At 48.3% G+C, this 71574-nt stretch overlaps 1 protein-coding gene across 2 annotated transcripts; it reads right to left on the bottom strand.

The window, feature by feature from the left end:
- Positions 1-20310: 20310 nt before the first annotated feature.
- On the bottom strand, positions 20311-67892 carry Xpnpep1 (X-prolyl aminopeptidase 1). 2 transcript variants are annotated; one of them, XM_021151323.3, is made up of 21 exons: positions 67187-67892; positions 60719-60807; positions 54105-54229; positions 43746-43809; positions 42525-42629; positions 41283-41375; positions 40860-41003; positions 39179-39274; positions 37095-37176; positions 35380-35590; positions 34033-34122; positions 33064-33114; positions 31988-32046; positions 31784-31861; positions 29672-29743; positions 28259-28319; positions 26976-27045; positions 25989-26162; positions 25341-25417; positions 24498-24596; positions 20311-20873 (listed from the first exon to the last, which is right to left on the bottom strand). In XM_021151323.3, exons 1-21 carry the CDS (start codon positions 67216-67218, stop codon positions 20745-20747), a joined length of 2001 nt encoding a protein of 666 aa, XP_021006982.1. In that variant the 5' UTR covers positions 67219-67892; the 3' UTR covers positions 20311-20744. The 2 variants fall into 2 exon arrangements, with proteins under 2 accessions (XP_021006982.1, XP_021006985.1); XM_021151326.3 differs by lacking the exon at positions 60719-60807 and having other exon boundaries at positions 67187-67891.
- Positions 67893-71574: the final 3682 nt, after the last annotated feature.

Here is a 71574-nt window from a genome sequence, read left to right as displayed (position 1 = left end):
TAAAACACACGACTAATCATAGCACATATTTAAGGCCATGGAATATTTATGATCCAATGCCTGAGAGACGGTGTATTGTGTATTGAGTCTACAATTCAGAGAAGTCTGGTGGATACAATGACTCAAACTGAGGCTTTCAAATTATCATGTCGGTGCAAACACATTTTCCTAAAAACAATTCGTCTCCAGAAGTTGATTTCCATGCTGAAAGATGATTTTCTCTAGGTATATATTAGATGACATAAATAAATCAAAGCTAGCAGTCCTCTCTGGGCCATCAGAGCACATTCTACCTTGTGGCTGTGTCACTTCAGAACATGTGAGACTATTCTCACTGCTCCTAACATTTTAGAATTACCTCATAAAAGGCCAGGTCTAAGTACATATTTGCTAAACGAAATAAAAATTCTCAGTTAGATTCCCTGGGGTTCTGAACAGCTCCTTGCTGCCGTTTTGATGTCTCATAGGAAGAACCAGCTACATTGCAAGTTTAGAAGCCTTGGGAAGCCGTGAATACTTGGTGGTGCATAGGCAAAAAAGCCTTCCCTTATCAGAGACTAGGACTGCTTAGCTAAGTTCTGCAGTTTTTCATTCATTCATTCATTCATTCATTCATTCATTTATCCATGTGTTTGTTTGTTTGTTTGTTTGTTTGTTTGTTTATTGGTTTGGTCTCTTTAAATCATGTCACCTCTACACCTGTTTTTTCCCCTCCCCTGAGTCTACCATTTGTGTGGCTTTTCTTCCTTGCTTTGCACAAAGTTACTAAAAAGCAAGTGGATGCCCAATGGGTATTTGCAGAAGAAACAGGAAATAGTTTGTGAAACTTTGTTACCATGTGTCAGGTCAAGTTTTAAGAGATTAAAAAAAAGTGAAGGCAACAAACATGACCTCTGACATGATGAGCTGAAAGGTTTAGTGGGGAAGGTGAATTTCAGTGCAATCTCCACAGAGCCAACACTGATGTGGGATTCCATAAGGGCTGAGCAGCAGCTCTCGGTAGTGGGCAGGAGTCTGATCAGAGTTCTGTGCTGGCCAGCAGATGTTTCCTTGAGAAAGCGACACTTCAGCTGTGGTTTAATTGTGACTACAGAGTAACAAGAAACAGGGAAGGGCATACCAGGCAGAGCAAGCGGCACAAGAAGACGACAATGAAAAGGACCCAGAAATTACCATATACTAAAAGACAGATGTGAGCCTAAGGCTCAGAATAATTGTGGAAGAGAGATGGAAAGATTCCGAGAGCCAGAGGCCCCGGGCTCTTACTGTTAATAGATAGTGTCTACTCCGAATAACAGGGGAAACTCACCCATGAAGTCTCAACCATGTGGTTGTCTGAACAAGCATTTAACACACCAATATGGACATGGTACGTGCTACATGGTCCTCCCACGAGATGAAGAGCTACAAGTAGCCAGTGGCTGCTGAGAGGAGGGCCTTAGGGACAGGTTCCCACTGGAGTGATCCAGTTCCAGAGATCAACCTTGGACAGGTGGACACACAAACAATGATAAATAGACTCACTAGATGGTATATACATGTATGCGTATGTGTGTGTATATGTGTGTGCGTTTGTCTATACACGCCTGTATAGACATGCAATGATAATAAAGAAGATACTGTGAATTTGGGGAGGAGACATAAGAGGGGTTTGAAGGGGAAAGGGTGGGAGTGGTATAGATACAGTGCTCATGAAGGACATGCTCAAAAAAATTCAAAATAAATATCTTTAGAGATGGGCATAGAGTCAGGGAAGGGATAGAGGAGACCCTAGAGAGGAGAGGCAGCTCCGGGTCACACAGACCTCTAGCTCCCTGTCCCAGAGCAGTCACTGGAGAGTCACAGAAGCATTGTAGGATTTTAAGCAGAGAACGGACATAATTGGATTTGGGCTTCAAAGCCAGTGTGGAAAATGACTGATGCAGAGGGAGGAGAGGGACCCGGAGCTGCCTGGAGAGAGGAGGGGAGCCTTAGTCAGAAGGTTAATGGCCATGTGCTGTTGTCACTGCGCTCCCTCTGGGTTCCCCTCTCGCTGCTAAACCTGCCTCCGTTTCTAAGGGAACAGCACATTTAAAATCCTCTCCTAGAACATGTTTAGCAGCCCACCTCCTGTACCAGCCTTTGGGCGGGCAGAGGTGCTATCTTTATAACAAAACAATGAAAAAAAGATCACCTGCTGGCAGCCTCAGAAAACACATTCCTCGTTTTTCAAGCTGGGCTGATCATAATAGCAAGCATGAATGAGGACGGGGAAAGAAAGAACAAGTCCACTGAAGTTGGATCTCAGGGTGCACAGAGACACAAAGCAGAATGAAATCGTTTCTATTGGTGGGATCTAGGGTCAGAAAGCTTAAAGGGCATCACTAGGGACTTGCTCTCTCGGCTGTGGGCGATGGGGAGCCATAGTGAATTTCAGAGCAAGGGATCCAAACCATGCTTCACAAATATCTAGTTGCTTTGGACACAGAAAGTGGATTCAACGTGGAAGGGGCTCCCAGCAGAGCTGCCGGCTTGGGATTATCTCCATAGACCTTAAGAAAGAAACAAAAGCAGAAAGCCCTGAGGCAGCTGCTGAAGAGAAGAAGAGAGCTCGGGGAAGACACATTTATCTAAGAGATAACCTGAACTCCAGATTCTCCTCAAGGTGGGTGGAAGAAGAAGGACCCAGGACAGGACAAGCTGAAACGTGGGAATGGAAAAAGCACTGGATGTGAGCAGACCTTGGGGAGGAGCATAAGACACTGTTTTAACTCATGCAATCCTCAAGAGCACCCTGTGACATCAGCTGACCCCCTCCAATGCGGTCACAAAGGCACCAATTGTGTGATGCAAGACTCCAAGGGGTTACACAGCATGCGTGCCCAACTGATGAGAACAGCACAGGCCGCCACAGTGCTTAGAGCTTGGACCCCTGTCCCACAGCCCACCTCTTCATCATAAAACAAAGCTAAATCTCCAGGGCAGAAATCCAAGAGCCCCTGTGAGTTTCGCTGGTGGAAGTCTGATAAGATGAAGAAAGGAGGTTAACTGGGTACAGAAAGGGCTCAGGTAGTAAAGTCCTTATGGACTTGAATTCAGTTCCCTGGACCCATGTAAAAAGGCTATCTCAAAAAAAAAAAAAAAAAAAGTAAAAAGTGATCGAGGAAAACTCTTAGCCTCCATATTCATACATGTGCACTCGTGCGTGTACATGTGTGCTTATGCTCATACAAAAAAAAAAAAGGAGCTTAGAAGGCATTTCAGGGCAAGGTCAAATTTTTGGCAATCCCCAAGGTTAAGAAGCCCTCACTCTGCATCTGGAGCCTTGGCAAGCAGTTTAAATGTTTCCCTGGGACCCTGAAATCATCCTAGCAGGTACCCATAGAGGTCATCCTAGCAGGTAGCTACAGTGTTGTCCCTTGGTACCCAGATAAAGAAACTAAGACTTATACATAGATAAGGGTTTGAACTCAAGTCTGTTGTCAGAGTCTGATCTGTTAACCAATAAGTCCAACTCTGGAATCAACACCAATGAGAAAAAGAAAAGGCCCTGTGCATAGCTGCCTGGAAAGGAGTGATCAGACGGCTTACAATCTTAAGATAAAATGGAGGCTGTCGCTAATTGTGGTGGTTAGAATAAGAGTGGACCCATAGGCCCACACACTTGAATGATTACCCAGGACAGAGTGGCTCTGTTTGAAAGGATTAGAAGGATTAGGATGTGTGGTCTTGTTGGAGGAGGTGGGCCAGACACCAGCACAGGCTAGTTCTCTCTATGTCTCTGTCTCTGTCTCTCTGTCTGTCTCTCTCTCTGTCTGTCTCTCTCTCTCACACACACACTCACTCTCCTCTCTCTCTTGCTTTCTCGTTCTCTCGCTCTTGCTCTCTTGCTCGCTCTCTCTCACTCTCACTCTCTCATTTTCTCTCTCGCTCTCACTCTTGCTCTCTCACTCTCATTTTCTCTCTCACGCTCTCTCACTTTCTCTTGCTCTCTCTCTCTCTCACTCTTGCTCTCTCACTCTCACTCTCATTTTCTCTCTCACGATCTCTCACTTTCTCTTGTTCTCTCTCTCTCTCTCTCTCTCTCTCTCTCTCTCTCTCTCTCTCTCTCTTGCTCTCACTCCCCCCTACTTGTAGATCTCAGCTACTTCTCCAGTACTATACCTGCCTGTACCACGCTCCCTACTAATGATAATGGACTAAACCTCTGAAACTATAGGCAAGCAAGCAATATTTTATTTAAATTTAGCCTTATTTTAATAAGAGTTATCTTGGCCATGGTGTCTCTTCACAGAAATAGAACAGTGACTAAGACACTAATTCTTCTAGAACAGTGGCTCTCAACCTTCCTAACATTGTCACTCTTTTATACACTTCCTCACGTTGTGGTGACCCCCAACCATAAAATTATCTTCATTGCTACGCTATAGCTATAGCTTTGCGATTGTTATGAATTGCAATGTAAATATCTGATATGCAAAAGGTTCGTGCCACCCTCAAAGGGGCCATGGCCCAAAGGTTGAGAACCTCTGTTCTACAACACCTGGTGGAAGGTGGAACCATCCCAATCTACCTGCCTTAGTTAAGGTTTTACTGCTGTGAACAGACACCACAACCAAGGCAAGTCTTATAAAAAACAACATTTAATTGGGGCTGGCTTCCAGGTTCAGAGGTTCAGTCCATTATCATCAAGGTGGGAGCATGGCAGTATCCAGGCAGGCATGGCTCAGGCAGAGCTGAGAGTTCTACATCTTCATCCAAAGGCTGCTAGTGGAAGACGGACTTCCAGGCAACTAGGGTGAGGATCTTATACCCACACCCACGGTGACACACCCATTCCAACCAGGTCACACCTATTCCAACAAGGCCACACCTTCAGATGGTGCCACTCCCTGGTCCAAGGATATACTCCCCAATCACTCTCCCCAAGTAGCATTTTCATTCTAGTAAGCAAATAAAATCCTAAGATGGTATAAAAGAGAGCTAGGTAATAGTTGTAGCAGGAACGTCCAGTGGAGCTGCCTCTATGGAAACACTGGGGGCCGCACAGCCGCAAAAGAATCTCCGGAAGGAAGACCTAATTGAAGACTGCCTAAGAGACCAAGGATTGCTGGGGCAGCCAATACCAGCCAATCAGAAACTGCTGTTTAGAAGAGATGCTTCCTTGAGACCAGTGGGGCGCAGGTGGGGGGTATTAAAGGAGCTTGCAGCTGTGTTCAGAGGAGTTTGCTGCTGCGTTTCTCACCTGCTCCCAGAGTCTATGTCTGTGTTGTTGACTCTGTGCCACCTCACCTCCAACCCCCAGGTAGGGTCAGACTGCTAGTAGTCCAGGACATGGGCAACAAATAGTGACTGGGATTGAAACAAATAGACAAGGGTTGGGAGAATGTGGACTTTGCTTCACAAAAAAGCCTGTTGATGTCATCAGCCAGCTCAGACAGGCAACAAGGCAGCCTGTAAACAAGGCAGCATCTTGCAGCGTGTCCAGCCCCAGGGTAAGCCTTCACAGATATCTGCTGTGAGACAAAAAGGACTCTCCTGGAGAGAAAGAGAATTAAAGATGCAAAGGCCAGAGAAACGCCCAGGTAAGGAAGGCTGGAAAACCTCCAGATGGCAAAGGGTCAGAGAGTTTCCTCTGAAAGGGGGGAAGTTTCATCTCCTAAAGAAATGGTAAAGATGGAGCAACCGCAAGAGAAGACTTTACAGACGGGAGGTAGGAGAAGTGAGGAGCCTCGGGCTAAGAAAGGGGGTGTCAGCAGCATCCCTTCCAAATTTACCAAGTGACTCCCATGCTCGGGTCTCCCAAGGCATCCGGGAGAGAGTTCTACTGGAGCAGCCTCCAGCAGTGTGGCAGCTCAAAGACTAGGAGTCCCTGAGCTAAGCCACAGAGCGGGGACCTAGCTCCAGGTTGGCCATTGGCTTGTTTTGATTTGGAGAGAGCCCATTCCCCTGTCAGGGGCTCAGAGCTTCCTTTGCGAAGGACTACACACCCAGCTTAGGTAATAGCATGCGCCTGAACAATTCCAATAGTGCAGATGGGAGGATGCATATATATTTCTCCGGGTTTTCACAAACTGGATGTACGAGGAAAGGAAACATAACTAGTAGCTCGGAAGGCTCTCTTACTGCCTTCCACTTAACAAGCAAGCCAGAGTCATCCGGAAATAAAATAACTGCCCTTCACATCTGCCTCACAAGATATTATGTCCGCGCTCTTTAATTTTAAAGTCGCTGGGAACCTTACATTTTAATTAATGAGCCGTGTTTGGCAAGACAGTGGGAAGCCTTTCTACCAATTAGCATCAGGTCAACTCCGTGTGTGTGTGTGTGTGTGTGTGTGTGTGTGTGTGTGTGTGTGTGCTCTAAATATACACTTGTAGTGCAGGTGGGTGAATAGTGACCCCTTTTCTCAGTTGACTCACATGGATCCTGACATTCTACCATCCTCGATTTCTGCCATCTCCCCGGCAAGGGGCAGCTAGAATTCAACGCCAGGTATCCCTTGACCCAGTCATGACAAATACAATTTCCCTCCTAACAGGATCACCAGAGTGCCACCTCTGCTCGCTAGGACTCGCAGCCAAGTTTGAAAACAGCAGCTGCCTGCATGACTCTGGCATCGACCATCCGAGGTGAGCAGTGTATATTGCCTCTCGGATTCCAGCCCAGTCTCCAGGGTCGGATTGCCAGCTGAAATTCCTGGCTCCATCATTCCCTGGCTGTGCAACCTTGAACGTGTCATTTCTTTGCTCTTGGCTTTAGCTTTTTGTTATGTGGAATAGGAGTTTTTAAATGATGGAATGACACTGTAGTATTTAAGGACCTGGACACTTAGGAGGTGTTCAGCACGATAAATGATTGTAATGCTCTGCCTTTCTATGTGCACTTTACAGAAAGCCCAGGGCAGTAGGCCAAGGCCGTGTGCTGGATAAAGATGACTGAGCCTAACACCCACAAGCTTAGTACATGTGTACTCTCAGAATCCCTGAGTCACCTGAGAAGGGCTGAGCAGGAGGCCAAAGCTGACCTTGGACAGGAAAGAATTCAGATGTCTAAATGTTCTTTCTTAGAATGGGCGCCACACCAGGAGAACCAGAGTGGTGGACACAACTCAGAATCAGCTTGATGAAGGCTGGGCATGGTCCTGGGGCCTAGGTGGGAATAGTTCTAAAGATAGATATGAGAGCCAAGGAAACTCTTTGGGCACTAAAGAGGTGGGCATGGGGTAAGCAGAGCCAGGATGTCATGGCAGCAAGGCCAAGATTAAAGACAGTGGCTGATCATAGAACGAAGGCAACCCACTGGGTGGCTGAGGTCTTAACAAAGAATTATGATTTTGTGGGGTTTAAGCCCAAAGCTGCCGAGGGAAAAGCACACAGCAAAAATACAGAAACTGACTGGGGATGGGCTCTGGGGAAATACCTCAGTGATTAAGAGCCCTTGCTGCTCTTGCAGAAGTCCAGAGTTCAGTTCCCAGCACACATATCAGGCAGCTCACAGCTCCCTGTATCTCCAGCTCCAAGAGACCCAACACCCTCTCCTGGGTCCCAAAGGCACCTGCACAAGCTTTATGTAAAGGGGAGATGGTAAAAAAGAAAACACCCTCTTCTTCCCGTTGCAGGGAATGGAGGCCACCCCGGGTGTCCCATTAGTCTCAGGGGAAAGCAGAAAGATGATATTGTTGATGGTGACAATAAAAGGGGGCAAGAAGCAACGTTGTCCGACTTTCCATCATGGTGACCGCCACACCCAGAGCCAAAGACGGTCTGTCCTCCCCGCTAAGCAGATTGACTCTGTCCTCCCCGCTAAGCAGATTCACCCGTTACTGGGGCAAACCCAAGTCAAGTGAAGTGACCAAGACCCCGCCAGGGCATACTAGAGAGGTTCTACAGTCGCCGCCCAGGGACAGTTTACATCGTAAGCCATGTACCACAGCTGACACACACTGAGACCAGCCCAATGCAATCTCTGTTCCCATCATACTACGTGCGAGGCTCACCCGAGCCAGCGCTCCAGTCCTGGTTGTTAAGTGAGCTCTCCTCTCCTCCTGCCTACAGTCTCGGACTGCGTACACTGAGCTTTCAAGGGGCATTGAGTGGCAGCCATGTGACAGTCCCTGTGTCAGAAGAGATTTCCTGGGGTCCTCCTAGGGTCCCACAGAGTTTCTGTAATTCACCTCTTTCCAGGCCTGCCGGTAGTCTCTGCTCACTCCGAAGAACCACACTGCCACCTGCTGGCAAAACACATAGGTGCCTGAGAGGCTAGGAAATTCCCAGTGTCTGTCTCTCTTTGGGGATGACATCTTAACCCGGGAAGGTTTACCCTATACACTGCGGGAAAACAGCGCCCTGTTCACTTTGGCTTTCCTGCACCTCCTGGGCTTTCTTCTCTTGTTGAGAAAGGTGTGTCTTCCACCACCCAACCCCGCGCTCAGGGCGTTTAGTGAAGGAAAGAGCCTGGCATACAACTCATCCCTTCTCCAAGGAGACGCACAACAAAACACCACAGCACAGCACACAAGGGCAGCCTTAGCCAGATGCTCTACTGCAAAGGTTTTTATGTTTGTTTCACATGTTAGTAAGTCGCGGCACACCTTGCTGTCAGGATGATGCCAGGTGAAAACCTTTGATAATTGGGAATGTCAATAGGTAGATGGCACAGCATGTGAACTACATCTCAGTAATGCTGGAATGATATTTTTTTAATTCTCAGGTTGGGTTGAAAGACATGGGTGTGGGCTGGTGAGATGGCTCAGTGGTTAAGAACACCGACTGCTCTTCGGAAGGTCCTGAGAGCAAATCCCAACAACCACATGGTGGCTCACAGCCATCCGTAATGAGATCTGACGCCATCTTCTGGTGCGTCTGAAGATAGCTACAGTGTACTCACATACTATAATAAAAAATTTTTTTAAACCTTTAAAAAAAGACATGGGTGTGTGCAAGGCTCTAATCCACAATAACATGATCTACAGATTATTTTCTCATTGGCGCCTCACAATCAATCAGGAGATGGGACCACTAATCTCCATAGGGAACAGGGGACTCAAAGGTTTGTGCTGCCCAATGACACGGCTCATACACAGTGAGATCTGCCCTGGAATATGTTCCTAATTGCTGCAATTCTCTCTCACTATGCACTTGCTATGATTATCATGAGACACTTCGATCAAATTTTCTCTAGTAAGAAGAAAATAAAATTTTCTCTTTTGAGTTAAAAAAAATATATGTTGGGACAGGGAGCTGGAGAGTTGGCCCAGCAGTTAAGAGCATCTGCTGCTGTTGCAGAGGATTCTGGTTTGAGCCCCACATAGTGACTCACAAACATCTGTGACACCAGTCCCAGGGGATCTGATGCCCTCTTCTGGTCTCCTCAGACACCAAGCATACATGTGGTACATGCAAACAAAACATTCATACACTTAAAATAACAACATAAGTTTAATTAAAAAATAAATATTAGAACTGGGATTTAATAAATAATAATAACAACAACAACATATAAATTTTCCCAGTGTGTGAAAGGCCCTAGAACTTCTTAACAATGAAAAACACATATACACATGATAGGTAGGTATATTAATGATATATAATAAATACAAGATTAATAGGCAGATAGATCACTAGACAGATATTGTGATATAGAAAGCAACCAAAATTCCCTTCAGTTGGTAAATGGTATATGAACTGATATGTCTATTCACCTGAATATTATTTAGTGATTGGGGAAAAAAAGCTACTGAGAACCTGACTATTATGCACAAAACCTTAAGTACAATCCTTATCAAGACAGACAGAGAGACGGACTTGCAGAGATAGAGACACGAAAATTCTATCAAGTCACAAAAAGACATGGATGAACATTAACTATATGTTGCTAATGAGAGCGTCCCATCTGTATGATCCACATGTTAGACGACTCCAATTGTGTGCCATCTGAAAAAGGCAGATCTTTGGAGACAGTGAAAAGATCAATGGTTACTTGGAGCTTGCAGGAAAGACGTTGGGGAGACTTGAATAGATGGAGCTCGGGGGATTGTTTTCAGGTAGTGAGACTATATCTGTAAGACACTGTCGTTACACATTTATGACACGAGGCACTTATCAAAACCCATCGAACCTTACAGAACCAAGACCAAACCTTAATGTGTGAAAATCTGAATCAATAAATTAAAAACTCAAGGGGATGTAAGATGGGGTGCAGAATGTGACCTAACAGCCTTCAAAGGGATGAAACCATCCCATCCGAATGAGAAGGGAAAAGGTTGGGTCTAAACCTCTTCAAAAATGAAGAAATTGAGTTATAAGGCAAGCATAAGAAGGTGCATTAACCGGGGACAAAGACACACAGACTATCAGCCACAATACAGACACTAGAGCCAAACCATCGAGTCACATGCACGGTGAATGCTGGAGAGCCAAGCTTCTCACCAACGAGCAAGCCTGCAGGTGAACAAGAAGATCCACCTTGCTCATGGATTGGAGTTGGAGACATCAGTTTGAATTATATCTGGCCTAACACAGATACATATAGCTGGTTACCAATAGAAGCATTTGTATAAATATTATAGAAATATGCTGTATGGCTTTGTACATGTGCACGTATCTCCTAGTACCAGCTAAAAGGGTCTAAAACCAATGATAATCCAATAGGCAATAGCCAAGAATCCTTCTTCCAAAGAAATTGAACTCCTTGGAGAAATGGCTGAATCAAGGGTTGGTCAAGAAATATACTAAACAAGGAAGTCTGAGGCATACTGTAAGATCAATGAGGCAGGGGTGGGGAGGATCTGGCAAAGGGACACAGAAGCCAATAGAAAGATCCTAATGACCAAAGATGGAACAATTTGGGGGACAAACTGAAGTGACATAAATTACCATCCACGATTAAAAACAAATGTGCACATGTCTTTGTGGATGTGAAAAACAAAAGTAAGAACAGAGATGAATCTCTCACTTTGGGCTGTTATCAAATAAGTCTCAAGAAGGCTAAGTGCGGTCTCCACTCCTCAAGTACGGCCTGCATGTAGTGACTTACTTCCAGAGAGTAGAGTAGCAAGCAGGAGGATTACCTTTACGGTGAAGAAATATTCCCAGTCAGAGGGCCAAGGTACATCCCAACAGTGGTAGGCTGCTGTGCTAGTGTGTTGCCTTGATCTGATGTTATAAAAAAGAAATGGTATTTTTACCTCTGTGGGCTTCCCTTGAGAACATAGAACCATGGGTTAATCATATGAAAAGTGCCATTATGGGGCTAGGACACAGAATAGCTGATCTACATTCTTCAAAACTGTTAACGTCATCAAAAACAGAGTATGAGCTGGGCGTGGTGGCACACGCCTTTAATCCCAGCACTCAGGAGGCAGAGACAGGCAGATTTCTGAGTTCGAGGCCAGCCTGGTCTACAGAGTGAGTTCCAGGAAAGCCAGGGCTACACAGAGAAACCCTGTCAAGAAAAACCAAAAACAAAAAAACAAAAACAAAAACAAAAACAAAAAAAACAGACTATGAGACTGTCACAACCTAATGGGACATCACAGCTGAGATGGTTTGGTTTTGTCAACTTGATACAAGATGGAGTCATGTGGAAGAAGGGAACCGAGGTTGAGGACCTGTCTGCATCAGATTACCCTGTGGGCAGTCTGGGGGACGTCTTCTTGGCTGATGATATGTAGAAAGATCTAACCCAATGTGTGTGCTCCATCCCTGTGCGGGTGGTCTTGGGGTATGTAAGAAAGCAAGCCAGGAAGAGCAAACCAATTAAGAAGTACTTCTCATGTCTTCTGCTTCAGTTCCCACCTTCAAGTTCCTGCCTGCCCTGGCTTCCCTCAATGAAATGTGACCTGGGATCAGAGCAACAGAAAACAGAGAGGACAGGAGCTAACCCGTGATCCTCGGACAGAAAAGTGTCCCAGATAAACACCAAGGAGAGTATGGTCTCTGGTTATAAATGATGCATCAGTATTTGTTCATTGTGACACACACACACACACACACAAAGGTCTCTCTATGCTGTTTCACAGAGAATCTAAGGCTGTTCTAAAACACATTTGGTTTCTTTGAGAGGTGTTTTTATTTCTGTGTATGGAGCCTGGAAATGTGTGGACACAGGTTCAGGTGCTTGCAGAGGCCAGAGAGGGGTGTTGACCCCTCTGGCACCAGAGTCGAGGTAGTTGTGAGGCACCAAACATGGGTGCTGAGACTCAAACTCAGGTCCAAAAGCAGCAAGCACTCTTAACCGCTGAGCCATCTCTCCACCCCCACCCCCACCCCCCAATAACATCTGGTTTTTTAAATAATGATAAGGAATGAATAGGAAGGAATAAAGAACAGTGAGAGAACCCAATACAATAGATGGCTCTCCTTCACTAGACATGCAGGTGGCCCCTCATACTACCCAGCTTTATTGGGTAACGCTGCATGTCCCAACATGGGCTGTGATTTGCGAATACTGTTTCCTTCATCCATACAGATAAGTCACCAAGGATGCTGTTACTGCTTCTGTTTTATAAATGACAAGACTGGAGGTCAGAGAAAATAGGTAGGTTGCCCAGCTTTGCAGACAGTGGGGAGACTCCCATTGCCCTTCTATTATCTTGTCATCTCTAAACCTGAAATATCTTCACCCATCATGCCAATAAATACATATTCTTAGTGTTTACGTTCATAGTTGCAGCCACAGATTGTATTGAATCTCAAGAAGCCGTTAAGTCTGGTGGGAGAGACGTAGAGAAAGCTCAACTTTTGGAAAGGAATTTCTTACAGTTTTTGAATGCTGTAGAAAGTGGCGTGGTGGCAGGATATGTGGAATTTGAGCTAGGTTCTCAAAACAAAGAGGAAGTGGAAGGGTGGAGGGTGTGGAGGGTCCTCCAGGCAGGAAGTCTGAAGTTTGTGGTGCACTGTCCATTACAGGACAGATCCTGGGTAGGTGGGTAGCTCTCCCTAGAGTAATGAGCCCTTGACCTGAGGTCCATTGGGGGCTTTTGCTGTACTGCGCTCAGCCTTCAGTCTAGACTTCAGACAGAGATTCTATGTCAGAAACAACAGAGACTCTTTAGACTCCACTGTAATGCTGAAAACACAGAACATTCTCAGTTGAGGCCCTCAACCAAGTGACCTATTATCTTTCAGAGCTTCTCGTGGAGTGATATAAAGGCTTAAAAACTAGAAGCTGGAGAATAAGGTGGACCAGTGGTTAGAGTTTACACTACAAGCTTGCAAGACCAGAGTTCAAACTGTCATAAATCCACATAAATGCTAGGTGGTGTGGCATCCCTCAAAAAGCCAAGACAGAAGATCCTCAGAGCAAGCTGGCTAGCAGGTCTAGTCATGATCATAAACTCTGGGATCAATTGAGAGTCCCTGACTCAATAAGTAAGGTGGGGGAGCCGAAGGGAAAGAATACTGACGTCAACAGCAAGCTTCACACACACACACACACGAAATCCTTAAAAATAAGGATAGGTTACACACACACCACCTACATTCAGATGCTCACAAGGTTTCAGCTCCTCCTTAAAACTGGATTTTCTCTTTTAAACATCTGGAGATGGTAGTTCCTACCAGTTGTATAATGGAAACCAGTTCCCTCCTCCGTCCCTGTCCAGTCCCACCAGCACTAACTCAGTTGTCTTAATCATTTGGTCCATGCCAGTGCAACTTTCTTTAAGCCTTTGGTCTGTTAGTTTTAGCTCAGATACCAAGCCTAAGATAAAAATGTATCCTAATAAGTTACAATAAAAGCCTTTGCGACTGACCCACTGTTGCTGTGAAAATGTCTGATGGCAATTTTATATTTTTTCTCATGAATGTGTTCTATGGGTATCGTGTTAAACTTCTAAAGGGCTTCTTTAAGGTCCAGCGATTATCATATTCTGTACTACTGGACATCATTGGTTTATTTATATATTTGTATATATTTAAATAGCTGTGCCTTTCAACATGTCATTTCCAACTTTTATTCTATAATCTCAGGAATGTTTGCTTGAACATTTTCAAATATTTGTTCTGTTCCTTTGCTTTTGTTTCCTTCTTTGGAGGAACCTGTATAAATGTTATGATCTGTCTGGATCACATTCTCTTTGTATTTCTGAATCATGTGACTTTTGTGTGTTTTGTGTATGCTGGTGCATAGGCACCCACAAGGAGGACATAGCTTGATATCTCTCTGCCTCAGTCTTTTAGTCAGGGTCTCTCACTAAACTCATTGGTCATCAACCATCAGGGAATCATCTCTGTCCCACAGGCTGGAACCGCGGGCACATCCTGCCCAGCCTCCCTTTCAGCGTGAGTTCTAAGGCTTCAAACTCAGATCCTCGGGCTTGCAGCTGCGAGCTCTTCACTGACAGATGTAGGACCTCCCCTTTTTTTCTGACTTGCTACATTTTCTCCTGTCTTTTCCTGTTTGCTTAAGACACTGTCTGCTCTGCTCCTTCATTCTCGGATCCTTGTGAGCCCGTGGCTCTGAAATGTTTTCCATCTCCTGTTCGGGTCTATCCTCGGCAGTATCTCCTGTTTATTTTTTCAGGTCTCTTTGCTGAGGGGCTTTGCCAGGCTGGTTTCCAGGGTTCTGGCTGCAGCAGCTCCTGCCTCTCTCCCACATAAACCCACACACCGCAGTAATGTGCAACTGTTCCTTGTTTTGATCACACCTCTCAAAGCAGCTCTTAGAGACCAAGCTCCCTGTCTGTTTCCAGGCTGACTGAGCACCTGGCCGCCTCCTCCATCTTCCTCCACCACCTCTGGAGAGAACAGCAGTGCTCTTCCTCTCGGACAGCACCTCTGTTTGTTGTAAATCTTATCCCTCCCTGCCTTTCAGTTTTGCTATTTCAGCCTCTCTGTTTCTATAGCGATTTGGACTTACTCAAGACTATGGCAAAAGTCAGAACCTACATTTTTAACTCTCGATCCTGTGACTTTCTTGTTTTGGGGGGGTTTATATTTGATTTGGGTTTTTTGTTTTTGCTTGGTTTGCTTTTGTGGGTTTTTTGGTTTTTTGGTTTGGTTTGGTTTGGTTTTGAGACAGAATCATTCTACATAATCCTGTCTGTCCTGGAACTCACTATGTAGACCAAACTGGCCTCGAACTCACCAAGGTCACCTGTGTTTGCCTCCCCAGAGCTGAGATTAAAGATGTACGCCACCACACCCCACTTTGCTGTGACTTTCTTAATGTCCTATTCTGACTAGCTAGTGACCACAGCATGGGCCTTAGAACTGCCAATCAGATGCTGAGGAGAGTGCTCAGTTGGTAGAGTTTGCTGTTACAATCACGAGGACCTGAGTTCGAGTTTCTAAGACTCACATAAAAAGCCAGGCATGGCAGCACATCCCTGTACTGAGAAGTAGGCACAGTAGACCACCCAGTCTAGCTGAATCTGTGAGGTCCAGGCTCGGGGAGACCCTGTCTCGAAGATGACTGCGGAAGATTATAGAGATCATCAGACAACGGCCACTGGCTTCCACAGAACACACCTATACATACACCTGAGTGTGCGCACACACACAAAACAGAAACTGTCACATAGGAGTTCTTCCAGAACCAGTACTAACCTCCCCAGATGCAAAGTGCTCAAACACTGAGAAAGGCTGAGTCTCTGGGTCACCAGTAGGATAAACTCCCACCGCCTGCCTCCAAGTCACTTACACAGCCCAGAGTTTGCCCAGTGAGAAACAACTGAAGGTTGTTGCTTGGCAGTTAAATACCAGCCAAGCTCCTGGACCAGAGATCATGGGAGGGGGGAGAGGGCTGTCTCTCAGGTGCAAGCATCACAGAAGCACCAGATTGAAAAGCACCCCAGAGGCCACCCCACACCCCCGGGAGGTGTCCAATACAGAAGCCCTGCACTAGCACCAACCCTACATCTTTACTACCTTGTACATAAACCTTTACCAGAGAGCAGAGCAGGCAAGACAGAGAAATGAGCCAGGTTCCTTGGAGTTCCGTAGTGTAGCAATAATGCTGTTTTCCCCACTCAACATCTCTCTCTTATTTAAACTGATTCTGTTCTTCTACACTCTCTCTCTCTCACCACCCTCTCTCAAGCTCTGGCACGCAGAGGTGTACCCAGTGCTGCCTTTATGGAACTGTTTTACCTACTCTAGGTCTCATAGGCTTAATGCTAAGACAACAGCGCAGGCAGGAGGCTCCAGGCACCTGGCACCTGTCAATGTGGCTGAGACCAATTAAGTCAAAACTGCTCTGAGGCTGCCTTGGGAAGCGACAGGCTTAACAGCCTGATTCGGGGATGGTGGGGTTGCCGTCACACATGAGTTATGGTCTATTTAAACTTGAAATCAACTGTGATTCACAGTTCCCATTTCTACGGATAAGGAAGCTTTCAGGGTATCAGGAGACAACAGTCAAGAGTCCTAAGGGTGCATATGCCTCCTGCCTTCCTTCCAGAGGGATGACGGATGAGAAACAAGCCTAATCTGTTCTATCCTTCGGGGAGAAAATTCTCCTCTAAGACTCACTTTATGCACATATTAGAAATATGATCAAGCATGGGGAAAAGACAGCTAAGAGTTCATCTTCAGAGGATCAAAATGTATCCTGCTATTCCTTGGCAAGCATCCCTTCTCTACTTTTCTGACCTTGTTACAAAATAACCTGAGGAGCAGATCTTGCTCCCACCCCATGGCAGGTTAGAATCAAGAACTCTTATGGAAACAAAGTAGACAGTGCTGGCTAGCTTGTCGTACTCCGGGCTCACTCTTCTAATGAACCCTGTCCTTGCTACCCACCTTGCTTTGAGGAACTGTGAGTATGCTTGTATTTGTTCACCTGTCAAAGCCAGTCGAATTAAAGGCACGGTTTAATAGCGAGAGACTTGTGGGATGCTAAGTAGGGAACACTGAGATTCTGCCTTCTCCCCTACATAACACCTAAATAGCACAATCCATCCGATCCTTGGCCTGCTGTGAAGGTAAAACGGAATCAGCAATAAGAAAAGGAAGGAGGCCCCAAGGAGAAGCCCTGAACTCAACCTCCAAGGAAAGGGGCAAAAAACACGCAAGGAAATGAAAGTCTGATGCTTTCAAAGGAAGAAAATATACAGAAAAAAGCTAACATAGATAGATGTGGGTGGCTGGTCTACAAGCTGCCTTCAAAACGAAGGCCTTACGATGCTAGGAGAGCTCAAGGAAATGTGTAGAAAGTCAAGAACGTGCTGGAACAAAATGCAAACAGCAACACAGAAACCATAAAGAAAAACAAATTCTGGAGCTAAAAGTCGTAGTAGCTGAATGAGAGTTGGCTAGTGGGATTTAAAGCTGAATTTGAGCAGACAGGAAGGGAAATGAGATGGAATTAGCAAGTCTGAAGAACAGAAAGAGGAACCTACAGAACGCCATCCATCCTGGAAGACAGCAGCGGAGGGAATATCTGAAGAAATCCCCCAACTTAATGAAAGACATTAATATAAATCTAAGCTTAGTAATATAATCTAAGAGGTTAGTAAATTCCAGTAAGATTCACTCTCACTACAGCAAACTTTCCAAAATTTGTCTTTCCAAAGATACCTGAAATCAGTGAAAAATTGACTTATCAGCTATGAGGAACCTTCAGTAAGATCAGTAAGGAGAAATGTCTGAAGCCAGCAGGCAGTAGGCCAACATATCCTAAATACTAAAAGAAAAGACACCCAGCAAAGCCGTTCTTTAAAAGTAAAGGAGAAACTAAGGCATCCCCAGGGGTAGAGACAGAGAGGGAGGGAGAGGGAGGGAGAGGGAGGGAGAGGGAGAGGGAGGGAGAGGGAGGGAGAGGGAGGGAGGGGGAGGGAGGGAGAGGGAGGGAGAGGGAGGGAGAGGGAGGGAGAGGGAGGGAGAGGGAGGGAGAGGGGAGAGGGAGGGAGAGGGAGGGAGAGGGAGGGAGGGAGAGGGAGGGAGAGGGAGGGAAGAGGGAGGGAGGGAGAGGGAGGAAGAGGGAGGAAGAGAGAGGGAAGGAGGAAGTGGGGGACTGAAGGGACCCTGAAGATAAAATGAAAGGACAGGAAAGCAACCAGATGCCATAGGAAAAATTGAAGAACTGGTGAGGTGCAGAACGGGCAACTGTAAAAGCTGGTGTTACTGTTAACAATGGTCTGATTTCACCTTTTTTCTACATTACTTAGACTATGTGTTTTGTTTTTTAAAATTATCCATCCGATGCACATATGAACTCAAGAGACTGTGGCTGCATGCACGGGGCCTGCACCGCTTCAAGCCAGATGAGATCCCAGCACCAGCCGGCCGGGGACCAGGCTCCTCGGCCGGGGACCAGGCTCCTCGGCTCCTCGTTTCTTTCTTGGTTCCTCTTGAGGTAGTGAGGGGAAGCGCATCAGTGGGGACAAGAGAACAATGTGAGGAATGCAGAGGGAAAGAGGGAAAAAGCTGCAGACAGAGCAGAAGGAGCAGGCAGCTTCTCCTTACCATGGGACGGAACAGGTCTTTTCTTAACAGCAAGGCAGACTTAGTCTTACTGAAGAGGACAAAGCTTTCTTCTTAGACTTGGGTCTAATTCATTTAGCAATAAAAGGGTAGAAGCTTTTTCTTTCTCTATGCAGTAAAGATTGGAGCTCATTTCTCATTCTGCATATTGTTGTAATTTTTTAAGTTGCCTTTTAGTTTCTGAATTATTCCGCTCTGCATTCTTTTTTGTTTGTTTTTGTTTTGTTTTGTTTTTTTGTTTTTGTTCTTGTTTTTCTTTTTCTCTGTATAGCCCTGGCTGTCCTGGAACTCACTCTGTAGACCAGGCTGGCCTTGAACTTAGAAATCCACCTGCCTCTGCCTCTGCCTCTCTGCCTCTCTGCCTCTCTGCCTCTCTGCCTCTCTGCCTCTCTGCCTCTCTGCCTCTCTGCCTCTCTGCCTCTCTGCCTCTCTGCCTCTGCCTCTGCCTCTGCCTCCCAAGTGCTGGGATTAAAAGCATGTGCCACCACTGCCTGGCTTGCATTCTCATTTTAATCTTGCTCTCTCCTCCTGCTCTGATGTAACAATGCTCTTGCTCCCAATGCTATACTTTCCAATGTAATGTTTCCTAGTCTTTTGTACCTTTCTAGAGTAATCACATTTTTTTCCAAACCTCCTTTATTTTACAAAAGTTCACTATAAGTTCAAACATATATTCATGTCATTACTTGAATAAGAAGTATACAAGAGAAAATGTTTACATGCATATCCATTGAGTAATTATCTGGCTAAACATTATCTGTCACTAACACAACAGGTTCATTGAAAGTTAAAAACTGTAATTCTTGTGACTAAGTTATTAGTGAAGTTTCATATAGATAAACCCAGCCAATATTGTATCTTCCGGTCCTTGTACCTACAGTAAATCCTTAGTTCCTTTGTTAAGATCTTTGGCTAATGGTTTCACAACCTCTTGGAGTGTGCTCTAAGTTGTAGATGCCAGCTTGCTATCTCAGACGCAATTAACTGGTGACACTAGGAGAATGGTAGAGTTATCGCTGCAGTTTTGATTATCAGAAAAAACTTGATAACACCCGGTTGTGGTGGCACACGCCTTTAATCCCAGCACTTGGGAGGCAGAGGCAGGCAAATTTCTGAGTTTGAAGCCAGCCTGGTCTACAGAGTGAGTCCCAGGACATCCAGGGCTACAATGAAAAACCCTGTCTCGGAAAAAAAACAAAAAAAAAGAAAAAAAGGAAGGAGTTGATAGCAGTCCTATTATAAAAGAACTTATAATTACTAATTTTAGGAATTTTTTATAGGATCATCATCAATTAAGAAAACATCTATCTATACAGCATCATTGTTCTGCAGAGATCTGCTCAAAAGGGTGGGCTAATACCTAGTAACTGCTATGTATATTTAATAACAAGAAAAAGCATATCATAACAGGAACCTTTCCTAAAATGCAATCTTCTCAGCCTCGCCTAGAGAGGCAAACTCATCATAACCCATTGCAGGAAGATCGCCCGCTAGGTTTTAGCTTCTCCTTGAGGGCCGGCTCCTGGCAAGCACTGAGAAGGGAGTGGACTTTTGCTCCCCTACCCTCACCCTCCACCCAGGAAGCTATCTGCGAGTGACACCCACCGGGAGAGGAAAATTCTGCATCCTCCAACGGAGTCAACCACTCCAGGGATGGCCTGATGCCCAGGAGCCTCTGGCCAACACAGAAGGAACTCAATGATGTCCTGTAGACTTTCAGCATCATTTTGCTTTGTTTGGGCTTTTTTTTTTTTTTACTTACTGTTCTTTTGTTTGTTTGCTTGCCATCTTTGTGGTTTGTTTGTTTGTAGGGGGGAGAGAGGGGGTGTGTTGTGTGTTTCTTGGCCAGCAGCCTAACTTACTAGGACACGGCACCTCAGAGAAAGAGGCAGACAAAGCAAAGCCGAGTTTTGATGGTTTTATTCACTGATCATAGGAGGGTCTCATGAACATCAAGGTGACCGTGACTGAGGTACTAGCACCTGGAACGAGACCATCGCGGAGCAGTCAGTGTTGGCCATCCCTGGCCAGAGGGCTTGGGGTGTCTCCCCCTTGTCAAGTCTTCGGCTTTGTGGGGCCCCTCCTTCTGGTGTAGCAGTTTTATTCCTGGCTCATTCTCAACAATTAAAAATTCATAAAAGACTGTTTTGTTTGCAAGAAAATATCAAAGTGGGTAAGAAGAGTGTCAGCTCTTCTTAGTGTCTCAAAGTAAAAAGGGGAGTCGGGGAGGAGGAGGGGAGGAGGAGGGGAGGAGGAGGGGAGGAGAAGGAAGTCAGGGGTCTGCCTTGTGTCCTCCTTCCCCCAGAGCATCCTACGAAAAACAAACGCCAGGCGACATCAATGCTGCCTGGAGACAGGCTCTGTCTCTCTGATGAGCCACTCAAGAGCTTCCTGGCGGCCCTGGCTCTGCAGCTCCTTCCCAATCACGTCCCTGCAGGTCTGGTGGTAGCTGTTGAGCCAGTCACACTGCAGGGGAAGAAAGAGGGACACCACACTGTTATGGAAGCTACACAGTGAAGCCAACAGTGAGGGGCCCAGGTGCCACCGTCACAGCTGAGAGGAAAGATGTGCACACCACCTTGTCCTTTTGCTCCTGGATCCCCGATGTCTGCTTCCCTGGGGAAATCCCCTAGCAATTTCATTCTTGGCACATTCTTAACAATTCAAGCTTCATAAAAGACTGTTTGCAAGAAAATGTCCCAGTGGGTAAAAAGAGTGTCAGCTCTTAGTGTCTAAAAGGAAAAAGGGGCCTCGGGGAGGAGGAGGTGAGGAGAGAGAAGGCTGCGTTTCACCAGAAGTGGCTGAAGGGTGCAGTGTGCCAACATGAACTAGCAGTGACTGGGAGGGAACCAAAAATAACCAGGAGGCAAGCAAGGCACAGGGCTCCTCACTGGACACCTGGAAGCCACACCCACTGGTAATTACAAGAGAAGGGGTCATCACTAAGCTAAGAGCGCCTTACCAAGCCACGTGGACTCATTCCCTTATCCCTGAATGGCCTTAGGATAGTGGCCATCCTAATGATGGTTGTAAAGACCCCTGCTGAGATGCACTTCTGCTTCCTGCCCTACATCCACTAAAGCTGAGTGAACGATGATCAGCCAAGCCCAGCTAGCCCTGATGGGAACTATTGCCTAGAGTGAGCAAGCACGGCCTATGGTTCTTTATGGCAGGGTTGGAAACAAGGTAGACTGATAGCCCCTTGTGGAATATGCTACCACACCCGCACCCCCCTCCAAAAAAAAAGATTAAAAAAGGATTAAAGAGTAGATGCTGACAGAACTTGGTGCCTGGGTACTGATAACCCCAGACCCGGTATTAAAAGGTCTGTGACAGGTACAAAGGGAGTGGTGGGAGAGGGGAAATAAAACGGCATGAGGAATGGAGTCCACAGGATGGACTTGACCATGTACCTAATGGACCCAGACTGATAAGCCCTCTCTCTGGTCTGGCTGTGGCAACTGAGAAACAAGCTATTCAGGGAGGCTATGTTATTACAAATGAGCTAGCTTTGGGGAATAGTCTACAGCAGGTACCTGAGAGACCAAGATAAACCAAAGATAGACCTATGGGCTACAGTTGTCAACAGGCTCTGACAGAGCTGGGGCCCTGGTGCTGACTGTTAACAGCAAATGTCCCTGCCTCACGCTGGGGAAGCGACAATGGCCATGAGGAGAGGTAGTGAGGTCATACACTTAAAACCAGTGAAGCGCTGTGTGTCTGTGTCAGCAGCAACCCCACAGAGAGCTGTAGGCTGTCAGCAGTGGAGGCAGTTTAGTAGTGAGGGTGATGGCCTCTGGTAACCTTGGGACCCAGGGGACATTCCCAAGGCCCATTTGGATGAGAAGTGAGAGAGGAAGGATACTGCAGACTGACTCCAGAGGCCCCATGGCCCTGTGTCTGCAAGGGACCACATTCACATCCGACTATGGTCCTCTGCTGCCATCTGGTGACAAAAGGTAGACCCACTCAGACAACCCCGAAAGGGACGGAGCACCAAGGACAGACTGAGGGAAGTCCAATGAGCGGGTATTTACAACTCAGTGGACCAACCCTACAGTGCACTATTACCATTCCTCCAGAAAAATGCAGCGTCCCGGCCTCCAAAGCTCTGTGTTATAAAGGGACCTTGCTAAAACTGTGAGTCAAACACTGCCTCCTACCATCCATGGAAACTTAGCTTATGGCCCAAAGAGTGGTCCAAATAAGTCTTTAGCGACTTAGCCCAGCACAGTGGATTAATCATACCGTACATGGCAGCCCCCAGGGGCTTGTATCATTGGGTGGGTTGTGAGTCTGGTTAGCAAAACTGTTCCAGGAAAACCCAGCTCTGCTTAACTTCTCCTGAATCCCATGTGGTCAGGGTGACTGTGTAACCTACGTACCTGGTCAAAAACTATAGCTTTGGGCTTTCAAGAGTCCCTTGATAAGGACCTGGAGGTGGCCAAAGGATGCTACAAGAGGCATAGGCCCCTGTGGGACACAGGTTTTTAAGTGGGTGGCTCTCAGAGCATTGTGTGCTCATGCACCCTGGCACCCACGGCATCAGTCTGGTAGGGGAAAGGGCTCCTGCGCTGCCGACAGGAGTCTTTCCACTGAAGAGATACACGGGACAGCAGGCTGCTGCTAGGCTGAGCATCCTGTTCTAAATCTGTCTACAGTCTGAACAAAGCAGGATCGTCAGGTCTGTAAACAAACACTGACTGAGCCATGGGCACCAATGATCAGACAGAGGTGCCCAAGCACTCAGGAAAGCTAAACAGGAGCTGGATGGATTTTCTCCGTAACCCACATGTTAAACGACAGAAGGCTTCTAGCCGGGTGAGTCCCACTCTACAGCCCCTGGAGAGCACCTGAGCCTCAGGTTCCCTCCTCTTCAGCACCAAGAAGGATACCAAGAAGGCCCCAGTGAAGATCACAGTGTATCCACAGGGGACGGGCGGGCCAGCAGCTTACCTCAGGGACCAACTGCCTTATTCCCAAAGTGTCTCTTGGTGCTCTTCCTGCCTCGGACCCCCATCAGTCACTTGCTTTTCCCTGGGACTTCTGTGTTGCCCTGTGTCCCAGTTTCCAGCTTCCCAGATTAAAACCCGCTTTGTATCTGTCTGCTTGATTATTCCTGTTCTTTCTGGGTCCTAGTTTCTTCCCTGACCTTGACCACCTGCCTGGCTCTTTGGTCGTTACTCCACCTACTTTGGCCTGTCACTTATCCAGCCTTGAGATCTGGAGGACTCACTGTAGCAAGGGCTTGATGCCACTAGCCCTGTGAGCCTGGTCAGTGAACACTGCTGTGCCACAGAGACCACAGCAGTAACAGACACACTGGGAGCACCTCACTCGTCTGTGCCCTCTGAACACAGGACAGATTCTGCTTCTTGCCTCCTTAATGCTTCCTGCAACACAAGAAAACAATCTGGTACCTGCAGTGGCCAAGAGACCTGGCTCTCTGTAGGGAAGGCAGTGGCCCCATGCTAAAGAGGACTATTACGCTTGGATTCTGAAACACGGCCCATACATTCCCGCTCGGAGTGTCTGTCTCCAGTGGCATTAACTTCAGCCTGTGGAACTTTTAGGAGGTGGTGCCTACTCACTGATAGGAGCTGACCACTATGTGCAGGTCTTCAAAGGTCTGATCCCTGGTTCTAGACCCTCTCACTGTTTCCTGGTCCACTGGCATAAAAATCTGTCTCACATCTTGATGCTCACAGAGCTGTTCTTCCATGCCCTCCCCGCAAAGACGGTCTGAAACCTCCTGAAGTGCAGGCAAAGCAGCAGCCCTTCCCCTGTAGGTTGTTTCTGCCAGCCCTCGTGGGCACGCGTGGCTGATACGTCTCCTCGGTGCACCTAAGCAAGACTGCAGTTCTTTCTCTTGAAGAGCAATGGCCGACCGTGCCTACCCATGAGTCCTTGGGCCCTATGGCCTATGGAACAGGGCTACCTCTGCTAAGACAGCACGTGCAAGAATGGCTAGTCCCAGGGGAGACTTCAGAAGGAGGTGACCTCTGGATGGAACTGTGGGAATGGGCCAGGGGACAGTCTCCACCCCTTATTAATATTTCCTCCAAACGTCCACCCAAGATTCCCCATTACCTCTTTATCTGTAAGAGCATTCACATCTATCATTTTGGTCTGGATGGGAACCAAAGTTAGAGGTTCAAAGGTCAGGCTCCCTCGGTTGTTGAAATTATACTGTAGGAGAAGAGAGGAAACAGCAGGTTACACTCCTCTTCATCACAGGGGACGGCTGAGTTCCGCTCCCACGGCTGGCGCCCCTCAGGGAAGTGTGTAAGTGGGACCTGACCAGCAGTCACCAGGCACCATCTTCAGACTAGGAGCCCAAGTGCAGCAGACGCCACTTCCTACCCACTGCTGCGAGCCCCCCTCTGAATTACCAGGATCCAGCAAACAGTGGTGCTCAGTGCTCCCTCTGACAGCTCCACAGAGCTAATGTTTGCTGCGATGGAGCGGTAGGAACAAGACATGAGGGCGTCTGGACTTGGGGAATCTCTGATTTGAGTCTGTAAGATTCTACTGGGGTATTTTACTGGGGTATAAACCTATGAGGTCACATTTGCTAAGCTTTTTGGTTTTCTGTGTGTAGGAGGACAGCTCTCTACCATGTGGGCCCCAGGGATCACACTTGGGTGTCTCTACCCACCCAGCGCAAACCTCAGGCTCTTCCATTCACTGGCATTTTTTATTTTTCTGTATTAGATAGTGCTGTAGATAGAACTTAGGCCCTTGCTGTGCCTAGCCAGGATGCTACCACTGAGCTACATCGTCCGTCCCTTTCCGGTTTTACAAAGGAAAGAAGTATCTAGTAAAAGCCCTGTATGGGGGGAAGGAAGCCCCATTTTGGCCCCGCCATGGCTCAACAGCATTCGTATCCCCATAATAACAGTAGGAAATTTTAAAGCAAACGTGAACACTCACCTTGGTTTTCGCTGGGACCACCAGAACAACGTTCTCAATGCGGATCCCAAATGCCCCGTCTTCGTAATACCCTGGCTCTAGAACAAACAACTCAAAATGAGAGGCAGCCCACAGACCCACAGAAGCAGCACACCATAGATAATACCAGCCGGGATGGCCAGCCCAGGGACAACACCCCCAGCCACCCACAAGGAAGGAGAGAGAGGGGCTGCCCTCTCCTATCTTCACCCACTTAACCCCTCTTACAGGCTTCAGGTTCTAAGGTTCTGAAAACTAACCATGATGCAGAATACAACAATGGGGATCTACTACACAGTGCACACTGTGCGCCACAGGACACAGTGAGGTAGAGCTCAGAGGTCTGCTTACAAACACTGAGTAATAGAACACAGCAGAACATGGCGTGTCCAGTATGACCCTGTTCACAAACAAAATGTCTACACATACAAAAGACCATTTATTATTATTATTATTATTATTATCCATACCTTACTCTTTCTAAAATGAGCCCAAATCACTATCATAGTTGAAAAAGGTTGTCATTTCAAAATGACAGGAGAGGGAAGTTATTGCCAATTTCATTTAAAATAACTGAAAAATAAGAAACAACAAAGAACTGCCCTCTGCCCTCTGCCAACGGACACCTACCATCAGTGACGATCATGCCAGCTTCCAAGGGCTCATCGGAGAATGTTTTATAACTGATGCCACAAGGCCCCTCGTGAACATTCAAAAAGGACCCAACGCCATGTCCTGTTCCATGCAGGTAATCCAGGCCAGAATCCCACAAGGCTGACCGGGCAAAGGAGTCCAGAAGGTGGCCTGAAAGACAAAGGGCCGCTTGGTATTCACACAGCACTTTAGAGATAAGGTGTATTAGGTTTGGCTTCAGAGGGTCAAACAGAAACCAAAAGGCAAGAGTTACTGAAGAGTTCGGATTTAAGCCCAGCACAAGGAAGAACTTTCTAACAACAGAAAATACAAGAACCCAGTCAGAGCTCAGTCTTAAGCAGATCATTCTCACGAGCGGGTTAAGAGATGGACCACTTGCAGATTAGGGATGCAGTGGGTGACACAGCCCTGGGACCTTAAGGTTTCAGAACTGCAAGCATTCTCACACAGATACGTAGGCATGAAAGATGAGAAGACCTTGTCTAAGGGTGATGAGTGCCCGCCCATCTGTCAGAGTCAAGGCCTGAGTCTTGCAACTTGCAGTCCAATGCCCCATCCATCAGTACTTAGAGCAGAATACATCCCAAGTCAGGATTCCAATAACATAAATCCAACAATGGCCATCCACGGAGGAGCTGGCCCCGCCCCATAGCTGAAGAAGGCTACCCTAACTTCTACTGCAGCCCTGAGGCCTTTGAGCCCAATTTACCCCAACATGTGTCAAGCACTTCTGTTAGTGGACAGAACTGCCACTGGAAACCATCCTAAGCCTAGCTCTTGAGTCACGGGGGCTGGGGAGAGTGGGGTAGAGGCGGACTCACTCCATGGAGTATCCTGCATATCCTAGCTGAGCCAGAACTGGACTAACATTGACAAATCAAAATGAAGGATAAACATTTTTCCACCCAAACTTGAAGACGGTGGAGCTCTGAGCCTGTCACGTAACAGACTGAAGCACCTTACCTTTGGTTCCCGTCGGGAAAACAGCTGCGCTCACAGCTATGTGGCCTTTCAGTACGTATGTGAAACATTCCTGCCAAAGAAAAGCCAGAAGTCGGTTGCAGGACACAGGTATTCAAACCCTACAGTCTTCCAGTGCTTCAGAACAGCCTGTCTGCTAATTTGTCTACTAGAACTACAGAGAACATCAGAGTGGAGTTTAAAAAAAGAAAGAAAAAAAATTAAAAACACCTCAACAGCTCACCCACAGATAACTGCCAGAAAATCTTTTAAATTTAAAGCAGTAGCAGAAAGGTCGATGACCAGGCCTTCACTTCTGTCAAGAAGATGAGGAGGCCAGGGAACATTTACATCGCCCCACACACCCTGTATCAACCTCCACAACGGGCGCTTGAGCACCATGCCAGCCACCTTCCATAGGCAGCCAGGCCTCGGCATCTGGTCTCCACACCACCATGCTATTGGCACAGTTAGCTTAGACAAGGCTGAGGGCTTGCCAGAGGGGCGAGAAAGGACTGATGCCCAAGCCCTGTGCTTGACCCCAGTAAATGGACCCTACACCCAAGGCCCAGAATCTTGCAGATAGGGGTGGCTGCAAAGGGCAAGGGCAAGCCACCAAGACCAAGCAAGCTACCCAGTGCATCTTGTAAAACCCTTCTCCCTCAGACAGACAGCGCTCAGAGCCTCTGCCTGTGCTGGCTAAGGAGACTGACTGATCTCCAGGCTCTTGGCTTACAGCCTCATGTGCAACCCAGGAGGTAGCCACTGCTGTGCCCATGTCTACTTAAAAGAAACCTGTCCAAGGCCACAGTCAAGAACAGCAGAGATCTAACCTGAGTTCCAGACCCCTGGCAGATCTCTCTCTACCTCATAGCAGCTCTATGCTACCTTTCTAAATAGTCAAAGCAAAACAACGTTCCTTGAAAGGGGAGCTGTAAATAGGAATGCTGACCTTGAAAAACTAAGAGGGTGGCTTTCAGAATCTAATTGAGACACTGCCGATAAAGCACACAATTTACTACCCAGTCCCCCTGCAGGAGAAGGCCAAAGCTATTTGAAGCTGAACTTGAGCTGCCCTGACCTTAACAGCATGCTTTTAAACTTTCTGCAAATGCCTTACCCTCCGATAATTAATTACACAGATCTCATAAACCCGACAAGCCTGACTCCACAAAAAATGAGCGTTTTACTACCCTGCTTATAATTTTTATTTATTTATGCCACCCCGTGATAAAAGCAATGTCCTTTCTAAGAAGGCAGGAGCCTGGGATTCTGCCTCCCATTACCTTCTCATAGGCAGTGGGGGTCCCAAAGTGCATGGTCCGGGTGACGTCCGTGGTTCCATCCCTGTCAAAGACAGAGAAAGCAGTTTCCCCAGTTAAAATAACCTTTTCTCAGCCATGAAACGGGGTACATGGAGAAACTATACACATAGCGCTGAGCAGCACAGGCCACACCCAATTTGGAAAACCGCTTTCCCTCCAAGGCTAAGCCTTTTCTCACGAGCCATCATGGGCCCAACTCCCAGGCATACACCTGAAGAGGTGTGTCTGTACAAACACTCACACGTGGATCAACTGTGGCAGTGACTGCTCAACTCTGCATATACATAAAAACTAATGTTATACTTTCAGCGGGTGAAGCGTATCGCAATACAACTGTTGAAAATAAACCGACCTGGAAGTGCCAAACCGGCTTGCAGGACCAGGAATGGATGCAGCCCTGACAGACACTGTTCTTGGTCCATACAAAGAGCACTACTCCATGACAGAGCCATCGTGGGTTACGACTAAGAGCACAAGACCAAGAACCAGAGGCTGTACCAAGCACTTGTGGCAAGAAACCCAAAATCCTTTTCCTGCTGCTGGAGAGCAACGGAGTACTGAAGAGACCCCAAAACTACCCAGAGGTGCCTCTTAACATACACTAGTTCACACCAAAAATAGAACTTCTAGAATCTTCCTATAAAATTCAGGAAAGCCGGGCGTGGTGGCGCACGCCTTTAATCCCAGCACTCGGGAGGCAGAGGCAGGCGGATTTCTGAGTTCGAGGCCAGCCTGGTCTACAAAGTGAGCTCCAGGACAGCCAGAGCTATAAAGAGAAACCCTGTCTCAAAAACCAAAAAAAAAAAAAAAAAAAAAAAAATTCAGGAAAGACAAAAATTTATACTATGACCAAGTGGCCGCCATGTGATCGCAAGGCCAGACTGTGGTCACCCAGTCACTAACTGGCTTCCACGGCAGTGGGGAAGGGCCTTCTGTACACATCGTATCCACTCTGGCTCCTTCTTGGGCTCAACAACAAGACCCGGGCAGAAACGGAGAGGTGGAGGCAGGTCCATTTCAGATCCGTGTGTTCTAAGTTAGCCCATCTTCCTCAGGCCCCTGGGGAGCTGCAAGCAGGAGCTGGCAGACAGCTCTCTGAGATGGAGCAGAAAGCTTCACAGGGCCCCCAGGGCTCTCTCCCCCTCGGGTGCTCATTCCATAGTTTATCGGTTGATAGCCACGGACTACCCGGCTCCATCGTCCTTCACGGGAACATTCACAACTGGGCTTTTAGAATGAGAGGTGAAAAACAAGACGGCAAACACCCGTCAGCAGCCGGTGAGGGGTGCGCATGGGTGACAGCTGGGCACACTCAGTTTGCCCCCAACCCCTGGCCGATCACTCTCAGGCTCTGCAGCAGCCTGGCTCACTTACTTGTACTGAGCACCGGAGTCAATGAGGTAAACCTCGTCCAGGGACAGGGTCCTGTTCGTCTCAGGGACTGGCCTAACAAAGGCAGACAAAATTAGTTATTCCAAAATCGTAATCCCCTGGTAAGTCTGAGCATATAAATACAGCATATAAATACTGTATACTATTTTTTCCTTTCTTTTTTTTTTTTTAGGGGGTGGGGGTGTATGTGCGTTTCAAGACAGGGTTCCTCTATACAGCCCAGGCTGTCCTAGAACTTGCTCAGTAGACCAGGCTGGCCTCAAACTTAAGAGATCCAACTGTCTCTGCCTCCCCAAATACTGGGGTTACAGGCATGTACCACTATATCCAACCTCTGTACATTTGTCCTAAAACATATTTAAGTCTGAAATAATTATGCAAAGAACCATTTCCCAATAAATTATAAGCATTAAGCTTACATTATTCAAAGATTTTGCAACCTAGCTTTCCAACCAAGAAAGGAGAACAGAAGGAGTAACTGCTGTGTCTAGAACAGAAACAGTGTTTGAGAGATGACTTTAAAAAGCAAGATAGTAAGGAGGCTGAGGCAGGAGGATTACACGTTAAGACAGGCCTAAGCTACACAGTGAGGCCCTATCTCAAACAACAAACAGACAACACAAAAAGCAACCAATGTAAGCTTGGGTTCCAGGGACAGGAAGCAAACAGCCAAGGCCCATGATCTCCGGACTCCGAACCCTGTTCCAGCATCTCTGTGCTAAGAGATCCCTCCTTCCCCTGCAGGGAAAGGACTGTGTGGGGCCACTTCTACTGGTTCTTTGTGAGAAGGGACCTGCCTTCCCCATCCTATATTCTAGACAGTAGCACTGTGCTGGGGAACACCCAGAGGGAAGACTGCTCATTCTGAGCTCACTCTCTGTGGGTACCAATCCCTCTCCAGCAATAACAAGACAGTCGGATACTGCCCAGGCCTCTAAGCAGACTCTAACTGCCTGCAAAGAAGAAACGCCGAAAGAGGAGCAAAGGGTTTGAAATTGTTACTGCTCTAACCATATGAAAAAGTCCTCCATGAAACTCATCACTCGAGTGAAACCTCTGGGATCTGTGTGTTCCGACAGGAGCGTTTCTCTTTGGCATCTGTGTGTTGGAACTGGGGCATTAGTGTGAGTGATGTCGGCACGTCTGTGACTATCTCCCACACACAGCTCCGAAATCTACCCAAGACCAACAGTTCTAAACACAATTATTTAAGAGAGAAAAACCCAACCCAACTGCAGCCCAGAGACAGCTGAGCGCCCTTTGCTCTACTGCACATGGAAGACAGCAGCGCATAGCACAAGATGTCCTACACGGAGCCAAAGTGCTGAGTTGGGGAAGCTGATACCCAACCTAACTACATTTCCTACGTCGCCACCAGCAGGGCTCAGGCTCTGAGCACAGCCATGTCCCTAAACTCAAGAGTTCAGGGAGCCTCAGAGCTCTGTGGGTTTGTGGACTCTCACAGATCATGTGCTAAGGAGCAAAGAAAAACAAACAAACAAACAAACAAACAAAACCCCTAGAGTAGGGTGCTGGCATCAAGCCGAAAGTCCCTGAGAGATGGCTCTGCTGTCCAGCATCTCTCTACGCACATCAGTTAGCAGTGCATCTTTTAGATGTCAGCAGCGGTGCTTACATTGGGCAGACCAGGAAACCAAGGGACCTGCAGCTACAGGAGAGAAAGCACCCCAGAACGCTAGTCAAGACACGAGGGTTCTGAGCTTCTGAACCTCGGGAAGGAAATGTGGCCGGGTGTGGTCACTGATCCCTGTAATCTCAGGCTGAGGCAGGGGGATCATCACAAGGCTGATGCCAGCCTAGGCTATGTATAAGTGCTGGACCAGCCTGAGCTACAAAGTGAGAATCTATCTCAAAAGAAATTTAATAGCAGCAAAGAAGGAAGAGGAGAGTCCTAAAAGGTGGAGACTTGAGGACTCAGAGGAGACGAGGCCTCTGGGATCTTATCTCCCACTCCAGTCTCCACAGACAAACGGGTGGACTCGAAACCTCTGGGAAAACTGTCTCCCCTGCTCAGACTCCTGTGTAGAGGCAGATGCAAGGCCAGGCCTGTGCTGCTCCGTCTGCATGCCTTACGCGTAGTGGATGATGGCGCCGTTGGGTCCCGTGCTGGAAATCGTTGGGAAGCTCAGATCCACAAAGTCAGCCTGCTGCCTGGAACACAGATAGAGCAGAGTCGCTGGAAGGTCTGCACTGGGCTGGGAACTAAGGCCCTCCCCGCACACTCAGCTGGCCAAGGAGTCAGCACAAGGTCCCTGGGCCTCCTCATCAGACACTTACCTTCGAAATTCCTCGGCCTTGTCAGCCGCAGAGATCTCTGTAACGCCACCTTTGGGAACCTGCAAGAAAAAAAGTGCTTAGCAATCATCATCGGAGTCACTCGTGTTCCAGACCCGTGAAAGAGGTTCGTTAGACAGCTGACTGGTGCTCAGCTCTCACACCCGGAGGGCCCACTCTTCAGGATACATTGTGTCTCCGCTCTATCAGGGAGGGAACTCTGGCAGGCTCCCAGCACAGCTGTGTAAAGTGGAAGGGTTTCTAGCCACTTAATGTTTCACGGGACTCTTCTGTCACAGCACGATATACCCAAACCTGCCAAAATGTACTGCATCTAAGTTTAGAATTTCAAAAGCGTCCCCTACTAAAGGCAAGTATGAAACCGGCAAAGATGCCACAGGGCTGTAACAAAGGGAGAAGAAAGAAGGTCAACCAGCCACAGGAAGAATAGCTAAGTAAGACGATCTGGCCACTGGATGCAGCAAAGTCACTGCCTGGATCTTTTCTTCAGACTGCGAAGCACATGGCCAGGGCTCACACTACATGTTCACACAAGGGTAAAATACACAAGCCACAAAAACCTAGCTGTAACCACAAGGAAAACAAAATGACTTGCAAAGAGCAACGGCTGAAGCATGGAGAAACTGTGGCCACACTAGAAGACATGAGGAGAGCCCACTCTTGCCAGGGCCAGCAGCTCCTCGTCATTTAAAGGGAGAATGAGGCTATTTAATAGCAGCACAGAGAAACCAACCTCTTGTCAGCTCCAGGTATGGATGGGTGGGAAATTAATTGCCAAGAGTCGATTTAATATAAAAAGTTTTATGGTTTAAAGTTCAAACAACTCGCACCAAGCGAGCTTCCTCCCAACACACCCAGCTGGCCTGTGACTCGGGAGGGCCACCTTCCCTATCCCCTCCTTTATGACTCTCTAACACGGATGCACAGACTTATAGAACACAGTGCCACAGAAAACACTAAGATCAAATGAATGTGTTAGGCCACAGGAGCCCAGGAAGGCCACGGCTGTGCCACAGAGAGCTTTTACAGCCACATGTTCAACTAAGATAAGAACCAACCTCTTGCTCCAGCCAGTTGAAGAGTTCGCAGAGGGCAACGGCATCTTTAATCTGCAAAAACCACAGAGTTGGGTAATGAGATTCAGGTACCAGTCCCGTGGTGGTCTCTCTCTCTCTCACACACACACACACACACACCCCGCACTCCCCACAGCAGCCCTCCAGCTTCCATGCTGTGGTAGAGTTCCTGGAAGCCTTCTGTAGTACTTCCCGTTACTGGGCGAGAAGGCTGCCCAGCTATTCATCAGCTGAGGCTCAGTCAGGAGGAGTTCCACCTGAGCACATGGACAGCTCCTCTAACCAGTGAACTCCCACCCTGCACGGGCCAGGAATGACAGGCTATGGTCAGCCTCTGTCACCCTCAGATCTTGCTGGCCTCACCTTCTGCTTGATTCTTATTCTTTCTCGTTACACCACAGCCCCACCACCCTGTACACTGTCATCATGGGTGCATGGGGGCGGGGGGCATGTAGGGTGCGTGCGTGCATGTAATGTTTATAGGTGTTTTGCTTGCACGGGTGGCTATGCACTGTGTGCCCAGCACCCACCAGAGGTGAGACAATAGCATCACATCTCCTGGGACTAGGATTACAGACAGTTGTAAGTTGGCATATGTGCTGGGAATTGAACCTGTGACCACCAAAAGAACAGCCAGTGCTGTTAACCATCTCTTCAGCCTGCTTTCTTTGTATTTTGTGGTGTATTTCACAAAATTTTAATACATTCAATTTTATTGTTTTTCGTTTTTGAAATAGGTCCCACTATATAAGCTGATACTCAAATTCACAATCCTCCTGCCTTAGATTCACAAGTAACTAGGATTTCAGGCCTACGTGCCCAACACAGTCATTTCATTCTCCCACTGACTCTGGAAAACCTGAGGACGTAGGCCCAGGGCCAGAGAGGAGGAGAGCACCGGGTCCTTCTGACCACCCCCACCCTGTCTCCCACCCCAGCCACTCGACTCACGTGAGCCCGCCTCATGCCATCCGACTCAGCGGAGTTCTTCACGGCTTTGGCAATGCAGATGGGTGTGTAAGGCATACAGCAGCGGTGATCCTAGGGCAAGGCACAGAAGATGAGAAACAGGCTGCTGCGAATGAATCACACACTCTGAGACAACCCAGTTGAAGGGCCTCTGCTCGGAACTCAGCACCTGTGCCCTGCAGTCCTGTCACGGTAGCTGATGTTCGGACGTGTTCAGCACAGCATGAGTTCACCCAGAGTAAGTTAAACCCATCATCAGTGAGACATCCTCCTCTAAGCCGAGCTCTTTGATGCTACTAGGACTGCGTCCCAAGCCTTGTAGCGATGACTGGAGTTCACTATCCTCTCAGAGCTAGCCAAAACAACTTTACCTCTGAAAAAGGGGGAGGAGGGGGTGACCTGCAAAAAAAGAACTCCTGCTCTCTCCCCACTTCTCCCTGTGATCACCCTCAGCTGCTTCCTCACCTTGAGTCTGGAGGGCTGACCCTTCCCTGGTGCAGAATAAATCAGAGCCCAGCTCTGTGTGAACTCGAAGGAGTTCAGCACACCTGACACTGGCTCAGAGCTCCTCAAATTGTGCGCATTCTCCACCTCGCTGCCTCTCCGCCCCTCACCCCAAACTCCCCTCACGTAGCAGGGAAAGCAAGAGTGCTCTGAGTGACTGCAGTAGACCAGAGACAGCGTCACCGCAGCAGGGATGCTAACGAGCAGCTCCACTCATCAACCAAAAGGCAGAAAAAGCCCAGTGAAGGGGTCTCAGCTTGGGTCCTACCACGGACTCTAATTAAAGTGGATCAACAGGTGTTGGCCCAGCAAGGACTCGGGAAGGGCAAGGCTGTCACTGCCATGTGATCCTAAGACAAATCCTCCACTCCCTAGTCTCTCTGGGACTCAAACAGCTAAACCTCAAACACAGGGAAAGAGATGAGGCGTGTGCTGAGACGTGTACCCCAAATTCAGGTTCCTGTGTGCCTTCGCCATGGCTGTTCAGCCCCTACACGAACCTTGCTTGTTAGGTATTTTATCTGAAAGCATTTCCAGACTCTACTTAGAGCTTCTTTACTCAGCCCGCTAACTGCTGTTAAGACAGATACATTTAAGTAAGCCTAAAGCATTACAGTGTGCCACCCAAGATCATCCTTCACACCACACCCCAGAGATGTGGGCCTAAAGAGTGTAAAGAGCCTCATCCGCCCCACTCGAGGCTCCAGCTCTGGGCTCACCCGCAGACCACAGGTCAAAGCCCAGGTCTCTGTTCCAGCTCTTTACAACATCAGAACCACAAAGGCGCTAGCGCCGCTCCGACAGGGCAGACTGAGGGCCACTCACCTTGGGGATGGCCTCGCTCACAGCGTAGCTGGCCTTGTCACTGACCCACACTTTCTCCCTCGGGGACAGGTCAGCACACAGGGTCTTGAGCTCACTCAGGATGGACTTGTAAGGCAGGACCTGGATTCTGTATTCCGCCTCCAGGCCCAAGTCAAGGAGCAGGTGCTGCTTCACGCCTGGCGCATCGACGCGGTCCCCGTCAATGAAGAGCCTGCGGGGGCCAGCGGTGGGTCCCAGGAAAGGAAGGCACGTGAGTAGAGCATACTCAAGGCTCACCTCACTCTCAAGACAAAGGAGGGCATGCTGTTCCTTTCCCAAGATTCCTCCTAACGCCCCACCCCCACGCACCACGATGCTCACCTACCCTCTCACTTTTGACTCACTACGCTTTTTTCTTTCTCCAGCCATCTCCTCTTACACACCTAGGACAGCTCCTAACGGGCCGGTCCCCCACTTACATGCCTGAATCCTTCAGGGAAAGGAGAGCTCAGCTTCTCAAGTATAACCCAGGGCCCTGACACTCATGCTAGCATCTACCACCAGCCCCAACACAGTTTACAGTCGATAAATGGGATGCCCAAATATCAGTAAGGTACAATGATAAATACGTGGAAGAGTGTTATGATGAAGCCCACTATTTTACACAGTAAGTAAAGAAAAACTGAAAAGAAGAAAGAATGGTTTTGTTGTTGCTGCTGCTGCTGCTGCTGTTGCTGCTGCTGCTGCTGGTGATGGTGGTGGTGGGTGGTTGGTTGGTTGGTTGGTAGGTAGATAGTTTTTTGAGACAGGGTCTCACTTTGTAGCACTAGCTGTCCTAGAACTATATAGACCATGTTGATCTCAAACTCACAGATATCTGCCTACCTCTGCCTCCTGAGAACTGGAATTAAAGATGTGTGCAGAATAGTCCCTGCTCTAATTAAGTTTTAACTGTCAACTTGACACAGCCTACCACCATCTGAGAAGTGCAAATGAGCTAAGGGACTGTCCAAAAAGATTGGCCAGTGGGTAAATCTCTGGAAAATTGTCTTGGTTCAACTGATACAGGAGGGCCCAGCCCACTGCAGGTGGCACCATTCCCTAGGCAGGCGATTCTGTGCTGTATAAGAAAGCCAGATTAGCAAGCTCCTGTTTGAGTTCCTGCCCTGGTTCCCCTCAACGATGGACTATGGAATGGAAGTGTAAGTCAGGTTTATCCTTTCCTCCCCTGCGTGACTTCTACTCAGAGTGTTCTATCACAAGAGAAAAGAATCCCATCCAATAGAAAGACAATGAGGGAAGCCTGAAAGCAGTGCTCTGAAGTGATACCTGGCAGGTCGACAGAGCAGAGACCAGGATCCCCCACGTCACTGCTGGCCTTTAGGACGCCTGGGGTCCAGAACCACATAGCTGAGCCTAGACCGCTCTCTCTGCACTGCCTTCTGGGAAACCTGAAACCTGTGTGGCCTGGGCAAGATCACACAGCAGGAACCTCATGAAGAACCTATGCTCTGATAATCTCGTGTACTTATTTCTCAGCCTCGGGTTACTATAAATACTTCTGTAGATTCCAAGACATTTAGAGGTTTGGAGGGAAGAAGGCAGGATAAAAATAAACACCTGTCAGGGCAGACAAGGACAAAAGGACGAAGCGGGAGTTGCGTGGTGAGAAAGCAGCTATAGCAACGGTGAGGCGAGGACCAGGAAGGGGAGCCTGGGTGGGAGAGGACACTTACATGATCGTCTCTAGGCCTACGATCGCATAGGAGAAAAACACGGGATTGTGTTCCACATCTGACCCTCGGAGATTGAACAGCCCTAAAAAGGAAAGCATTTTCTTAAAAATGGTTTCTGTCAGCTGCCTGGCTCCCAGGTCAAGCTTAACAGGTAGGTTTTGGGGGAGGGAAGAGTTTCTGCTAAGAATTCAGCTCCTATCAAAGGATTCCACATCTCTCAGAAAGGAGGGAGGGACCTTACACAGGGCTCCACGACGGAGCTGTAGCTGCTGGGTTCTGCCACCTGAGGGCACCAGAACTGTTCCCTAGTTGATGCAAGCCGAGGAGGGAGCAAGGTCAAAAAACCCTAACCAGTGTCCCCCTAAGAGCTGAAACTGCTAACCTAGTTGTGGACACCTGCCAAACCACCACCACCACCCGCCCAACAAATATAAGGAGGACACAGCATTCTTTCCATTCCAAAACGACGACCTAGGAGAGAAAGACTGAAGTGGTGGTGGTGACCTAGAGACCCCGCTGAGCTCCATGGACACAGAGCGTCAGTCTTGAGTCAGGCCCAGAGTCTGATGAGGTCACCGAACACTTGAGAAGCCTGATGGACAAGCAGCCCATACAGGTCTGGTCCTGGCTGCCAGCTCTAATGCTTGCTCTTACAGATAAGAGAGCAAAAGGGGCCAAGTACAAAAGGCTGCTGCCTCTATGCTAAAATAATGGCTTCTCAAGGGAAAGCAGGAAGGCTTAACCTCATGCTGATTCCTTCTCAGTTTCTTATGTTTTGGAGACAAGGTCTCATTGTATAGCCCTAGACAGCCTGGAACGTGTTACACAGTCCAGGCGAACTCAAGATTCGCCTGCCTCTACCTCCCAAGTGCTGGGTTAGAGGCATGTGCCCCACATCAAGCTTACTATCTTCTTCTGAATGGAAACAACTGTGGGGCTGCTGACATGTGAGAGAAGGGATGAACCAAAAGTCCCGCCACATGCTCACCCTTACACTCACAAGACTACCCGCAAAGTCAACCAGAAATAGGAAGACGGAGATCATCAGAAACTAAGAAGTGCATGAGCCATGGTCCTGATAAGAATATCATAATAACTTATGGTGAAACTGGAAATAGCCCAGAGGCCTCCATATGGAAACTGTTAGGCAGAGCGGAGTTTAACCATTTGATGGAACTGTCAATGCTTAAATTACATTTCTGCTTGTTCCCAGCATGCTGACACATTTAAACACCAGGCGGAATGACAGACACACAGAAATGTCAACAGTGGCCATCACTAGGGAGCAGGACTCAGAGAAGAATATTCCTCAGTGGTCTTGTTTTCCTTCTACTTCCTCTGCCCTTCGCAGTTTTTCCTAAACGGCAACATATTTGTCTTATATTCGAGGGGAGAAAGCACTTTTGTGTGTTTTTTTCCCTCTGACACAGGGTTAGTGAGAGACAACAATCACAGACGTCTGACAAAGCCTGTGGAATGGAAGAGGCAGGGCATCCCGGGGTGGGCTTGCTTCCTCCAGTGGGGAGATAAAACACAAAAGCCTCTTCCAGTCAGAGCAAGACAGGAGGGAGGAGCATTTCAGTCAGGCTCCTCAGGCTCTGGAAGATGACAGATTTTTGAACAACTGCACGGGGCAAGGGTGGTGGAAAGTCGGAAGATGAAGGGAAAGGGCCTAGAGAAGACTGCTCAGTTCTTACGTTTTCTGAGGTAAAAACTTTACTAGAATATTCTCTCTGTGAAGATCTTAGAAACGATGTAAGTATATAGAGAGGGCAACACAGAACGTGTTTAGGAGAAATATTCTTCCTCAGAGAAGTCACAGTCCTTCAGACTGTGAGGCCAGAGGCAGGCATCACACAAGGATTTACCAGGAGCCCCTGGCTGTGCACTGCTCGGGCAAGTGTATCATCCCCTGCCCAACTGGAATGCTTCCTCCTGTGCTAGCTGGCATCTGCTCTCTGATTTCAGGACACTGTTACAAACCGCCTCACCATTCAGAGAGCTGAATGGCAGGAACACACAGATTCCCAGAGGCCCAAGGAGGAGATCAGGTAACGCCTCTGCCGTGGAACCGGAGTACTCACATGCAATCTCGTCTAGGGCAGTGACTACAAACCACGCGATGCTCCTCTCTGCCATTTTCAACCGGAGGTCTGCAACCTTCTCCTTCCACGAGATGCCTGCAAGGAACAATGTGCTTCTGACGCCTCTGTGATCCCGGGAGGCCAGAAGCCGAGTGAAAAGGCTTACGCCAAACACTCTTACACAGTACCACTTCTTACGACAGCCTGTCCATCCCTACAGAAGAACGACTCTGCCAAGTCACCTGACTGCTAAGTCACCTGACTGCCTCACCAGGAACATGTTTATCCCACGGATCCCCACGAAGCATCTAAACTTGCCAGGCACAGGTATCTACCAGGGTCTTACTGCTCGGGGCAGTTATGGCTCCGGACATACCCAGGGTCTCCTAATCCACAGGGCTGCACATACAGTTAGATCAGCGATTAAGTGCACTCCTATATATAGGCTGGTGTGACTGGGCTATGTGGATATACTCTCCAGCAGGAGACTTCACCTATGAAACTCACTTTACATTTCCTGGGCCAGAAGACTTGGGGCTAAGACCAAAGAGTCCCTACTGCAGCCTGACTCACTGTGAATATTACTTCCAAATGACACTTGCCCTGTCAGGGACAGCCAAGGCTTCCCTGCTGCTCCCCAGAATGCAATGTGGCACCCGAGGAAGTCACCTCACCACAGGAGCATCTGTTAACTTAGCGTCTCACTAGCTACCTATGAACAAGGTAGGCACTCCTATGTGGTGTACCTAGCACTAGCAGTGTCCTGAACACTCAAGGCACGCAACTGTTTGCAAAACAGAAACTTTGGCGGCGGCAGCATCAGAGATCTCCTACGGCAACAGGCCAGAGGCTCTATTTCAGTTACAAACAATTTCAACCACACTGATGGAAAATACTAAGCTGACCCCAGGCCACTCGCCCTACCCATCCTCCCCAATAGACCACACCCTCCAGTGAGGGTGTCACACAGGAAAACAAGCCAGGGGCTGCCCACAACCACAGACTGCTTTGAAGATCAGCCTGGGAATGCTGTTTAGAACTTAGCCCAGTGTCTGAGCTGTGATACTTTCTTCCCAGGACCCCTCTGGCAATCTGCCTACATTCCAGCCATTCCCCCATCCATCCACCTCCCTGTTCCTACAGCAAGGCCCTCCCCGCAGCCCCACCTCCAGTCTCCTTCCACCCTTCACTGTCTCCACTGATCCACACTTTCTTCTCCCACAAAAGCTCAGCAGCCCACGCAGCTCACATACTCTCACAGGCCAGGAGACGGCCACATCGAAACTTCTACACCGTAAGGTGCAAGACACTGAGGCCTGGAAGGCAGCCCTACAAGTGCTACAAGAGAGGAACAGGGTCAGGAGGTGCCACACCCAGTGCCAGACCCAGGAGAGTGTTAGTGAGAGATGCCACCCAGGGAAAAGCTTCGGTCTTCCCACCAGAGGAGCTCTGCCACCACAGACCAAGCCAAAGGAGGTGGCAAGCAGGTAGCAAAGGCAGAAGGCACTCAAGCCCTGTCTTGTCAATTTGCCCTCGACGCCAGCTGAGGCAGAGTCCTGTGGTAATGCCAGAGACCCGTGCTGGTGACAAGGTTGCGTACAATGGGATCTACCAACTCCATAACAGGGTCCTTAATATGGCCAGCAAGGCAGGGTCTCAGGGTCACAGCTATGGCTCTGACCTGTATAATCCAGGCCCAGTGTGAGGAGGGGCTTGCAAGGACGCTCGGGCCGGTCTGTCCAGATCTTATCCACAAGGTTCTCCTTCACAGGCACGAGGTGGTGACCAGCACTTCGCAGTACCTTGGCCATCTTCTTCCAGTAATCTGAAGAAAAACATATGGCCGGCCACAAAATGAATACTCATTTCACCTAAGGCCAATGGCAGGGCTCGGGCCAGGCTCTTCTGGAAGGGATTCCTCAGTGCCGGGCATGCAGAATGGAGACCACCATGGCCTTCCCTGCCTGTCCCAGAAACATCTTCTTAGCTGACCCTCCATTGTGACATCAAGTCACATTGAGTCCCTGTGGCTCCAGATCTCAGTAGCAAACGGGGAGGATATACAGAGGTGTCCCAGAAGGCTGGCAAGGACCAAGTCACTCACCTGTGGGAATGATGAGGGGGTCCACACCGACCCTGGATCCTTCTGGGAGCACACTCACCAGCCAGTCCTCCTGGGTTGGTGTGTCCTTTAGACCTAGGAGGACAGAACAGCTAAGTGCTCTCCCTTCATATACAAGGCCAAGGGCACAGAGCAAAGCCCCTGCCCACAGCCAGCCTCTGACTGGAGGACTGAGCCTAAGTCTTGGCTACAAAAAGTCTTTCTGGGGATTCCAAGTGGCGCACACAGGAGCCCACCGCAACCTTGGGGCTCCCTACCACAATGGACAGACAGCCTCTTCCTTCTACAAGACGACAATAAATAATAAACAACCTCCAAGAGAACTAGAACAGTTTCTAGAGGTCAGTTTTCCTTTAATCCAGCCACTATTCTGGGGACAACGTTTTTAAAGCAATGAGATTTCTGCTAAACAGTTAACATCCTGGCACCGAGCACGCCTTTCAGAGTTAAAGCCCCTGCCTTCTGAGGGCTTTCTCTGCTAACTTCTGACAGACAGGAAGCTCAATGGTTTATAAAGCACGGGACTCCCAGTCCTTACAAACGGCAGGCTGGCTCGGAACTTTATTTTGTGATTTGACTCTTTCCCACTTTTTTTTTTTATTTATTTAAAACAAACCACTAAATAAGCCACTTTATTAACAAAGTTTTCCTTGGAAGTCCTGGTGTAACTTCTGTAGGATGAAGTCACATGACTTCCCAGCAGCCAGATCTTTGGCAAAACCCTAGGTCTGTGTCACTCACAGGCAGTGATAAATCCTGCAGAACCTCCCTACACTGTGGCACACCTGAGGAAAGGGAGACAGGACACGGGAGCGGCACTGAGAGGGGACAGGGAGCCACCCCACACCATAGACCTGACATACTCCCACTTCAATAGGAGACGGAACACACTTTACTGCTCTGACCCGACAGCTTCAGCCTGCAGACCCCAAAGTCAGTTTCTCTCTGCAAACTGAACCTGGGATTTTTGAACCTTGGATCTTCTAAAAGTGAGTATGCATTGGTGTGTACAAAACGGCATGGTGTTTTTTAGCTTTCCTTGGCTTTTCAAAGGATCCAAGATGTCAGGAGAAGCACTAAGATCCTGGGTCTCCAAAGCATTCTACCAGCCCTGCCCAGACCATGCAAGTTCCGCCACGGGGGCTGGGCTCTGCTTCTACCCACCCATCTTCTACTCACCCATCTTCTACCCACCCATCTTCTACCCACCCATCTTCTACCCACCCATCTTCATGAGAGTCCAGTTGTTGTCCATCTGTTTGGCAGCCTGGAGGAAGTAGCGTCCGTCAGTCCACATGGCCGCATGCTCCTCTGTGATGATGGCTGTGCCTAGAGCAAAGCAGCAAGAAGAGAGAAGGTTTCTGACCACCACTGAGAGTCTGTATGAAGACAGTAGTAGGCAGGCCAGGGCAGTGAGGCACACAGGAGTCCTAGACTCCAAGGAAACGCCTGGTCAGAGACTGACTACAGCTCAGGGCAGACTCTGTCAGAGCAGTCCCGAGGCCTAGATGGACAGGATGCTGGCCTCCACACACAAGCAGCCAGAGTTAAGAAGGATGGAGCAGACGACCTTGTGGCCAAACCTCATAACCCACAAGACAAGGGGGGAGAGGTTCTTCCACTCCAACAGACACCCACAAAGAGCTGCTCCACCTCCCCCAGAAGCAGGCCACCTGGGCCATCAGCATCCATGGTAACTCAGCAGGCATCAGCAGAGTCCAGGCTCCCACCTCTGTTTGCCCTTGGTCCCCACAGGCCTGGCAGACCTCAGGGCTTTCAGCAGAGGTGATGGCCAAAACCAACCGAAATGTGCCAACCAACACAAGCACTTAAGCCAAAGGAAGCAGAGGTGAACCACAAGAAGAGAGGGGCTCTGACCTCATCGAGTCTGCTCAAGGGATGGGAGCCCAAAGGGGAAACCACCCAAAAAGTCAAGGGTGTAACAGTTTTGGAAAAGTTAGGGCTTTACACCAAAGGACATCAACATCAGCCACTGTTATCTAACGCCGTTAAAACCAAGTATCAAAAGGTCACAGAGACCGCTACAGGACCAGGAAGCTACAGTGGGTGGGAGAACTCATAAGCCCATTAAGGTTCCTTATTTCATGTTCCGGAGCACTAGCTAGGCAGCCATGTTCAGTTTAATTAATACTACTTTCTGTGTGCACATCATAAGCACCACAAAGCGCAAGACTGTTCTTTGTAATAGAAGGTTGCTTTGTTTTGTATGGAACAGCAAAGACACAGAAAAGAAGGAGGGTCACTAAAAGGTGGCGCTGATGAGCGGATAAAATTACAACCCACACCACTGCACAGGCTCAGGTGGGGGATGTCCAGTTTGCATTTTATTTTTGATTCTGTGGCACAGGCTGGAACACAATTCAGTTACCTCCAGAGCAGAACCAAAACAAAGACAAAGTAAGAGCAGAAAGTTTAGTGACTCACCTGCAGAGCCATCGAATCCAGAGACAAAGGCCCTCCGACAGTCACAGGGTGCAATGTACTCACTCTGGAAAACAGAGACGAGAGCCGTTCATGCCCCGAGCTACGGCTTATGCGCGTCACAACAGTTGGAGGGGTCTTGGTACCTTCACTCATGGGGCCAAAGGGACAGTTAGAAAAGCAAACCAAACATTTTTTTTTAAATAGCCAGGCATGGTGGCACACACCTGTACTCCCAGCACTGAGGCCAAACAATCTCAGGTTTGATGCCAGCCTAGGCTGCACAGCAACACCCTGCCTCAGTTTGATGCCAGCCTAGGCTACACAGCAACACCCTGCCTCAGTTTGATGCCAGCCTAGGCTACACAGCAACACTATGCCTCAGTTTGATGCCAGCCTAGGCTACACAGCAACATCCAGCCTCAGAAAAGGCAAGACAACAACAAAAAGTTAGCACACAGTGTGAAAGACTCTAATTTTGCTGCACAGCCCCCTCTGGAGAACAAAGCATGTGTAGAGAAACCGCTCAGAACCGCTTCCCTCGGTAAGGTCTTAGCCACACTGCTCACTGTCCCTCCCTCCCTCGCTGCTGACATTTGGGCGTCTGTTACTTTTCTGAGGAGTGGAGCTGCATTTGTCTTCGCTTCAGTCTCTTTAGACACTGGCTTCGTTCTGAACGTCCTCTGTGTGTCCCCTCCATCCCTTCCTGTCAGGCAACAGGAGGAAGCACTCCCTCCAATCCAGAGGGCTCCCTCAAAACCAGGCCCTTTACACGCAGAACCCCCCTGCCTCTATGTGGGAGAGAAGTGCTCCTGGTGGAAGGTGGAGGGGCTGGGGGACGTAAGAATCCACCGTGGGGCAGCCAGAGAAGCAGTACTCATTAACTTTGTACAAAGTAAATAGCAGAGGTGGGATGTGGACCTGAGCTGTCAGCCCCAGCCCCACAACCCTGAAGCCTATGCCAGGCTGACTTCCAGCACATGGTATCTCTCATCCTAAGGAGTCCAGGACAAGATCAAAAGCCAGTAAGGAAGCTGAGTGTGACGGTTAATACCGCCGCCTTGACAGGACCCGGGATCACCTAGGAGACAAACTTGTGGGCAGGTCTGTGATGGATTATTAAGATTGGATTAATTAAGGTAGAATGGCCCACCCTAAAGGGGATATCCAGGTTAGGTTAACTGTGGCAGGAAGCCCCGCTCTAACTGGGAGCAGTACCATTCCACAGGCTGGAGTCCCAGACTGAACAGAAAGGAGAAAAATGTTCTGGGTACCAGCATGAGCAGCCACCTCCTGCTCCTGTGGGGAGCCTTTCCTACCATGACTGAGTGCACCCTCAAGCCCTTCCTCCTGTAAGTAGCTTTTCTCAGAGGTTTTTTTTTTTCCAGCAAACCAGTTAATAAACTAAGATTCAAAAAGGAAACTTAGTAAGTAACTTGCCCACTGTCAGGCTGATAGTGGACCAGGATCCAAGGCCAGCTCCGCTTCTGTCTGGAACTGAGTCCCCCTGCACTACCACTGCCATCAATCAGGCTTTACCCAGGCCAAAGGACTCAGCAAGGTAAACAATATTAAGCATGGTAGAGCACCCTTGCAATGTCAGAAAGAAGAGGCTGAGGCTGGAAAATCAGGAGTCAGGAAACAGCCAGTGCTATGTGGCAGGACCCTAGAGGGAGGGAAGGAACTTAGGTAGAGCACGGGGCCGCTGGCCAAGCCCAGGGCGTGTAGAGACAGTCAGTACATTTGGGGGAAAAATGTACCCATGTACCTCTCCTGCTGTGACAGAGATCTGCATCCCTCACCAGGGCTGCTGCCACCATCCCCAGGGACCCCTAGACAAGTACGAAGACGGGGCAGCAGCAGCACCACCACCACCATCACCCTCTCAAAAATCAAACAAGTTTACGGAGAAAGAGGAGCTGGGGAGAAGCAACACCTGTTCCCTGGGTCTGCTGGGAACTCGAACCTCGGCAGAACCTGGGGAAAAAGCTTGGACACTGAAGGGATCCATAACCCCATCCTCCCGAGGAACCAGGACAACAAAGGCGACAGAAGACGCATCCGGTCAGCAGAGATGCTCTCTGACAACATGGCTCCCTGGATGTGGCCCTCACTCCAGATCGATCTCTCTTCTCTCTCTCTCTCTCTCTCTCTCTCTCTCTCTCTCTCTCTCTCTCTCTCTCTCTCTCTCTCTCGGAGATGGATCTCCAATGTGGCCCCATTACTCTCCAGGAAGCTGAGGGGTTGGGGAGGGACAGGATTCGTCCAGTCCCGACCACAAAGGCAGGGGACAGATTTCTCCAGCAGATGATCATGTCTAGCCTGGGACCCAGACAAAGCCTGGGGCAAGAACCAGACATGACCTAAGTGGTCAACAAGCCAGAAAGACACGGCTCGCGGGGGCTGGCAGCATCATTACCTCCACAGTGACGAGTGCTGAGTCCTGGCCCGTGCTCTTGAAGTCATGAGGCTGGCAACACCCAGAGACACGCTTCCCAGAGCAGGCTAAGGAGAGTCACAGAGAAGCAGACACAGCTGCTGGCTTTACCTTCAGAATTTCCCATTCTCTGCATTTCTCATAAAAGGATTCGGGCCGAGCCTCATCATTTCCACCTGCCCACAGTCCCGAATTCTCACTTCACACGCACTGACAGGGGGAGTTTCAAACACACACATAGCCCTAATACTAACACGTCTCATCACCGCTCTCCTTCAAACTCTCATCGGCCCGTCATGTTTAAGATCAAAGGCAAATCCTGGCCCAGTCCCCAAGTTACCACCTGATCAGGCCCTGTCGTCTCGTCTGGATAAAGTATGGCCCAGAGTCCACAACCTTCAATAATAACACAATTTATACTCCAAGCCTGTAACTAGGTCTGACACTCAGCCAACTAGCTGGGCTCACCTTGCTCATCTGGGAAATAGGGAGAAGATGATACCCACACTTAAGGACTGGGTGTGAGCTGTGCTCAGCCCTAGACACAAGCAGCACTGTTCCTCTGCATTAGGCAGTGAGCCAGACTCAGGGAACCTAATCAGGCCTCTCCGAGTAGGCATCTGGCCAGCCACGGGGGCCAGCATCCATCCCGAGAAACATGAGCTACAGCCACACAGGTATGCCACATATGCAGTACGAAGCTCGCTCTAGCTTCAAGGTTGCTTAGATCCTGCCCTTAAAGCCATCGGGCCACGCTCAGGGGTTTAACCTGGGCCACCATGGCAGATGAGGAGCAGGAAGAAAAGGGGAAGGTTAAGGAAGGCCGGAGGCAAGACACAAGATCTGGGCTGCCAGCCAACCGGGCCTGACAACAGAGGCAGCAGCAGAGAATTCTGGGAACGGACTGAAGAACCAGTCAGAGCCCCAAACATCACCCTGAGAGGCCTGCACTCTGCCCTGCAAGTTCTAGAGAACTCTGAGGTTGGGGATGGGGGTAACTCGTGCTTAGATTTGAGAGCTGTCACATGGCCACATACACTTGCAACAGGACAAGGACAGCAAACGCCACCACAAGACTAAACGTATCAGAGTCCACTCTGGAGGCCCGTGATCCCCGCCCTGACACTCTGCTCCTATAGGGCAGGCACCTGGACTGTGCCTCACACACATTCAGTTCTCCACAAAATTAAGCCCGCATGGCTGGAGATCCGTGTTAGGAGAGTTCCGCATGCAGACAGTGGACAGAGACATAAGCTCCTTCCTTACAGCCAGACACCGAGTCAACGCCCAGGCACCTCTCCTCTCCTAAACAGAGCAGCGTCAACATGCGTAAGCAAAGTGTGACAAACGCCACAGTGTAGCCAGGCCACTGGACAGTTCCCAGGTCCCATTGCTTCTAGGTAGGTCATGTGATGGGAAGGAATGGCTGCGTCAAGATTTAAATGTAAGAATATTTTCCAGCCGGGTGTGGCGGCGCACGCCTTTAATCCTAGCACTCGGGAGGCAGAAGCAGGCGGATTTCTGAGTTCGAGGCCGGCCTGATCTACAAAGTGAGTTCCAGGACAGCAATGCTATATATACAGAGAAACCCTGTCTCGAAAAGCCAAAAAAAAAAAAAAAAAAATTCTCTCAGTAACTCCTCCCTTTGCTAGAAAGGTAGCAGTGTTGACAAAGGAGCCCAGGTCAAGTCCCTCATCAACAGGAACTCTGTACTACATGATCTCAGACCTAAGACCTCACAGAACCAGGCCCGAGGCTTTACGATGCACTGCCATCACAGGCATTGGCTCTTGGCTCTAAAGAAACAGTGGATAAAATCACTACCCTGCCCCAGGATTCAATTTAAGAAACAAGGGCTGGCAGGATGGCTCAGCAGGTAAGAGCACTGACTGCTCTTCCGTAGGTCCTGAGTTCAAATCCCAGCAACCACACGAAGGCTCACAACTATCTGTACAGCTATAGTGCACTCACAAACATAAAATAAATAAATAAATCTTTAAAAAAATAAAATAAAATAAAATATCTTTTTAAAAAAAAAAAGGTTTAAGAAACAAAACAGGAGGCTGATTTGAGGAGGTGTGATTTTTCAGGAGAAAAAGAATACAGTTTAGGAAAATCTGATTCGTGACTTCCAGAAGGAGAGAGAACCACACACCCCGCCAAAGCCTCATATTAACAAATTCGCTTCGACAGAATGTGACCCTTTGACTAAGCCAAGCCAAAGAACAGGGCCTTTCAGATAAGAAGAAGGATAGGATTTCTGAAAGAAAGCCCTGGCCCCGCCCAGTGGCTGTCCTGGCTTGAGGCTGCGGATGCCCAGGCATCCCGGTATCTGCCTGAGACAGCATAGGAAAGCATTTACCAATCACCACTGTGAAGGCTCCTGGGCCTTGTTCTGGGATTAGAGAGAACCAGAGAGGCTGACCACTCAAGTGCCAGGTCCTTATATAACCCTGCACTTGCGGCTCGTCTGGTTCATCTCCACTAGGGAACAGTGTGGGTGTATTTGTATTTTGGAAAGTACACAAAGGACAGAATTCAAGATTCCCCTCCAGTTCTCCAACGCCCGCCCTCCGTTCTCCACGCCTAGGAGGAATTCCACCAACCTTGACTCAGGCTGAAATATAACAGTCAGGATGAGAGTCGCAGAGAACAGAGCCTTTCTATTGCTGAGGAGGCCGCTGAGCAGGTCGCACACAAAGCGGCCCTTCCTCCCTGTCCCCAGAGGCCTGGCAAGGACCCAGAGCCCCACTTAATGGAGTTACCCCAACAATGCAGTGCCTCTCCACAGGAACTGAAAGAGGAAATGCACTTCTGCTGGTGCACCTGCAGAGTCGTCTCTGCCTGCACGGTTCACACTTAGGGCGTGTCCTGTTGTTTCCCTCCCAACCTCTGTTCTCCACTCAGAACCTCTCACCCAGATTCGGGGATCCCCTGGTTTCTCTGTTCTGTGCCTCCCTCCTCCAATCCACACTCAAGAGCGCCCCTATTGGTCATATTGCCTTCTTGTTCCTGCTAACCAGACCTCATCTCAGCCAGACAGGGTGGGACACTGCGATCCTGGCTGGCAGGATTGCCCATTCAGAGTTATCCTCCACTGTGATACCAAGTTTGGGCTGTAAGAGAGTCTCAAAACCTCCTGACTATGGGGGTCAAGGTCGCCGACAGGAAAGAATGACTAAATGTGCCCATGGTGTGCTTTTTATGTCTGTCTGTCTGTCTCTCTTTCCCCAGTCTTCTCCACACGTCCAAATTCTACCCGCCCACAGTCCAACTAACTGCGCTTCCTTGACCCTGCTGTCTTAGAAATCTCTCTCAGCTAGGAATGCATTCCACACTCATACAGGCCGATGCTGTAAATGATGAGAGCGTCACCACAGGTGGCCCTGAGCACTTGAAAAGTAGTTTATTATCATGTTACTTTCTTCTTTTTTTTTTTCTTTCGGTTTTTCGAGACAGGGTTTCTCTGTGTAGTCCTGGCTGTCCTGGAACTCACTCTGTAGACCAGGCTGGCCTCGAACTCAGAAATCCACCTGCCTGTGTCTCCCAAGTGCTGGGATTAAAGGTGTGCGCCACCACTGCCTGGCTTTATGTTACTTTCTTACTAGCCTGAAACTGTATTTCATTTTATCTCATTTTAATCACTTGCAATGTAGTTCTAAAACAGATACCCAAGATTCAGTTAGTAGAAGCCTTTCAGGAATGCGTAGGACAGCATGGGTATGTGAGACTACTTTGTCAACTATAACTTCGTTTTAAAAGATTTTATTTATTTTATGTATATGAGTACACTGTAGCTGTCTTCAGACACACTGGAAGAAGGCATCGGATCCCATTACAGATGGTTGTGAGCCACCATGTGGTTGCTGGGATTTGAACTTAGGACCTCTGGAAGAGCAGTCAGTGCTCTTAACTGCTGAGCCAGCTCTCCAGCCCTGTCAACTATAAATTTAATGAAAGGTAAATACAGATCAAATGCTCGAAACCATATTCGGACTGAGGTGTTTTATAAATATAAACTACCATATATGAGTGCTTCCTATAAAAAGTAATCTATACTCTTCATACTGATATGTGAAAATGACCATTTCTTCTGACACCCTGGCATGACTAATTTATGAAGTATTTTACTACCTTACAACGTGGCTGCACACACCTCACAAGTTCCTCCTGGATGGTGCTGGCTGGGCCCTTCCCTGACACATGTGCAGGCTTTTATGTGTCACAAGTCGCATCTCTGTTGTGGCTTGTCTAGTTTTTTACTCTAATGGGCCTCTCGTTCCCTCCTATAAAGGTGGCATAACAATAAAAGCAGCCCACCCAGGGGGCAGAACCTGCCTTCAGCATTTGCTGACAGCAGCCCTGTGACTCAACCACGTAAGCTGAGACTCAGAATCTAACAACCATGCAGCTGGCTACGCAGGCAAGTGTGGCATCCGGGCCTTTGACCCGAGGTCCCCCCCTGGGCCCACATGAGAGCTACCTGCCTCTGCATCTGTCCAGTATCAGCCCCTGAATAGGCAGTCCGATACAGGGAACACACAAAGCTTGGCTTCCCCCCACTGTCGCTATGTACACGGTGCTATGCACATGGCGCTGCGCACATGCACTGCCATGCAGTGTGTTCCCTGGCCTCAAAAAATAAAAAATAAAGGAATGTCAGTATATGTAAATTGATGAAGTCTAGACAGCAACTTCTGCAACTACTGACTAGCCTGAGCAAGCCTGATTTATTGTTTTTAGAATGCTGCTAAGTAACTCGTTTTCCTGGGGTTCCGGCTTCAGCTTCCTTATTGAGGGAAAAACCTTCAACAGTGATAGCCCAGGATCATTAGAGATGAAGGGCTGATTAACACCAGCCCTGTCCTTTGGCCAGCCTTCTTATCATTCCCAAAGGGCAACAGGCCACACCTAAAGCATTTAAAATTCAAGGGGACTCAGAATTTCCCTTTGTGATAAAGAGAATAAAAGCATCACAGAACAGCACACCCAGGACTAAGAACATCAAGATAAACTTGGCTACAAGAATGTTCTCTACCCATAAACATACGATAGTACAGAGTGTAGCACAACACTGGGCTAAAGGAACAGAAACCCAAAGGCACAGACACACAGCTGCACACAGTCTGAGCCAGGCACGTCGATTTCACTGGGGGTACAGAGAGGCTCAAATCTTTCTGCATAGGCTGCCTTTGGGGGTAAAGGTTCACAGATAAAGTGAGGTGTTAGGTAAAGAGAGGATGGGGAGGTGAGCAAGTGCAAAGAGGAGGGGGGGGTCATCTTGGGGGGGGCCTGATCACTCGTGCCTGTCAGCTCCTGTCCTGTGCAGCCTGGAGGAAGGACACTGTGTTAGACAAAGCAACGGTCCCACATGACAAAAACGGGTTCTGGCCACAGAAGGCATCTGAAGTGCTCAGGCTCTTGGAACCCAGAGTATAATGGTGGTTTGTAGGAGCAGAGAGGAGGGGAAACGAAGGACCTCTCAATAGGTGGAGTTTTCATCTATTTGGCGGGGTGAAACTGTCCTGAAACTTGTTGTGTAACAATGTGTGCGTGTTGCTAACACTGCGCTCCTGTACACGCTACAGGATTATGCTGGTGGACTCTGGGGTATGTTTTCACTACAGCTCACTACACTGTGTAGATCACAAAGCACGCTTTTGTAAGGACATCTGACAAGACACAGGAGTGCCTCAGGACACTTCTAAGGGTTAGGGTTAGGGTTAGGGCTAGGGCGGATCTCTGCACCTCCCTCAGGGGAGACCCCAGCCCCTTGCGATGGTGGGGAGGAAGACCAAGGGTGCTCACACCAATCACACTCTCATCTGGGACTCCGGACCTGGGAGGAATCGAAGTCTTTATCTTGACAGTAAGAGATAAGGAAAAGAAAGCACAGCAGATGTCCAGTTTATACTACCGGCTCAGCAACCTGCCTCTGGCCAGAAAGACACAGATGCACAGCTGGAGCGAGTCCCTCTTCCCCACCCGCCACACCCTTCTTCAAGGCCAGCGCATTCCTCTCCAGCATAACTGCAAAAGCAAAAAGCCCGGCACTGCCAGCACAGCATTTCTGCCTCTAACCCAAGGTTCTCAACCTTCCTACTACTGCGACCCTTGAATACGGCTCCTCATGTGTGGTGACCCCCGCCCCCAGCCATAAAATTACTTTTGTTGCTGCTTTATAATCGTAATTTTGCTACTGTTATAGATCATAATCTATAACAGGTCGTAATCTGTTTTCAAATGGTCTTAGGTGACCCCTGGGAAAGGGTCATTCGATTCCCAGGTTGAAAACCACTTGCACTAAACTCGAAAAACCTCTTTTTACTGTGCATGGAGCCTCCAGATAGTTTCTGCCACCTGCAGTTGAGGACTCCTGACACCAGCCTTATCTCCCACTGATGTTCTTCAGTTCCCTGAGACCTGCCCAGGGAAACTGGCCACACTAGTTCTAAGAGGCTTTCTGCTTCTCCGGTTTTGTCCCTATTAACCCTCCTACTTGGAGCCCCTTCCCTTCTCCACCCCCAATTTCCACTCCCCACACTTTCCCTACCCTTCACGTTCTAGCTCAACTGCCGTCCTGTCTCACAAATCCCCATCCCCGTACCCATCCCCTCGGAGCCTGCGACTTCCATAACCCGATCAAGTTTCTTCACAACAGTCACCATGTTCTCCCTTCCGACAGATACATGTGTGTGCACCTTTTAAAATGTGTGTGTGTGTGTGTGTGTGTGTGTGTGTCTGTGGATGACTATGCGTGCAAGCATGAGGTCACCTGCAGAGGCCAGAGGTAGCCTCAGATGACCTAGAGCTACAGTTTCAGGCAGCTGTGAGCTAAGAATCAAAGTCAAACCTGCTGCAAGATTAGCAACTGTTCTTAACCGCTGAGCCAGCCACACACACAGCACCAGAGACCTCTAAACCCCACTCCCCTCATCTACTACACTGTCTGATTCCTAAGGCAGAATCCAATTCTGTTGGCATCAGCCACAACCAAGATAGTGCTCTGCACATAAGCAAAGGCTGGAAAAAATCAACTTACAGATACCTCTATGGGGAGGTGGAGAGCACTCTGGTGCCTCTATGGGGAGGTGGAGAGCACTGTGATGCCTCTATGGGGAGGTGGGGAGCACTCTGGTGCCTCTATGGGGAGGTGGGGAGCACTCTGGTGCCTCTATGGGGAGGTGGGGAGCACTCTGGTGCCTCTATGGGGAGGTGGAGAGCACTGTGATGCCTCTATGGGGAGGTGGGGAGCACTCTGGTGCCTCTATGGGGAGGTGGGGAGCACTATGACGCCTCTATGAGATGGGGAGCACTTTGATGCCTCTATGGGGAGGTGGGAGCACTTTGCACACTGTTTCTTCTCTCACTAAACTATAACCATGGTGAGGGCAGGAGTCCAACCTTCCCGACTCATCTTTGTGGCCCTTTAGCAGCATATCACAGGGAGGACACTCACAATCCTGACTTGCCCACAAGTTAGCCCTAGCATCCATACATTACCACTAAGATGGAGCTCCCTCCGGCCTGGCATTCTATCTTGTAGCAATGCCTGAGGTGTGGGGCCATCTGCATGAGCAGAAAGAGGCGAGAGACCTATGTGATGAGGTCAGAGCATGACAGAAGCAGTGTAATATAGAATACATCTGAAAGGGAAAGGTCCAGAACTTTAAAACGTCTTTACTTTGCCCACTGATTCTTCACAATTACTGAAAGCTAGCTAACCTCACTGGGAACAAGGAGGCCCAGTCAAAGCTACCTGCATTCAGTGAGGCTTAATCAAATATGGCTGGCTTCTATGTCAAGCCCCAGAAGGCATGCTTTCTTATGGATTTACAGCTACAATCCTATAAACGTGTTAGAGCTGAGGGAAGACCAAAAGGAAGGAGGCTGGGGGATCGTCTTCAGCCATCCCCACTTGGTACCTGGTGGGCATCTCCTGACGGGATGATATAGGCCTGGATGGGTTCTGCCACATATTCAGAGTTCCTCATAGCTTGTCGCAGCTGCCGAAGCAGTTCTGAAGTCACCTTCGGAGCCATCCTGTGGTCTGCAACACGAGAGTTTGTTAGGAAACCAGCCTGACCCTGCAATTCAACAACTAGTAGTGCACAGCAAGCTGTGGAATCCTCCCACATCCTCGCCCAGCGTCACCTTCAACCTGACCACTCCATCACCAGACAGGCCCGAGGCAGCCAGAGACACTGGTGCTTAGAGTTTTGAAATGCAAACTTCTAAACACCCGAAGGTGGCAAGAAAACTTCTGCCCCGAAGACTCGTTTCCCAGTTATCTTTCACTACTAGGACATGATTCTAAGGAAAAAATTAAACAGCTGTAAGGCATCAACCTCTGTTTATAGGTGTGGGAGAAATAGATGGATACACTATTCGCTAAATAAACTATAACGCACAGAACACTAAGTAGCCACTAAAAATTATATGGACCTAAGAAAATAGGTGTCTGTGTGTTTGTATCCGGGAAAGATGTCTAAGCTTGATGGGTAATTAAAAACATATTTTGAAAGGGCATATGTAGATTATTTTACTTTGAAATTGCATTTTAAAATGTACACATGCAGAAAGAAGTTTCCAGAATTGCAATAATCCATGTGTTAAAAGTGGCTATTTTGGGGTCTCTTAATGTTAGGGTTTCTATTGCTGCGATAAAACACCATGCCCAAAAGCAACCTGGGGTGGAGAAGGGTGATTTCAGCTTAGAGTTCCACCTCACAGTCCATCGCTGAAGGAAGTCAGAGCAGGAACTCAAACTGGGCAGGAACCTGGAGACAGGAGCTCAGACAGAGGCCCTGGAGGATGCTGCTCACTGGCTTGCTTCTCATGGCTTGCTCAGAGATGCCACAGTGCCAAGAAGACTGGTGAGTCCTCGGCCCTACATGGACCATCTGTATCCCCCAACCCAGAGCTCAGGGAACATCATAGAAGAGGGAGGGGGCCTACGGATGGAGAGATGTGTAACACGGCATAACCAGGCACTCACGACCTCACTGCAGCTGTGGTTATCCTCACAAGGCCTGCACAAGACTGGACCTGTCAACAGGTCGGCATGGATAAGGCCTGCCCACCTCCCAAGGGACTACTGGCAGCTGGTTTCTGGGTGTTAACTCTCTTCAGTGATGTAGCCACTGATAGGTGCCTATGCTTCAATAGATAATATCTCACCCATACTTGTGCAAGCGACTCTTAACCTAAATGGATTACACGGAACACAGAGAAAGAAGGTGTGAGAACAGGAGATAACTTAATGAAGAAAGTCTTCAACGAGAAAGTGGGGCGTGAGAGTGATGGGCTGAAAATGCCTAAAACTAATTTTATAAATGGATGAGACTGCCAATCTTTTATATTTATTTATATGAATGCTTTACCTACATGTACGTATGTATGTGTAATATGTGCATGCCTGGTGTTCTTGGAGGCCAAACGGTATCAGAGCTCCTGGAATTGGACTTACAGCCAGCTGTGAGCTGAAAATCAAACTTAGGTCCTAGCCCAAGCACTTAACCATTACGCCATCTCTCCAGCCCCTGCTTGGTAGACTCCTCAAAAAGACCTTGACTCAACATCTAGTGACATTATCCAACAGATAAGCCTTTTAGACACAGTCCTATGCCAACCTAACCAACGACTTCACGAAAAGCCAGTACTGTGTTACGGGCAAGCACTCGGCCCCCAGCCCCATGCATCACGAGCATAAAACATGACAGGAGCGCTAGAGGGCAAGGTAGACAAGGCATTTGATTAAAGAAGGGCTGTTTGTTTGGGGGACTTGTTGTTGTGTTGCTGTTGTTGCTGGAACGGCACGCTTGGCCTCCTGAGGTCCGGAAACTACAGGCACCGCCATCCCAAGCTCAAAGGATTGTCCTTTCATTTCTAAATTACACTTGTTTGTCTGAGTGCCTATACGTGCACATACACGTGGAAGACAGGGAACCTTGCAGGAATCAGCTCTCCCTCCATGATGTGGGTTCCAAGGATCCAATTTATATCGTCAGACTTGGCAGGGAGCACCCTTACCCGCTGAGCCACCTCACCAGCCCTTCAATACATTCTTCCATAGGCATCTTACCATTGGGAGCAGCTCCGGGTTCACAACAAAAGTGCACGGTTGCCACACAGTCCCAGACTGATCTAGAACTTACCACAAGTCGTGCTGGCCTCAAGCGCAGATATGTACCACCATGTCTGAGCATACAGTATTTTTGCTGACCCCCAAAGTCATCTTTGTTCAACTACCCGACCCTCACTCTCCCCTGGGCCCTGGTCATCGCTGGCTTTCCTTACCATCTCCATAGCTAGCTTTTCCCAGAATGTCACTCAGCCGGAATCACACATAGCCTTTTCAGACTGGCTTTTCTCACTTACCAAGAGGAGGGTAAGAGTTCCACATGCCTTTTCAGGATGTGATATCTCAACTCTTTTTAGTCGTGAATGATACTCCAATAACTCGCTATACTGCAGCTCATCTGTCCCTCACCTGCAGAAAGACATCTAGGCTGCTTCCAAGTTTGGGTTACTATGAATGAAGCTGCCACAAACAGTTCTGCAGCAGTCAGGTTGTCAGTCCGTGAAACCCTGACGGAGCTGTCTCCTGGTACTTCGCACGGCTTTTGTGTGCACATACTATTTCAACATATCTGGGTAAAGACGAAAGAATGTGACCGCCCAGCTATATGACAAGCATTTATTAGCATGCATATAACTGTCAAACTGCCCCAGCCAGGCCTCACCAGCAATGAGCAGAAGTTCCTGTTGCTCTCTATCTTGGCCAGCAGTAGACACTGTCAGTGTTTGGGCTTTTGCAACTCATTGTAAACAAGTAATGAAAGATCATATTTATCCAGAAAACAACCTGATGCACAAAGCTGTGCATAATGGGAAGTACCAGGAGACAGCTCCGTCAGGGTTTCACGGACTGACAACCTGACTGCTGCAGCTTACCCACGGCTGCCCCTTGTGTCTGCTTCTCTGTCTTCAGCCTCCAGCACCTGGGTTTTCATACCTCAATACTTATGATGACCTCAATAGATTCCCCCGTAGTGTACCTCACGCTGGTTATACCATTCACTGAAACCCTACCAGTGCATCATCAGCACAAGGACGACCTCACCAACTGGACTTTCAACTCTGGGGAGTCTCGGGGCAGAATTACTCAAGGGAAGGAGAATCACTGGAAACGGTCCCATCTGTCACCCAGTCATGTCCACGTTCCTTACAGGGCGGCTGCTTCCGAATCCTGTCTTCAGAGGGGCATTCTTCCCTGTCCTCTCAGCTACTTGGCCTGTATTCCCTCATGTGTGTCTCAGAGAAAGAGGGAGCCAAAATATCTGGTGTGAAGCCACTACTTAGGAGAACAAAGTAAAGGAATCGCAGGTTCCTGGCCAGTTTGGACAAATCACTGATACATACTCTACTTCAAAGTACAAAGAAAAAGGCGGCCGTGGATACGGCTCAGGGAAGGCTGCTTGCCTCGTATGCACTAACACAAAAAGTACCTGGACTGCTATGGATCCGTCTTAGAACTGAGGGTGTAGCTCAGTATTAAGTACTTGGCTAGTACCACAAGGCACTCAGTTCAATACGCAGTCCTACTCCACTGCCCAGGAAAAAAACCAAACCGCCTCCATTCGAACGTTAACACCTCCACGGATCCGAAGGGAAACCGGTTGTGAACTCAGATGAATACCACCCCCTGAAAACCTGACTGTGACACTTTCCTGAGTTTCAGAACAGATCTGGTATGCTTCTAAATCAAGCCCTGTGCCACTGTGGTCAGGGACCCCTCTATACTATTCCAGCCCTCTTGAACTCAAGAGCGTCCCCTACTGCAGCTTCCAAAGCTAGGACTTCGGGAGGCCTAGGTTAACATTCTCACAGCGGACTCCAGCGGGGGAACTTCTGACTCAACTGGTCCGGAGTGCAGCCTGGCCTAGGAAATTTATAAAGGCAAATATCTGGGAGAGTCCACCATACTTTCAAGATCACTGATTTTCTGACAGATTTTAGCCTGTATTTTAGGCACACTCCAACTGAAGGATTTTGTTGGCACCAACGGGGTGTTTACAAAACAGAATCAAAAGCATCAACATGGGCAGTTGCTGACCTCATGGACAAATTTAACATAGCCAACAGCAAGCATCTACCCCTCAGTTAAGAACTGAAAACTGAAAACGGTCAATTCCAAGTGGTCCAAGTCATCTTCGGCTTCCTCCTCACAGCCACGCCCTGGTCTTCATCAGGATTTCCTGCCTCCTCACTGCATCCCCCTCTTGGATTGGCATGTCAGGCCTTCTTAGAACCCTGAACATCTACTCCCATCCATGTATCTTCTGCCCCCAGCACTTCTCTCAACTTCCCTTCCTGTGTTCTTATCCTCCAGGCTCCTCACATTGGTTTTGGGTAAAATGTAGCGAGTTCTTTGTCATCTGTATCCTTGAACACCATGAAAAGACTCCCTAAAGTACAACCAACAGATTAAACCGCAACTTCACAACCAACAGATAATGATTAAACCGCAACATCAGACAAAGGTTGAAGTCAAGGGATTGTAGAACCAGAAGCCACTCACCCAGAGACTACCACTGAGCTAAGGACAAGAGGAAGGATGGCTGAGTAGCCATGGCCGTGAAACACACAGTCTATGAAGATGACTAAGGCTGAAGAATTGACACTCAAGGTCAAAACCAGCAAAACTAAGCACCCAGGACCAGGATGGAAGCGGCAGGGAAGGGAAACTAATTATTCTATGAGGATACCCATTACTAAAGAGAGTACCATTATACAATGAGCATTTTTATGAGTATCTGCAATTATTCGAGTCTGACACAGAATACACTAAGAAGAAATACAGTGGACTAAATGGTGTAATCCTGCCTTTCCCTAAAGCGGAGACCACGCTGTTTCTATATCCATGCGTAACTATGCACATTTAGATGGCTGCCTATCACAATGTTGTGTCTGTGATCTTTTCAGAAAAAGCTACAAAACAACAGTGAAATGAAAAGGAAAAACTTAGAAGATGCTATATCAAAAACCTCACTCTGCATCCTTTATTTCTGAGAAACGCTAGCAGCAGCCAAGAGCTGAGCAGTGTGCAGGGAAGCGGAAAGCCAAGAGCAACAGACCGGCCCATGATGTAACATTAGCCTCTACTGACAGGTATTTTTAAATCATGACTTAAAGAGAATAACTCATTAAAAAGTGTCTTGCATATGAAATAGGTTCTCAAACCTGAAGCCGTTGTCATCAACGCTTTTCCCTGCTCACAGCTCACTGCCCTCACTGGGTGGATGGCACTAAATATGACAATGTGGCACGCATGCAAGAGCTCAAGAAATGTGTGACCCTGGACCTGAAGCTCCAGCTCGGATTCCCACCCATCTTGTTATAAGAACAGAGGGCTGATGTCCTCCAGTTTCAGCATCCTAGAGCCTGCCCAGATGCTCTGGTCTAGCGACAGCATGTGTCTCTGCCTACATAGCTGAGACAGCCGAGGGCTTTACACACTAATACTTGTCATGATGATTCTTCCGAGGAAGATTTTACTATTCCCATTTACAGGAACAGAGGTTGAAAGGAGTTAGGGAGGTACCCAAGTCAGCTAAACCATCATGAGCCAGAACTCCAGGTCTATGCAATTCTCTAGTGCGTGCGCCATTCCCAGCATTCCTAGGGAACTGAAGAGCGTAAAGGAGCCCACAGGCAGCAGAACTGGTCCTTGGCCTCATCTCCAGCTGGCATCTGCCACTTAGCTCCCAGGAATCCCACCTCGGAATTTGATTATTTGAGTCCTTCATCCCTTCTCCCTCTTTCTCCTACATCCCTCCTCTCTTCATCCTAACCAAGCTCAGGATGAGCTGAGTTCCCTGTTTTCCTTGATGTAAAATTGCACACAATGCCAGTAGTCTTCCCACAGGTACTCAGTGGGTACACAGCCCCTTCCGGATGGAGGGCACGCTACAGTTCTCTCCTCGGACAGCCACAGCAAACCGAGGCTTCCCTAGAGCAGGAGTGCAGCCGAGAACTCCTGTCATCTCTCTAGCAACCACACTGGATGAATAACTAACAAGTTCTGAGAAACAAGGCCAAGCCTGGGAAATTTAAAAAAAAAAAAAACTTTTAATTGCATACACAAGTTATACAGCACAGTAATATATTTAAGATCATCAACAGGGACTATATGAGAGATAAAAGTTGATACAAGAAGAACCAGGAGATATTTCAACAGCAGTCTCCACCCACCACCAGCCAGCCCCACCATACCTGCGCCATGTCGTGTACATTCATACATACACACACACACACACACACACACACAATATCCAAACATAGTATACTAAATTTAAGTTGTAAATCTATAAAAACAGTAACTGATCACCTAGAGGATACCATGACTTTTAATTTCCAGATCCTCATCTTATCCACAATCAATTACAAATCTCTTACCCTCCTTTCAATCGATTTGCGGTTGGGACAGGAACTCTTATGACATCCCACCTAATTTATAAGCAAAAGTGACTGTTACCTGTTTCCACACTCTTGTCTCCTGAGGGTGTCACCTCGTTAGGTTCAATTATTCTTAAATTTCTCAGCTGAAAGTCCTGGCGATTCGCCCTTGAAGAGAAAGAGCAGAGTGCTGCAGACTTCAGCCCCAGGAAATGTGGCAAGGCTAGTCAGGGTGGGGGGGCGTCGCCCTGGCTGGGCAGGCCTGCGTGAATCACAACTCTTACCCTGCTATCAGGATGGCTCCAGGTTTCAGATAAGCCACCCTCCACTCCGCGCAGCCCACAGCAGGGAGCGCCTCCCATGGGACACATTAGACTTCCTTGTCAAGCAGCCAGAGTTCCTCAGCTTACCCTTAACTCATGATCTCTCTTCAATGGCCTCCAACCCCATTACTAGACTGATGTATTTTCAGTGACTACGTTCTCAGTGACGAGCTATTTCACTCTTTGCAGTGTCCTGCGCCTTCGCTCTGATTTCAGCTTCTCCTCCCAGCAGATGAGCCCAGGTGCTTATTTCAGACTCTGCACCTGAATAGCAACTCCTGTGTTTGTTGGATCTGCTGTCTCTCCCTGTTGGTAGCTCACCGGGAGTTTACCTTCGTGGGTTGGGGACGTAGTTCAGTCAATAGAGCCCTCGCCTAGCTCAGAGGAAACCATGGGTTCAATCCCCACCAACTGCATAAACCAGACACAGTAATACACGATCAGAATCCCAGTACTTGGGAGGTAGAGTCTGAAGTTCAAAGTTATCCTTCGATGCTTGGCTTAAGGTCAGACGAGGATACAAGAGAGTCTGTCCCAAGGAATGGAAGTTTATCATTAGCCAGGCATGTGATACACAACTAGGAAGCAGGAGGGGAGAGTTTGGGCCCACGCTGAGCTACAAAGTGAGCACATATCTCAAAAGGGGGTTGAGGGGCCAGGGAAATATGCTTATCTTTACCAGAAACTGTCTATGAAAAGCTATGTCCTGGTTCGTATAAGCATTACTGTCACTGTCTGCCCATTTTCACATTAATTTCTTAGGCAAATGTGCACAGGTTTCTTGTCCCCTCTATAAGAACCCTTGATCCCTGGCAAAGGCCTCCATCTGGAGCTGATGTCTTACCAGGTTAAGCTCACCAGCACCCTAGGCAAACTCTATCAAGCTCACTCAAGTATAGCTGACAATGAGGACATTTCGGTGACTGGTTTATAAGGTGGGACAGGGGAAACGAGGGACGAGGGAGAGAAAGCAAGAGGCACAGCTCGATGAGGGAAGAAAGGAAGAGAGCAAGGGAGAGAGGATGCCCAGAAGATAAGAGGAAAGCTGGCCCCACGTGAGACAGCTAAGGGAAGCCTTTCTGATAACACCTGCCATGTGAGCACAGAAAGATCTTAAAAAAAAAAAAAACAAGTGAAAAAACTAGCTATGTTCAATTCTAGAGAAAGAACATTCCAGAACAGGAGTACAGCAAATACAAGGGCCATGATAGAATGAGGCCTTGAGCTGGTGTCCAAAGCAAGACATGCCAGGTATGTATGTCATAGATTAGAGCATATGGCCTCAACAAACACAATAACAGCACAAGAAGGAGCAAACCAGAACACAGGTTGGTTCAACACGGGGAATTTATGTAAGATATCAGCTCAATACAATAATAAAGAGCAAAATCAACATCTCAGGACGTAGAAATAAAAAAATCACTTGACAAATGCCAACACCCATGGATGATAAAGGTACTCAGCTAACCAGAAAGAGGAACTCTACCTCAGGAAGAGATGGCTCAGCAGGTCAAAGGCACCTACAGCTAAGCCTGACTGCATGAGTTCAAACTCCAGGGCCCACAGAGCGGAAAGACAGAGATGACTCCCCCAGGCTCTGACCTCTATACGTGGTATTCGCACACCCGGAGACGAGTAAGTGTCATTTTTGTAACTCACCAATCTAATAAGTAGAACTCCAAAATGTGTGAGCAGTGAATGCTATGGAATGAAATCCCTATGATGAGGAAGGGGCAGGACAGGATGCTCTCTATGCTGCATCTGTAGCTCTACCTGGGGCAACGAGGCAAGACAGGGAAACAAACGCATCCAGACAGAAAACAAGCTAAATCTTCTGCTTAAGACTTCACACACATACACACACACACACACACACACACACACACAGACTAGAGTACCTGAGCTCACCAAAGACATGGCATATAAAAATTAATTATACTTCCATGTCCTTGCTCTCAACATCAAAAAATTAAAAAAAAAAAAAAAGCCACGTTCAATAACATCAAAAACAACAAAATACTTAATACACTTAACAAATGCGGTATAAGATGTATACTGTAAAACATATGTGTGGTGTGAATTTAATAGAAGCTGAATATATAAAATGAGAGTCTGTATTCACAGATTTGAAGACCTACTTATTATTAAGATAATACTTGCCAGGTATGGTAGTGGCACCCCTTTAATCTCAGCACTCTGAGGCAGGGGCCTCCAATCTCTGTGAGTTAGAGACAGGCCTTGTCTATATAGCAAGTTCCAAGCTGGGTGGTGGCACATGCCTTTAATTCCAGCACTCGGGAGGCAGAGGCAGGCAGATTTCTGAGTTCAAGATGAGCCTGGTCTACAGAGTGAGTTCCAGGGCAGTCAGGGCTACACAGAGAAATCCTGTCTCGAAAAAAAGGTATACACACACACACACACACACACTAAATATTGTCCATCAAACTTTCAGCTGACTTCTATGCATAAAGTGTCAGGCAGATCCTAAAAGGCCCTAAAATATAGTAATATAAGAGACCAACGGGATTAGCCAAACAGGATCCAATTATTTTGACTCACCAATACAAAGATAATTTGAAAACAGGAAAAAGAACCGGGCACTGGTGGCGCACACCTTTGATCCCAGCAGCTGGGAGGCAGAGGCAGGCGGATTTCTGAGTTCGAGGGCCAGCCTGGTCTACAAAGTGAGTTCCAGGACAGCCAGGGCTACACAGAGAAACCCTGTCTCAAAAAACCAAAAAAAAAAAAAAAAAAAAAAAAAGAATAGTACTTACTGCTCTTTCAAAGAACCAGGTTCAGTTCCGGCACCCACACAGAGGCTCACGACCGCCTATCACTCCAGTTCCACAGGGTCCGCCACCCTGTTTTGGTCCCGGTGGGCTCCCATACATACACAATCCCAGCACTCACACAGAGGCTCACAATTGCCTATAACTATAACAGTTAGTTCCAGAGTCCAAAGCCCTCTTTCAGTCTCAGTGGGCTCTGGCACACACATACACTCAGGCACTGGTACCTCCAAACACATACACATAAAATATAATTTGTTGGTCTGTCCAAGACAGTGTTTCACTATGTAGCTAACTGGCCTGGAACTCACTATGCAGACAAGTCTGGTCTTGAACTCACAGAGATCCACCTGTCTCTGTACTCTGAGTTCTGGGATTAAAGGCATGGGCCACCACACCTAGCCTTTAAAAAAAAAAAAAGACAACCGAAACCACAGACACTAACCAGTGTGGGTGTGAATGCAGAAAGTTAGAACTGTCAGGCATTGCTAGTGGTAGTGGGTGGATCTGTAAATCAGTGCTGTGCTTTGGGAAACAATGTGACAGTTCCTTTAAAAATGTAAATAGTTATCCAACCAATGCAGTTCCACTCCTAGGCATACACTCAAGAAAAGTGGAAACACAACCTCATTTAAAAAAAAAAGAGCCGGGCGTGGTGGCGCACACCTTTAATCCCAGCACTCGGGAGGCAGAGGCAGGCGGATTTCTGAGTTCGAGGCCAGCCTGGTCTACAGAGTGAGTGCCAGGACAGCCAGGGCTACACAGAGAAACCCTGTCTCGAAAAACCAAAAAAAAAAAAAAAAAAAGAAAGAAAGAAAAGAAAAGAAAAGAAAGAAAACCAACCTTGTTCACAAGACTACGGGTGTAGTTCAGGAGTAAAGCACTTGCCTAGCATGCAGGATGCATGAGGCACTGGAGTCAACTGTCACACACAGACACACACACACACACACTCACACACACCACCACCACCACCAACAACACAGTGTCTGGCTCTATTTATATCAATGACCAGAATGAGAAGCTATAGGGACAAAGTAACTTTTTAGCTACAGAGAGCTAAAGGGACTCCAGAATTAGGGGAAATGAAGACTAAGGACTGATGAGGACAAGATTAAAGTGGGGGGGGGGGCTGAACAGATGGCTCAGCGGTCAAAAGTGCTTGCTGCTCTTTGCAGAGGACCTGGATTGGTTCTCCGCACCGCCATAACTAGCTGTAACTTCCGGTCCAGTGGATCCAAAGCCCTCTTCGGGCCTCCAAGGGCTCCTGCACACATGCGGTGCACATAAACCTTGGGCAAGCATTCACATACACAAATAATCTAAAAAAGAATTGGGGGATAAAAAATGCCGTAACCATCAGTGACAGTTATACACCTCAGTGACCATTAATGCCATTCAAGGATTCCGTTAACAAGGGAGTACAAGATGGCGAGTCCAGCTCTCCTCTCCCCCCTCCCCCCCCAGCCTCTCTCCTACCTCCCACCCAGTGTTCTATCCCTTCCAAGAACTTCTGAAGCCTAGACCTTCTCCGAAGGTACATAAGTGGGAATGGGTTGTGCAGAGCACTCCCTGCTTCATCATCGTATAAAACTTACACACCTGCCTCCCTTTCTCTCTTTAAAAAACACAACAGAATTCGAGGCGTGCACCCAAACTCTAGTCCCAGTATGGGATAAGAATCACGTATCTCCAGTGCTCACGCTGAGGCCAAATAAGAACCAAGTGCTAAACGGTATCCAGTGAAATGAGAATAAATGGGACGGGTTCTTAGGGTGGGGAGGTAGGCAAAGATGTCCTCCACTACCCAGAACCCACCGCTCTTGACGAGATGACCACCACATTGCTCTGACAATCCCCGTACCCATTTCGGTCCAAGGGTTTGGTGTGAGTGTCTATCACTGCTGTATCACATGAACCCATACGCATCACGGATGCAAGCTTGGTAAATACACCTCTCTGGTCCTAACGGCCAGTTCAGATAGCATGAACCATCAAGGGAGTTCAGTGAGAAGGGGATCTAAGACCTCTGCTCCAGCCACACCGTAAGGCTGTTTCTAGTGACTGTCAGCCTAGAACTCTCATCACCTGCGGTAAGGAAAAAGTCTGCCCAAGCGAGAGCTGAACACAATTGGAGCTAGAAGTGAGACGGGGAAGACAAATGTGCTGCCAGGATTGGTTCGACTATCTTTGGCTTCACTAACACCCACCAGCCTCCATTTGCCTCCTTCAGTGAGTTCAGTTTGACCTTCTAAACTGAAAGGGGTCCTCATTTATACACTGGATGGCACTGAAATTCTACCACTTCCGGAAGGCACCCTCCCTCTCAGTCTACCATCTGACATTCACAGATCACCCCCAATACTGTGACTACGGATCCAGCAACGACTGTGGTATGGTTCTCAAGCTGCCTCCTAACCTTTGACATTACATCATTATCCACTTGCCTGACCTTATTTCCAGCAGAAAACGTCCAGGAAGGTCTATCCACATGGACAATTACCCACACCACCCACATCGTGCATATATAAACTTCTTGGTCGCACTTAACACGCTGTGACAAGACCAGGTCTAGGTCAAGGTAGGCTTGAGATCTGTCCACTCACAAAAACAGGCATAATATGGTAGGAATTTCACAAGTCGGGCTGCGGTGCCTCGTGTGTTCTTTCAAGACTCAACTGGTCTGAGAGGATGGGTAAGCCTCTGTGCATCACCTCAGAGTTTTAATTCTGGTTTTATGTTCTTAGCATAAATAACCAAGTGTTCCTGGTTCAGGTGCAGAAGGGATACACTAAAGCATGTTCAACATGAGTCTGGGAAGTGTCTTCTCACTTCCTGTGTCCAAGAAGAACCCAGAGCAGGCTCCTGGAGGATTTTTCCGGAAGGCTATGCCTATCTGTTTCCTGATACAGCCCCTGAGACCATTTGGGTGGGGAGAGCACAACGGCTGCCTGTCTCTCTTGGGAGTTTGAATCAAGAGGTAAAATGCAGTCATCAGAATAATCAGGGTTGTAACTTTAGATCGCCGCCGTGGAGGAAGGGTGAGGGCAGGGGCACAATCACTTCTGGGTAACCCGGGGTGGATCCAAGAGGGACCAACTTCCTGCAACAGCAGGGCCTCCCCTCGGGGTCGGGGGTGGTAAGGATCGCCGCCTTCCCGGGACGGGCGAAGCAGTTCCTCCGTCACACGGATCCCTGGACCCGCTCCGGCCGCCCGGAGGTGCCCGGGGGCCCCGCCGGAAGCGAGCTGAGTCCCGCCGGGCTGCACAGATCGCTCCCCGGTTCCCGCTCGGGCAACTCCCGCTAGCCAAGGCCATCCCTGGCCGGCCGCGGGCCCGTCGCTCCTCGCCCTCTCGTCCCTACCCTCCCGGGGGTGCAGCTCGCGCGCCCGCCCGCCGGGCGCCGGATGCCGGTCAGCCGGCGCGGTCCCCTCACCTTACTCGCGGCGGCTTTCTGGAGGCTGCCATTCGGCGGTGACGTGCCCCAGCCCACGTCAGGGGAGCGCAGACCAGCTGATCACCCACGGCCAGGCGCGCGCACCGGGCAGGCCACGCCTCCCCTCTGTGGCGTGCTCACGCAGAGGCTCCGCCCCGCTGTAAGCCCCGCCCGTTCGCCGGAGTGGGCGTGGCCGAGTGTCAGAATTCCAAATCCTTTGGGCGGTTGCTTGGAGAGGGTGTGGTGTTCTGTGCAACCAATTGGGAGAGGCGCCGGTCAGTCAGCCCTGATCTTCCTCTCCATTTAAGAGGAAGGAGAGGAGTTTTTGCCAGCTAAGGAAGCTGCGTGCTTCTCCGGTTTGTTCCAGCTTTTAGGTCAGCTAAGACGAGAGAGTCGTGGGCCAGCTCTGCAAGAACCTATTTTAGGGTCCTGGAGACACTGGATCAGGAGATAACTTGCTGAGACCTTAGAGATGGCTCCCAAATGATTATTCCAAACAGCTTCAAAACTTACTGCTCACTTGGGTTAACGATCGGGCGTTAAAGCGTCCAAACCTAGCTCCTAACCCTATGTACAAACAAAAACATTCTTCACGTAGGGCTTTTTCATCTCAGTCGGTGGCTATTCCATGTTTTAAGGGCAAAAATCTTGATGTAATCTCTGCCTTATTCCCCCGTCCATGTCCCATCTGCCCAAGATCCCCTTGGTCCTGGCTTCAAAGTAGATCCGTAGCCCCACCCACTTCCATCACGTCACCTATCTGCTGTGCATCACTTCCACCTCACCTGTGTGACGCCTGCATAGAAGCCAGACCGAACCTACCCTGAGGTGTCCACTTGACCATTCTAGAATCGCCTGGGAGAAAAGCCCCTGGGCCTGGCTGGAGGGTTGTCTTGTGTTATTTAAGACGGGCAGAGCCACTCCCTAGGTAGAGGATTCTAGACTGTATAAAATCAGTGGAAATGAGCTGAGGACGAGCATGAATATATTACTCTCGCCTCTTGTACCGATGTAAGGACTGGCTCCCTGACTAGATGAACAGAAACTGGAAGCTGAAGAAATCCTTAATCCCTCGAATTCCTTTCGCCAGAATGTTTTATCACAAAGACGGGAAAAGAAACTAAGCAGTCCCCATTTCATTCGGGGTGACTCTTCCTAATCACAGTTCACAGGTCACCTCACTCCACCTAAGCTGGCCTTCCCTATCTTTGACACTCACAGTCTCGGCAAATGCCACCTCCTCAATGAAACCTGCTTAAAGCTGTAAACTGCATGGACACATCCGGGCCCCTTTCCCACAGCTTCTACTGTTGTTCACGGGAGTTCATCTTCTGAGGATAGTCTCCCTACCCTGCACACATACTATAGCCATCAGAGCAGGAGTTGTTTCTGTTGCTTAAAAATGGGCAGGAGGGCTGGCAAGATGGCTCAGTGGTTAAGAGCACTGACTACTCTTCCAGAGGTCATGAGTTCAAATCCCAGCAACCACAGGGTGGCTCACAATCATCTATAATGAAATCTGATGCCCTCGTCTGGTGTGTCTGAAGATAGCTACAGTGTACTTATATATATATAATAAATAAATAAAATCTTTTTAAAAGGGGGGGGCAGGAGCTGATAGCCACCCTCACGTGTTTGCTGCCGAAATAAATGTCCCCAGATTGCACACTTCTCCGGCACAGTGGCTCTCTTGTTCATTGTTATGTCCCTAGTGCTTAGGACAACACCTGGCACAAAATGAAGGTGAGCACCTGTTTTAAAAACCAAGCTGTGTCCCATCCCACGTCGACCTTGGTGAAGTCCTAGTACACTTGTGTCGAACGGTTTCTGCTGTCCTGGAGGACTGAAAGTCCCAGTTAGCATTAGGTTAGCACATAGACAAAAAGCCAGAAAAGAATGTGTGTGACACAGCATGTCTGTTCATTTCCTCAAGCCTGCAGAGCCAAAATGAGACTGTAAACAAGGACTGGCTCCTGCCCACGCCCAAAAGAATAACAAGAGAGAAATCTGGCAGTACCGGCAGAGTTATAAGTGCCATCAAAACGCAGCAGCAACCATAGTCATAATTGCCCCGGAGAAAGGAGAGAAAGCAGCACTGGGTAGTCCCTGAACTAGACCTGAGTTCCTGTTTGCAAGACAGCAAAGCCACCTTCATCGTCTTCAAGTTCTTTCAGGAAGTCCCAGGAAGGAGACTCTAAAAACATTGCAGAGGGTGAGACCAGGAAGGGTTAACTGTGGTTTTTCTGGTTTTGTGACCTCGGGTAGGTAGACACACTGACACAGACTGAACCCGATCTGTCTAGCCCACGACAACCCAGTGACCCAAGTACTCATTTGTGCTCATTTTACTGGTTGCAAAGAGTGGGGTGTTCAGCAGTCAATCTCATTGCCTGTGGGATGCGGAGCCATGGGACTTGGGGTGGGGCAGTCAAGTCTTGTCCTGAGATTCTGAGATTGACAGGAGTCCAATTGTTCCCCTCCTGCCCAGGGGACACACAGGCCCAGGGGTAGTCCCATGCCCTACCTTTGCCCCCAACACCCCAAGGTCAGATAGCCTGGTAGCCTTGCTAAGCTTCCTCTCTCCCCTGACAAGGTCATGCCCAGCCTCACCTGGAATCCCTGCTTTATGCACTGTGATGTTCATCGTGGATGCACTCCATGACTTTGGGCAATTGCCTTTCTGGCTCCACTTCCTGAGCATATGATTAATTAAAACGGCATCGTCTCAGAGCAGACAGGTTCCGCTATGACTAACGTCCTTATTTTTTTTTTTTAAAGAAAGGAATCTGGACACATGGTGCAAACAGGGAGAATGCCACGTGAACATAAAGGGAGAGAGGAGAGCCGTGCACCTGCAAGGCAAGCACAAGAGTTGCCAGCAAGCCACACAGAGCCAAGAGAGGGCTCTGAACAGATTATCCCTCAAGGAAAAATAATAAAAAATGACCTCATAGCTACCTTGATCTTACAAGTCCAGACTCCAAAACTTTAGGACAGTAACTTTCACGGTTTTTGAAACCTGTCAGTTTGCTAAGAAAGTTCTAGAAAACTAACATGAAGCAAGTTCTAAAAGTGTGTGCTCTGTAGCCTGTTTTGGATACCCACCACTTATTTGTTCTGATAACCAAGCTATCTGCAGTGCTCAATGTCACTCCTGCCCCTGCTCCCCCGTTTTCAGTCTGTGTGTGGTCCAGGTGATATTTGAATCCCAAAGAGGACTGTGTGGCCCAGACACAAAACCACAATAATGGCTGCAGAGATGACTAAGAAACGGGGACAACACAGTAAGGTTTGCATGATAAGTCTGCAATGGGACCTTGCTCTCATCTGCCAGGCCACAGCAGCGGCAATGCTCCCGAGCTGCTGGCTCTGTGTGCAACCTTCCGGTGGTACCAAGGCAGCAGAAGGAAGCAAGGGCAAAAGGGAGAAGCAGAGCTCTTCCAGCACCTGAGCTCTCAGCCTGCTGGGTCTTGGATCACATCTCCCATTACACTTTTCAGATGTCAGCCACAATTTTCCTTTGGTTCTTAAGTCATTTTGACCTGGGTTTTCTGTCACTTGCAATCAAAAGTGCTGCTCCTGAATCATTTAGGTAATCATTTATGCACAGTTGGATTTTATGCATGAGTCACTACAGCCTTATTAGTAATTTTGAAGTAATAAATGAAAAAAAGTATATAAAACAACATAGCATCCCATTTTCACAATAGTGTGGCCTTAGATTTAGATACAAACTGTTACAGTGTAAATGCTTTTTCAGAGTAAAAGCAAAATGATGTATATAGTGTCTGGGAGCATTTGTCTCGGGCTGGCAGGAACTGAAACAGTTTCTTTGTTTCCTGCTAGTTTTCTATTCTTTTTTGTTTGTTTCTTCTTTTTATTTTTGTTTTTGTTTTGGGTTTTTTTATTTTTTGAGACAGGGTCTCTCTGTGTAGCCCTGGCTGTCCTGGAGCTCACTCTGTAGACCAGGCTGGCCTTGAACTCAGAAATCTGACTGCCTCTGCCTCCCAAGTGCTGGGATTAAGGGCGTTTGTCACCTCTGTTTGTCTTGCAGTTGTTTCTCTTGTTTCCTCTTTTGTTTGTTTGTTTGTTTTTTCCTATGCTGGGGTTAAGGAAATAAAACTCAAGAAATATCAGGTGGTGGTGGCATATGCCTTTAATCCTAGCACTCAGGAGGGAGAAGCAGGCAGGTCTCTGAGTTCAAGACCAGCCTGGTCTACAAAGTGCATTCTATTCTAGTACAGTCAGGGATGTACTGAGAAATTCTGTCTCAAAAACCCAATTAAACAACAACAACAACCAAAGAATAGATAGATGATAGATAGATAGATAGATAGATAGATAGATAGATAGATAGATAGGCATGCATGCAGACAGGTAGGTCTGGC

This window comes from Mus caroli, unplaced genomic scaffold, assembly GCF_978045245.1.
Source record: "Mus caroli unplaced genomic scaffold, Mus_caroli_1 scaffold_20, whole genome shotgun sequence".
NCBI lineage: Eukaryota > Metazoa > Chordata > Mammalia > Rodentia > Muridae > Mus > Mus caroli.
Note: the sequence above shows the minus strand (reverse complement) of the source record. Positions and strands in the feature narration are given on the sequence as shown.

What these genes read in the sequence shown, in the direction of transcription:
- Xpnpep1 (XM_021151323.3), bottom strand. Translation starts at nt 67,218, where the DNA reads ATGGCAGCCTCCAGAAAGCCGCCGCGAGTAAG. An exon ending in CTGGACTCTCATGAAGATGG is followed by an intron (nt 41,376 to 42,524) that starts GTGGGTAGAAGA and finishes CTGTCCTCCTAG; the next exon opens with GTCTAAAGGACACACCAACC. An exon ending in GGCGCCATCATCCACTACGC is followed by an intron (nt 29,744 to 31,783) that starts GTAAGGCATGCA and finishes TGCCTTTGTTAG; the next exon opens with GCCAGTCCCTGAGACGAACA.